The 52720-nt window shown below is 42.4% G+C and overlaps 8 protein-coding genes across 13 annotated transcripts; 3 read left to right on the plus strand and 5 right to left on the minus strand.

Moving 5' to 3' along the window:
- Positions 1 to 531: 531 nt before the first annotated feature.
- On the plus strand, positions 532 to 4024 carry LOC128427400 (troponin T, slow skeletal muscle). Its single transcript, XM_053414503.1, has 12 exons — positions 532 to 554; positions 646 to 659; positions 758 to 784; positions 1144 to 1162; positions 1277 to 1337; positions 1435 to 1551; positions 1687 to 1764; positions 1866 to 1979; positions 2373 to 2482; positions 2675 to 2765; positions 2847 to 2887; positions 3201 to 4024. Exons 1-12 carry the CDS (start codon positions 532 to 534, stop codon positions 3244 to 3246), a joined length of 741 nt encoding a protein of 246 aa, XP_053270478.1. The 3' UTR covers positions 3247 to 4024.
- Positions 3119 to 6218, minus strand: LOC128427399 (dynein axonemal assembly factor 3). The gene is made up of 10 exons (XM_053414502.1): positions 6093 to 6218; positions 5902 to 5995; positions 5669 to 5823; positions 5296 to 5496; positions 5023 to 5145; positions 4721 to 4843; positions 4473 to 4617; positions 4089 to 4203; positions 3872 to 3946; positions 3119 to 3672 (listed from the first exon to the last, which is right to left on the minus strand). Exons 2-10 carry the CDS (start codon positions 5972 to 5974, stop codon positions 3531 to 3533), a joined length of 1152 nt encoding a protein of 383 aa, XP_053270477.1. The 5' UTR covers positions 5975 to 5995; positions 6093 to 6218; the 3' UTR covers positions 3119 to 3530.
- Positions 6219 to 9583: 3365 nt separating this feature from the next.
- On the minus strand, positions 9584 to 12527 carry syt5b (synaptotagmin Vb). The gene is made up of 8 exons (XM_053414501.1): positions 12299 to 12527; positions 11354 to 11529; positions 11166 to 11264; positions 10904 to 11071; positions 10441 to 10608; positions 10171 to 10288; positions 9902 to 10035; positions 9584 to 9793 (listed from the first exon to the last, which is right to left on the minus strand). Exons 1-8 carry the CDS (start codon positions 12525 to 12527, stop codon positions 9584 to 9586), a joined length of 1302 nt encoding a protein of 433 aa, XP_053270476.1.
- Positions 12528 to 14966: 2439 nt separating this feature from the next.
- On the minus strand, positions 14967 to 19039 carry zgc:56095 (Ferritin, lower subunit-like). 3 transcript variants are annotated; one of them, XM_053414158.1, is made up of 5 exons: positions 18985 to 19039; positions 16169 to 16272; positions 15914 to 16060; positions 15700 to 15825; positions 14967 to 15484 (listed from the first exon to the last, which is right to left on the minus strand). In XM_053414158.1, exons 2-5 carry the CDS (start codon positions 16268 to 16270, stop codon positions 15335 to 15337), a joined length of 525 nt encoding a protein of 174 aa, XP_053270133.1. In that variant the 5' UTR covers positions 16271 to 16272; positions 18985 to 19039; the 3' UTR covers positions 14967 to 15334. The 3 variants fall into 3 exon arrangements, with proteins under 3 accessions (XP_053270133.1, XP_053270132.1, XP_053270134.1); XM_053414157.1 differs by lacking the exon at positions 18985 to 19039 and adding an exon at positions 16705 to 16903; XM_053414159.1 differs by lacking the exon at positions 18985 to 19039 and adding an exon at positions 16381 to 16659.
- LOC128427059 (receptor-type tyrosine-protein phosphatase H) lies at positions 18648 to 29041 on the plus strand. Of its 3 annotated transcripts, XM_053414143.1 has the most exons (23): positions 18648 to 19033; positions 19758 to 19887; positions 20469 to 20726; positions 20863 to 21120; positions 21257 to 21514; positions 21651 to 21908; positions 22045 to 22302; positions 22548 to 22805; positions 22942 to 23199; positions 23444 to 23701; positions 24195 to 24452; positions 24538 to 24759; positions 25105 to 25374; positions 25593 to 25686; positions 25774 to 25821; positions 26215 to 26296; positions 26407 to 26497; positions 26624 to 26700; positions 26978 to 27112; positions 27360 to 27482; positions 27697 to 27857; positions 28308 to 28443; positions 28631 to 29041. In XM_053414143.1, the coding sequence occupies exons 1-23, from the start codon at positions 18965 to 18967 to the stop codon at positions 28757 to 28759; spliced, it is 4089 nt and encodes a 1362-aa protein (XP_053270118.1). In that variant the 5' UTR covers positions 18648 to 18964; the 3' UTR covers positions 28760 to 29041. The 3 variants fall into 3 exon arrangements, with proteins under 3 accessions (XP_053270118.1, XP_053270119.1, XP_053270120.1); XM_053414144.1 differs by lacking the exon at positions 23444 to 23701; XM_053414145.1 differs by lacking the exon at positions 20469 to 20726.
- On the minus strand, positions 28788 to 31677 carry si:dkey-197c15.6 (putative nuclease HARBI1). Its single transcript, XM_053414156.1, has 2 exons — positions 30739 to 31677; positions 28788 to 29655 (listed from the first exon to the last, which is right to left on the minus strand). Exons 1-2 carry the CDS (start codon positions 31544 to 31546, stop codon positions 29225 to 29227), a joined length of 1239 nt encoding a protein of 412 aa, XP_053270131.1. The 5' UTR covers positions 31547 to 31677; the 3' UTR covers positions 28788 to 29224.
- A 1052-nt stretch (positions 31678 to 32729) lies between these two features.
- On the minus strand, positions 32730 to 34539 carry pigp (phosphatidylinositol glycan anchor biosynthesis, class P). 2 transcript variants are annotated; one of them, XM_053414160.1, is made up of 5 exons: positions 34437 to 34539; positions 34067 to 34151; positions 33858 to 33930; positions 33655 to 33773; positions 32730 to 33162 (listed from the first exon to the last, which is right to left on the minus strand). In XM_053414160.1, exons 2-5 carry the CDS (start codon positions 34149 to 34151, stop codon positions 33047 to 33049), a joined length of 393 nt encoding a protein of 130 aa, XP_053270135.1. In that variant the 5' UTR covers positions 34437 to 34539; the 3' UTR covers positions 32730 to 33046. The 2 variants fall into 2 exon arrangements, with proteins under 2 accessions (XP_053270135.1, XP_053270136.1); XM_053414161.1 differs by having other exon boundaries at positions 34246 to 34510.
- Positions 34540 to 34729: 190 nt separating this feature from the next.
- Positions 34730 to 40085, plus strand: rexo4 (REX4 homolog, 3'-5' exonuclease). The gene is made up of 9 exons (XM_053414155.1): positions 34730 to 34814; positions 34932 to 35231; positions 35334 to 35662; positions 35741 to 35887; positions 36580 to 36773; positions 36885 to 36973; positions 37067 to 37141; positions 37732 to 37806; positions 37955 to 40085. Exons 2-9 carry the CDS (start codon positions 35022 to 35024, stop codon positions 38111 to 38113), a joined length of 1278 nt encoding a protein of 425 aa, XP_053270130.1. The 5' UTR covers positions 34730 to 34814; positions 34932 to 35021; the 3' UTR covers positions 38114 to 40085.
- Positions 40086 to 52720: the final 12635 nt, after the last annotated feature.

The raw sequence follows: 52720 nt of genomic DNA on the forward strand, positions 1-52720 counted from the left end.
TAATCATAATATATTACGACTACAGTATATCTAATGCTTTACAGCCGTAACATAGGGATTCGGATACAGGGTCCAATCATCCCGTCTTCACTCAGGTTTAGAGGACACATGACCTAAACTCTGCTCATCAACCTTATGGATCAGTTTACTTCACTCCACTTCCTTCTTCCAAAGAACATCATCTGGCCATTGCCATTCCTGCAGGGCAGCCACATTCTGCACATATTAAATGCTATCCAAGCAGGCGCCTTCCTCTAAATCTTCAGTGACCTCTTTAAAGAACACCTACTTTCTAATACCCTAACGTTTTGGTGCACTCCTTACCTGGTCTCCTCCACTTGGTCTTATAGAACAGATTTAGCTCTTAACCACAACCTCTCCTTCTGTAGTGAAACTTCATTGTTGTCACTCACTTGTAAGCGGGTTTAGATAACTGTTACCCTTCTTAACAGAATCGCATTTAGCAAATCCTTTCTTTTTGTGAGCTAATGTTTCAAAGTTATAATCATATGTTTTCTCCCCAGTGTTACCATGTCTCATTTAGAAGATCATGGGTGAGTCAATGCAGTCCATTCATTCATAATAAATGAGCTTTTGTATCATTGCACGTCTGATATATTATTTCATTTCTTTTTTTTTATTTAGAGGACATCAGGAAGGTAAGAACTTTCTTTTTCATTTATTCCTTTTTTAAATAACTGTTGGAGTTTCATTGTTTCCCTCGTCTTGGTCTCTCTCACGTTCTTTCTTTCTCCAGAAGAAGATGAGGAGCAGGGAGAAGGAGGTGAGAGCATGATGGTGAAAATTGTATCAACACACTCAGACAAACTGTAACAGCATCCTGTCACTGAGAATGTCCCCATAGGCAAACTCCAGTCTAATCCTCCCTGTAGTGGTTGGGTTTGTGAGTCCATCATCAGTAACATAGCAAAATACAAGAACTTATTGTTTCCTTCTTCTTGGCAGAACCTATTGTAAGTCACTGTAACAAGTGGCCATGGAGCTATTCAATTTAACATATTAACATGTCATTCAAATTTGCTTGATTAGAGTTTTATCTTTGTGTTTTCAAACCGAACTGTGTTTTTTTATAAACATGAACTGATTCACTTTTCCATTGCTGTTCTGGCTGTCATGTTGAAGAAGAACGCCCCAAATACAAGTAAGAATGAATGAAAACACTGAACATTAAAAACATTGTGTCTGATTTTTAACACAAAATGTCTAAAAGTAAAATTAATCTGAAAAGAAGATCAGCGTTCATGTTATTTTACAGGTCACTGGTCACACAGCTTGCTGCTCCAAAAATCCCCGAAGGAGACCGAGTCGACTTTGATGTACGTTTCTTCAAGATTGTTTTTAATGGAACATATTGTGATTACTGCACCAAACACACTGCATATATGAATCTGTGTTTCCATTGGCTCCTGTTAGGATATCCACAGGAAAAGGATGGAGAAAGATCTTCTGGAGCTGCAGACTCTGATTGATGTCCACTTTGAGCAGAGGAAGAAAGAGGAACAGGAGCTGATTGGACTCAAAGAAAGGATTGTAAGGCTTTTCCCATACTGTTTTCCCACTGGTTTTATCTATCTGAAAAGAGGATTTTACAGAGTAGAGAGCCTATCAGGAATAACGGTGATTAAAGAGCCATGTGTGGATGTCTATCATTTTTCTCTGTTGTAGGAGAACCGACGGGCAGAAAGAGCTGAGCAGCAGCGAGTGAGGGCTGAAAAAGAGCGAGAGAGACACACACGGATTGCGGTAATGAAAGTTTCTCTTTGTGTGATCGACTCAGATCACAACATTTTGTGCACATTCAAGTGAAGGAAACTGCAGTAATGAATGCAAAGTGACTTCCTTAGGAGGAGAGGCAGAGGAAGGAGGACGAAGAGGCAAAAAAGAGGGCGGACGATGAAGCCAAGAAGAAGAAAGTGCTCTCTAACATGGGCGCTCACTTCGGAGGGTTCCTGGCCAAGGTCAGAATAATACATTTGTAGGCAGGTGTGTCCCTGCATGTTTGTGGAGTGCATATCATCTTAAGTGCCTTCTAAAAAAAGCTCTCCACGTGGCATTTAGACACAGTCTGTGTGTGTGTGTGTGTGCGTGCATTTGTTTTTCTTACCTCTTAAGGACCTTTTCCAACATAAAAACAGACCTTGTAAGGACCAGTAGACCTCATGGGAACCAAAAGCTGGTCCTTATGAGGCAAAACCAAATTTCTAAGGTTCTGGTTAAGGTTAGGGGTAAGATGTGATTCGTGACTAAGGTTAATGGAAGCCAATGCAAGGGCCCTAGTAACGACAGCTGCACAAACCTGTGTGTGAGAGATCGTGCTGAAGAGTGATATGTGTTTTTCTTTCCCCCTGCAGGTAGAGCAGAGGCGAGGAAAAAAGCAAACTGCGAGGGAAATCAAGAAGAAGACTCTGGCTGAGCGCCGTAAGCCACTGGCTATAGAAACTCTAAGAGAGGACGGTCTGAGGTCAGTAAAAGTCTCATCAAAGATGATGAATTGTGAGTTTTCTGTTTTAAATTTGACATCAAAACCAGTCCTATGCTGCAGGGAAGGCCAGCTGGATAAGCCAGACATACTCCAAACAAACAATAACCAGCCACCTTTTGTGGAGAGTTCTGAAAGTGTATGTTGTTGATTGTGGATGCGATTGTGCTTTAGAGAGAGAGCTAAGGAGATGTGGGAGTGCATCTACCAGCTGGAGTCTGAGAAATTTGACCTGACAGACAAAATGAGGAGGCAGAAGTACGAGGTGAGGCATCCAGTGGAAATTATTCAAAACGGGGATTTTGAAAGTGTTTGCCATCCCAACCTGTGTATTATTTATTTTCAGATAAACGTTCTCCTCAACAGAATCCAACACGCTCAGAAATTGTGAGTTAATCTGCTTATCGCAGTCTCTGTTGACACAACACCCACACCACAGGAAAGTAGAAGCATCGGCGGGAATAACTTTGCATTGACCATGCAAATCTGCCACAGATGAACGGCGACAGTCACACATTCACAGGAAATGACACTTTTTTACATTTGCTACTTTATTTGCAGATTGCTTATGTGTCAGACATTTACATGTGGGTGATAAAGCGGAAAGGAAACTACGAGTTACTTCTCTTTCTTTGCCTTTTCAGTCACACATCTTATCCGTTGATAATGGAACTTAAACCTTTTTCTTGTACCCATGCAGCAAAAAGGTCCACGGTAAGGGGAAGGTTGGAGGACGCTGGAAGTGAATTTACACACATAGAGACAAGAAGACGCTTCACTAGCTTGAGGATGAGGTTGCAGTGTTCGTCAGTAAAGCTCAAAACAGATTCTATCAATTTTTGTGTAACATTTATTCAAATACATAAGCTTGCAATTGTGTCTGTAATATTTAAATGCATAGATCAATAAAATGGACGTGTCGATCGCATAGGAAATGAAATATGATTATTATTCTTGTCTGTTTGTTGCATCTTGTGAATGTAAAGAAAGGGGGAACAAGAGTAAACAGATGTGCTGATGTGCACCACTTTTATTTTGTCTCTGGTGTGAACACAGCATGGACGTCGTCACTCTTCCTGTCACACCACGGTTCAAATCCGGCCTCCAGAGCGATGCTCGCCACTTTCTTTGCAAATCCTGCTTCCTGGTCTTTGTTCAGATCCAAAACGTACCTGCGATTTACAGCAACACACAAACGCAACTTAGATGTCAATCGAATCACGGCCGTAATAAACTGCCAAGACTTGTCCCGAACATTTAACACAAATGATCTGATACACAACAATTACACAGCAGAGTCACTGTACTCCTGGTGGCTTAACTGTCACCATGGAAACAAGTTACTATTAGAAGTCACTGTAACACCCTCACTTGGCCAGCTCCATGACAACCACAGCGTCTGGTGCTGCGATCTGTGTCATCGTCGGGCCCAACTGGTGCACACAGCTTCACAGCAGACACACAAAGAGAAATATGGTCAGCAGTCATTTCAGTTATCTGTGGTCAATGTGACTAGAGGGTGAAGAAAATATAAATGTATATAAATATTCATGAAGTCAAATGATGGATGTGGTAATTATGGTCTCACGTAGTGGAGAGGTAAATGGTTTTGAAGAAGTGGGAATATTTCTCCTTCTCTGGTAGTTTGGGAAGTGAGTCCAGAGGCAGGAAGGTCACAGAGAGGCCGCTCAGACGCATCAAGTCTGAAAAGGAATTGAGAAATTCAGGTTTCATAAACGGGTTTCTGTTTGCTGAACATCAAAACCTGCATTCCAAAGCTGGGAAGTGGTCTGCCACAAAGATCCCACTTCCATAAAACCATATTAAATGCAATGTAAACTAAATCAACCTTTCACCTCAGTCTGAGCCTTGTCTATGTGTGTTCAACTGCTTTTCTCATTGTGTTCTTTTGGTCCTATATATTGCATATTGTCTAAAACCACAGGCCTGGTTGCTGCGGATAATATTTTACCTTTAATGGGGACAGATTTTTCCGCTATATGTGTGGATGGCTCCTGTCCCTCTGTGTCTGACTGGGAAGGAGTGGGGCAGCCCCTTCTACTGGACAGCGACTGGAACAATGCCTGCACATTTGCAAAGGAGATATCCTGGGCTGTCTGATGAAGAGAGAGGACAGAAAAGCGAGAACAACGTAAAAACATTAATATTATATAGTAAAAAATAAATTAAATTATTTGCTATTACAACCGAATAGTTAACCTTGATATGTTTCTCATTTTGTCTCTTCAGGAGACTCTTGTCATCGGTTTCGATGCCAAAGGCGAGGTAGGGACTGGATACTATGTCTCCCCAGTAACCCCTCACAGCCACTTTGTTCCCTCTCTGTCAACACAAGCACAAAGTGAAGTTCATCCATATCGCGTTATAGCCAGGAGTTGTTCATGGCTGTACATAGGCAACTGGGCCTGCTTGCCCTTCTTGCAGATGTGTGTACAATGCTGTCCTAAGATCACTGCCTCATGCTGGATTGTGTAGTATATTTAAAAACAGTGTACACTCACCTGCCGGAACACTCTTGATGACAGTAAAGTTGGATTGGTTATTTGGTAGACACCTTCCCTCATTTCGAATGCCAAACCCCGCTCCCTCCATTTCACATATTGTTGTTTATTGATGACACCACACTAGGGATAAAGAATTGGAACAGAATGAGTTTCCATCACAGTAACACATAATATATAAACCTCCAAGTTACTGAAAAAGTTTTAACTTTATTGTCCGATTTATCATTTGGAAGTTTTTAAAAAAGAACAAGTTTCAAAGGTTTTAAATACCCCTTTGTCTTGCAGCTTCATTGTAAGGTCCCAGTCGAAGCAGCCTTTCTTGGAGTCGTATCTCGTTCCAAGGTGTTGCCTGACCCGATAATCCCAAGCTTTGGACATGACGATTGGAACAGAACGCTCGGATGATGAGGATGAAGACTGAGGCGGGATCCACGATTTGAATATCCTGGCCAGCTCATCTCGCTCCTTGAACTGTAGAAATACTCATGTTATTATATATTTCAGAGTATGAAATGAGTAGAATTAAACTAAATTTGAGATGTTAAACACCCACGTTTTGTCCAAAAGGGCCTGAATACCAAAAATATTGAAATACAACAGTTTCAATTGTGTTTGACCGAGTAGGCCTGTAATCTGCTTGTACCTTGAGGAGAGTTGTGTTCAGACAGGGGTGCGCGGCCGTCTCCATTGTTTCAGTAACACACAGAGAAAGCTCTGATGCTGCGTGTCTCAGTATTTCCTCTGTTTGAGCGCGGATCTCACCGTTCCCAAACACCTCCAGGTAGACCTCTGTCTTCTCTGTGAATAAAATCCAGAGTCAGACAACCTGAGAGTTTTACGCAGATTTCAATTTAAAAAAGCAATTTTGAATCCCACCGTTCAGTCCCATGCTTTCCTGGGGCATCAGTGCCAGGTAGAGGAGCAGCAGCTGGCGAGCCACCACCTCCATGCTGCTTTCTATCACCCACACCTGCAGCGGAGCAGAGAGGAGAAGTCTGTGGCTCACAAAGGAGTTAAACAATCTGTTCTCGGGTTTAACAAGAATGGATTAAGACAAGGAGGCTCACATGGAGGCTTTCTTCAATCCTCAAACCACTAATGGTCTTCAAAATATGCCGTGGATCTGCGCTGCCAACCAGGAGAACATTGGCCTCCTCTTCTCGCCTCGCAGGGCCTTGACAGAGAGAGAGAGACCATACACGAGATTCCATATGTCATACTTCCTCAATTCTACAGCTGTTGCTATACATTAGTTACACATCAGTGGAGGAGTTTGGAATCTTTTCTGTGTTTTAAATTTAACTTGTGCTATTTTTGCAACAAATTTCAAAACCAGTGCAATTTTCACTGTACTATATTCATCTGTCATGGCAATACCAATGGTTTATGTGCAATCCATTCACTGTACATTTTCTTACCTGTTCTTAAAGTGTATATTCAAATCAGTTCATATTTTAGTATATTCCTTATACTTAGGTATTGCACAATTCTTATAACTTACTGTTGCCGATTTTGACTATTGCTGTTGTAATACTAATAAGGGATTATCTTATCCTATTTTATGAGTAATGTTTCTTAATTTTCTGTTACTTTTAAATGATGTTGTATTGTATATATATTATTTGTTTTTAAGTCTCTTAATGGTACAGTACCCTCATTCATTTCTGATTGTTTATCGGAGTATATTCCTTCTACCATCCGTGGGTTTGCAAAACATCTAAATAAATATATCAAATGAATTACAAAACGTATGGGAAAGCAGCTTTCTCCTGCTATGCACCAAAGGATTGGAACAAACTCCCACCACACATCAGACAAACTACTTCTATTGATAGTTTTAAGAAACAACTCAAGACTTTTTTCTATGATTTTGCTATTAATTGATTTTATCTTATTTTCAACCCCATAGTCTATTGGTGTTATTTTTTTCTTAATCCTAACGCTTTGCTTTATTGCTAACGTGTTCTTATTTCTCTATCTCATTTCCTGTCAGTTTAATTTTATTGCAAAGCACTTTGGGCTTCATTTTCTGAAAGAAAGGTGCTGTATAAATAAAATGTATTATCATTACTATCATATAATTTGTTGTTTTTGATTTGAATGACATTATACTGATTTACTTCTTGTCTCTTATGTTTTGAAAGCTGCTGAGTAAATAATGTCAAAATAAATATTACTGCGAATTGTTTAATTGTATGTTGTCTCGTGTGAATTTCAGTGAATCACTCCATCATTATGTCCTCTGTCCTCATCCAGGTGTGAGCTGCCTGTGTCTCTCACCTGCAGCGAGCAGGTCACGTGCCGGACTGAGTCCCCACCAGGTGACGCACCCTGCCCCCTCCGCGGCTCTTCCAGCGCTCATCCTGTTTTACAACAAAAAAAAACAATATTTAACTGTAAGTGCCTCACACCGCACAGCAAATGGCTGAACTACACCTGTCTCTGTGTTTTGTCTGCTACGTAGCTTAGCTTAGCACCAACGCCCAACCACCGCTTGATAGGGTTAGCTAAGGCTAATTCAGCACTTAGCTAGCTTGTAGCGGTCTTCCAGGCGGAGAAACGCGTCTCTAGCGTCAAATTGGTGATGGACCAGTGATGGACCCTGACGTGAGCTGTGCCCGGATACTATAAGCGGCCAAACGAAGGTGGAAACTTACCTCACAGGTTTGAATGGCCGAGGGAAAGTTTCCAGTGAACTGTCTCTGGAGGAAGTTTAGGTTTCCTGTTGCTAGGCAACGGCTGAGACGTGCTGAGGACCTGTCTCCTGTTGATGTGATGGTTTCGATCTTAAATGTAAATAACACTTTTCTGTGTTTAACCACCTCTCTTACTACTACGTTCACAACCAGAACAACTTATTGTATTTCATAAACATAGTACGGATCAATTTCTCTCTCCTTTAAAAAAAAAAGGTGAAATATCCCCCAAAACCTCCGGACAGATTTGGAGTCTGCACTTTCCTATAGAGACTGGTTACAAGTCTCTATAGGAAGTACAAAAACAAAAGATGTTGTTTGTTATTATGCTCGTCCAGAAGAAGTGGCCATTTAATATTCAATCAACTTTATTATTTTATATGCACATTTTTTATTCCCAAATATTCAAATTCGCTTCCTTCATTTTCACCATTTTAACCACAGAACAAAAATAATATAAAGCTGGTGACTATCTACATTTTATTCATTGAAACCACGAGCAAACCTCTCTTCTTACATGTATGTATCCGTTCAACTTTCTCTATTTACACTTATGGTTGGAGATGGATATGTTTTTTTGACTGGGCGGGTCTGTGTTGCAAGCGTTTTGTGCGTCGCTGGACGATTAAACCCGTCACTTCCTGCATCTGTCACACTGAGCTGATGCACGCCCACTAATCACGCTTTACGGTTCATGGTGAACATTTTTTTATGGAAATCCAATTAAAGTTGTAAAACGAGGCTTACCTCCCTTTGGCAGTACATACGGAGTAATAGATCGGTTCAGGTCAAAAACCATCTTGTTTCTCTTCAGATCGTATAAATCTTAACCTTTGCAGCAGTCTAAGACATTTAAGGGATCTATGACCACAATTGTTTGGTTAATGAATCCTATGAAGTGTTCTTTTATACGAAGCCTGTTTGTAGTTCATTATTAAGTCACAAACAAGTGTTACTCTTTCAGCTTAACATATTCAGAGAGATGAATGACCAACGGCTGATACATTTTCCACTGTACCTTCAGAACTGAGGGCAAAGGAGCATCAAGTTTATCCTTTAATTCCTGGATAGTGGAACAATTGTTATCCAGGACACTGGTGTGGTAGTGGCAGTGTGGCCTAGGGGGTAAGGTGGGCGTTCTCCAACATGAAGGTTGCCGGTTCAAACCCCGCTCTTCTCCATCTGCATGCCGAAGTGTCCTTGGCAAGATACTGAACCCCTAAATGGCCCCTCATAAATGTTGAGTGTACTAAAAATGTAAGTTCGCTTTGGACAAAAGCGTCAGCTTAATGACATGTAATGTAATGGTGCACCACAGCCCTAGATAAGATTAAGATGCATTTATTCATCCCAAACACATGCACAGTCATGCAAAGGCACACTCATGCAGGTAGGGAAATTTAATCTCTGCTTTTGACCCATCTTGTGCAGTACACACAGAGCAGTGAGCAGCCACGTACAGGCGCTCGGGGAGCAGATGTTGGGGGAGTAAGGTGCCTTTAAACATGTTTTAATTTTCAGGCGGACACAGAGCAATCTTAAAATCCTTCCTTTATGCCACAAGTCTTTATTAGGCCCATGCAAGCGCATAAACAGTATATGCACATTAACATTTTTGTGTTGGTCATTATAGAAGTACTTATTCCTATCAGTTTACAGGTGTAACGCATATTAATAAGGGAGGCAGGATTTTTAATGACAACCAAATTTCCTAAAACAACACACCAGCACTCATACACACGTGTCATGTACCTCAAAAAAAGAAACAATATGTGTCGGAGAACTTAACACACGAATTGAGACAACATCAGGGTCAACACAACGGAACATGTCAACAGTAGGCCTATGCAATAAGTTCAACTCTAGCGGGGTTTTGCTTTGACTAACGCATCGACTTCTTCCTCGTGCAGGAGAGTGTGCCACTGGGCAACCGGACGTCTGGGATTGGCCAGCATCTCCGACCAGTGACGCAGGCCCACTCCTGTTGCTCCGTAGCCCATGAAGGTCTTTCCAATGGGGTCATTGCTCCCGAGTTTGTCGTAGTCATACACTGTGATGACGACCTGCACTTTCTGAAACGCAAAAAGAAAAATGTGTTATCGAATACTTATGTAATTATTATTCCCCGACATCAACAATGACTGTCAGAAACTGGTAATGGATGTGATAACACAGCCTACCTGTATCTGCTCGAAGGGGACTTCAAAGCTGAAACTTTCATTAAAGTAGGGATTGAGCGTGTTTTTCTTCACCGTCGTCTTTTTCTTTTTGATACGTTTCCCATTTTGCTGTAGAACGATCTTCACAAATGGATCTTTTGGAAAAAGAAATTAATGAAATACAGTAAAACTTCTTCACGTCACTGATGTTTGGTTTAAGTACTCAATGTTAGCGAGACACGAAGGAACTTCTAAGATAATATGAATAAATAACAAAAAGGTTAGTTTACCTGACAATCCTCCCACATCCATTTTCTTCAGATTCTTTGCCTCCATGATGTTCACTGTCAGTTTCCCAGCAGTGGGTACGTACCGTAAAGAAATGCAAACATCACCCAGCATTTCTTGCTGAAAGGGAATATGATGGAGTACTGTCATGTCCCATTGAAATTAAAGCCAAGACAAGGACTTACAAGAAGCGATTTCTAGAAGACTTAAACATTTACCTTCTAAATTTGCACAATTGAAACAAAGAGAAACCAAACCGTGATATATCTTACCTCCTCCTTCTCACCACTCTCCACGTCTCTCCACTGTTGCATTGGCTGACCCAAATCAACGCTGTTCATGGGAATCTTTATCTCTCCAATAATGTCGTGCTTGGAGAAACGGTCAAAGTCATAAACTTGCATCACCAAAGTCTTTCCACCCAGCTCTGCATACGGGATCTAGAAAGAGAGGTAGGAGGGAGACTGTTGTTAACATGAGACCAAATGTGCAAATCCAGCCATTATACATAGAACATATAGTGACGGGATACATTTAAAAACATTCTTGGGGGAGGGATAACTTGACAGACACCACTCAGGGAATGAAATACTTAAGACGAGGGGAGGTGGAGACAAAGGCCCAACTTCTGCCTTGCGAGGATTAGAAGTGACATGTCATCAACAAGACATAAAGAGAAGGAAAAGAACAAAACACCGAAAAAGACATCAAGTAGACAAAAATGCAATTGGGCACCTTGAAGAGGAAAGTCTCGTTGAAAACGGGGCATAAATTCTTGCGTTGAACCTTGGTCTCATACTTCTTCTTTTTGTCAGGTAACAAAAAAACTTTGACGTAGGGGTCTGAGGTTCCCCCCATGTCCATAGCAGCGAGGTCCTGAGCTTGGAGGATTCCCACTATAAGCTGCAGAGGGAAATAAATGTGTGTTCACAGAATTAATTTCTGAACGTCTTCCAATCATTAATATGTATTCTCTTATTTTTTAAAGAGGACCCACCTGGGTATCTGTGAAGTTGTAGTCCAAGGAGAATTCCAGTTTACCCAACTTTTCCTGTTCCTTCTCCTGCTCCTCGCCTTCCTTCTTCACCTCCCCCTCCTGCGAGACACAAACATCAGTGCATTGGATGATCGTCGTTAAGATCGGGTAAGATTATCTCCAGTAATAAATTAATAGAAATCCCATACCTTTTCTCCGGCTTCTCCTTCAGCATCCTTGTTCTTTCTGACACGACCTGCCTTCCTCTCCCTCACCTTCTTCGGCTTTTTCTTTTTCGCAAAGCATTTTTTGAAAAAACAGAAGATGCAGCACGCCACCAAAACCAGTACCAGCACAACGATGGCTGCAACTGCCCACATTGGAACTACAAAACAAAAATTGGCATATTAACTCTTCAAAATTATTGAGGTAATAAGGAGGATGATTGATCACCTTAAGTACTTTAGATTTACAGTAGATACTGTGATACTATTAGGGACAATCTCGACACTCAAACGATAGCAACAAAAAACACAACTTTATTTTAATATCTCAACTTTATGTCTCTCCCCTCTAAAATCTTGTTGGTCTCACACATTTCATCTTGAGGTAACGTTGAATAAAAGCCTACTGAGATGAGTCAGTCTAAACAAGTTCCAATATTATCATTGAACTTAAACTGCTTTTTCTCAAGCTTGGTAAAAGAAGCAAGGTCTTAATGCGAAATAAAGTCTGCAAAAAAACCTGATATGTCTTTATCTAGGGATAGTTTGCTGAGCCAGCACTTAGGTCAGTAACAACACCCTTCCCCATAATCATTTAATAACACACTCCCACAAGAAGTGGCACTGTTCAACCACAGCCACAAACACCAGTGACGCAGTTAATCATTGTTATCATTAAGTGCTTTATACAAGCAAGAGCAGTTGTTAGGGGAAGGAAAACAATTGTTCCCTAAAATCTACAATATCTTTCACCTTCAATAACAACTCAATGTCCATCAGAAAAAACTGGTTTAAACTAGTCAAAACAAATAAGGCAATATATTTAAAAATAAAGTGACATCTGTATAGGGGTAGATCCGCTATTCCAAAAAAATACCCAAAGATACACCCTTAATTTCAAGTTAAGTTTGTTTCCTAGAAGTGGCTTACTTGGCAGATGAGTGATTTCATTCATGAACTTCTCTTTCATGTGGTTGTAGTCGTGTCCAGGGTGATGTTCTGGGTGGGAGTGCTCGTGGTGCTCTGAGTGAGGGTGCTCTGAGTGAGGGTGCTCTGAATGAGAGTGCTCATGGTGAACCGGCTCCGTCGTTTCCTCTGCCTCTGGCTCAGACGGCTCCGCGGCCCGCTGGGCCCGGACCCCTGTGCTGACTAACCTCATGCTAGCTGTGAAAATGGGAGAAGTTATTATGTTTTCATATGCGTTTGTTTTTTAGTTGGCGGTTTTCCACAAAGACTGGGTAGATTACGAGGAAACTTCTTGGAAGGATGTGGAACGTCAGGGAAGAACCCATTGAAATTAGGAGCGGATCCAGGATATTTGAAAATGTCTGTAACATAGCAGGCGTTTTACCAGATAATAACTCATGGATCTTGAATAAAAAAATCAAGCATATTAAAGGAACTGATATAGTGTGTATTTTGGTGCAGTTTGACTGAATTTAAGGGCCTTGATGGATTCTAGTTCACATTGCGTTGGTTTGTTGCACTTGGCGCACAGTGAGAGTTAGCACAACTGTGTATGTGTGCTGTGTAATCCCTATGTCCATGCGTTGCAGTACAGTACAAGAGCACAGGACATCTCTAAGCCAGATGCTCAACATGGCTGACCCTAATCCCTCTGTTACACTCATTCTCTCTGCCATAGCCCCATCCCACAAACCACGCTTCCACTCCCCCTTCCTTCCATCCCACTTCTCTCTCGTCACGGCCTCCGCATGAAACTGGATTAAAATCTGGTGGCCAGGACAACAATATTAATCCAAAATCCCAGATCCCCAAAGCTTAATTAAATAGGGACTGGTCTCCTCCCCTGAATTTCCCACACCCACCGTTACAGTTTGATGCCCAAATTTCTGAATTTGTTATTGCAGTTTTCATGAATATTTGGCCCCACATTTTTATTTAATTAAGAACATCATACTTTTTAGAATAAACTGTACATGAAGTAACATCAAAGTGTATAATATACAAATCTTTGGATTCAGACATTTCTGAAATGAAATTACATTTGTCTCGTCGCAGCTGCTTTGATGGGGGGGGGGGGGGGTAGTTATGATCTTAGTAGGGGGCGGGGGTGATTGTGTTCAAAATAGTAGAAAAATAGGAAAACTATTCCCAACTACAGAAACAGTCTATTCAACCACTTTATAAGTAGGTGTGTTAAAAAAACTAAACGATTTGTCTAGCTTTTCTCATCGGTTAAATTTGTTGCGATGCAATGCTCTGGCACATGATCATAACAGACATGTTTACAATCTTAATATTGACCTTACCTGTCGATGTGTTCCTGTGATATCCTCTATATCCAAAGAGCTGTGGGAGCAACTTTTAATTGTGTTTCTCGTTGCTTCGCTTTTGGCCCGTTGGAGCCGTCATGCATCCATCGTCCCTGCACTACGTCGTTTGACTCCGACTGGCTCTTTGCAATCCTTTCCTTCAAAGCCAAAGCTCTGGCAAATCACTAGAGCAGTGTTGTGATTTAATCCCCCCCCCGACCCCCCCTCCCGATATTAGAATCCCGACAACACATCTGTTGCTTTACGTCTCTGAAGGAAAATGCATGAAAAGCATCGCCTTGCTCTTATTTTATTGCTCCACTGTGAGTAATGTCACACATGTTGAACAATTAAAGGCTTTTCTCCAAGTAGCAAAAAATAACTCTTCATTAGACTGATGAGGCATGGCAGCGGTGCTTGTGTTTATCCATTAGACTGAAGAGATTGTAGTGCATCCTGCTCTGTACTAATCCCCTCACCAGAGCGGCCCTCGCAGTAAATCGGCAATCTACCAACAACTTGCATCGTGAGTGGATATTTCAGCCTCCCCATCCCTTGGCTTACTATTTTACAGTACTGAACACGTACCCGTATTTAGAGCACTGTGAAGAGTAATCCCCAGGCACGCTGCTACGTGTCTGCACCGCTACATCTGGAGATCTTAGTGGTTCCAACCCAACACAAAACAGCTTCATCAAGTAGTTAACTCATTAAAAACAGCAGAGAAACCAAAACTCAGCCAAAGCAAAACAAATATTGGAAATATTATATTCTTGTAACCCTATCTAGGTTAGGACATTGTGAGATAGGGCTTTGACGGTCTCACCATTTTCATAGATCTTGAAAAAAAAATCAAACTCATACTTATGGGGCTGACATGAGTGTGCAGCTTGACTGAATTTAAGGTCTTTGGCAGAGTGTGTTCTCTTCTAGGTTGCATTATATTCTCCTAATGTAATTGATCGTGGATGTTGTGATGCTGTATCACCAAACACGGTTAGAGTAAAATAGGAGATACACTTGACTCTGATGTCGTCTGTTTACACCTCTGCAACTGCGTCTTATCTTTGCTGAAACATGTCATTTACTAAGAAGCAGCATGAGCATTTTTAACCACAAGCTGTTTGGCTCCGTAATGTTAAACATTAAACCCCAACCACCCAATGGTGAGTAAGCAAAGTTCCACTGTTATCTTTATAGTGTTCTATAGTCAGACGTACTATTACGGAAAGCACAGATAATATGTATAGACTGCAGAACACATCAGGTGACTATGTCTGAACATGAACTGTTAAAAAAAATAAAAGATCAACAAAAAAACGTGTGATTAAAATCGGACTTTATTAAATGTCTCCACAGTCATCCAAATTTTGATTGGCACAACATTTGAAGGATTTTTATTAAACTGTGAAGCTTGAAACCTCTGACAGTGGAATGCATGACACATGATACAGAGTCTAAATGAACAAGTGATAAATAGTAGTTTTTAGCACCTTATTTTTTCACACTTAGGTTTAAGAAAAATTGAGGTATTTTACGTTTTTTGCTTTTTGAACTTCTCTCATACATTTGGATACAAGCATGAAGTTTGGTTCAAGTGTAGAAATATTGTGGAGCTGTTGTAACGGGAAAAAAACACAGCAAGAGACTGTTACACTGTGGAGCTTGTGTCACCGCACTGCTTGGACCTTTACAGAGTGTGTTTATCAAAGAGGTATTCTCCCATAGCGCCATGTGTCTCGGACGCAGTGATGCGGGTCAGACTCCCGATGTAGTCGCCCAGCTTCTTAATGGTCTCGTGGCTGTCGGTGAGGAAGGGCTGCTCGAGGAAGTCACACAGCTACAAAAGAGGCAAAACAGAACAAAGTGAGTGAGACGTGAAATCAAAAAGGTATGCACATTAATAGACTATTAAACATCCCTCAAAATCCCCCAGACTGATATTGCTTAGCTCACACACGCAAGTTTCACGTGCAGCAGTGTAGCTGCTTTTATCATATTCCCAATCTAGCGTTAGAAGAAGTGGCAGTTTTTATCTAACAGAGCCAGACGTACGTGAGGGTCGGTGTTACTCGTGGCTCTGCGGTGCACGTCCAGGATGCACGTGTTGAGGGTCTTCTGATAGTCGAGGGAAAAGGTCATTGCATCCAGGCCACCTTTCCAATCGTCTCGACTTGGTTTCTAGAACACAAAAGGTTGATATTTAACATGATCAGCAAATGTTCTCTAAGCAAACTCAATGGTTATGGCGAAAAATTTTAGGACTTACAGCGATGGTCTGAAGCAGAATACGGCCTCCTCTCAGGTTCTGGTATTCCAGCAGCTTCTCGGCTTGCTCCCTCTCCTTCACCGAGCGCTCCAGGAAGAAGCTGGAGAATTTTGGCAGAGCTACATCATCCCTGTCAAAATACATCCCCTAAAAAGAGACAAACGATCACATGAGAAGAAAGAACAGCGAAGCAAAAAATGGCAAAGTCCAGCAATACACAAATAAGATTGATGACACGGTGAGAAGAAATCCTACCAGAGAGAGGTAGGTGTAGGATGCACTGAGCTTCAGGTTGATGAGCTTGTTGAGGTCTCCCTCAGTCTCCGCGTGGAAGTTTTGATTAACCACAGACTGCATTTCTGAAACAAACAAAAACATTGCAATCCGTGTGACTGAAATTAGCGTAAAACAAAGCACAAGGTGAAGCAAAAACTTCAACTTGAAAACAAAGCAGAGGAAGCCCGAACCTCTCTCGCCTGTCTCTTCTCTGCAGACAAACTGAGTTAACTATCGCTTCTGAAGAGGCTGAGAGCACCTCCGGCTTTTATGCAACCGATGTTTAACCGCCCCAGTAAACGATAAGCCAGGGTGTAGTCATGTGCTGTGCGGTGGGTTCAGTGGTCTGACGGGATGAGGTAACAGGCGCTTGGCTGACGAGCTATCTGCTGATGTGTAATTAGCCGAGTTAGCACCAACTAAAGCTAGTTAGCCTAGCTCACCAGCCAGGTAAGCTTAGTGGCTGCAGTCTAGTTGGTGTAACACAGGTCAGTGTTAGTTCTGTTGTTGCCCACCGGCTCTGTGAAAGTGTCGCTGCTCCACTTCTCCACCACCTTGCCCGTCTTTATCTCCTTGTTTACGCTCCTTCAAAACAGTGACGACATTTACCTCGTGTGTATGGCCACAGTTTCTGTGTTTCTCTACTGCCACCTGTCGTGGTGGAGGATTCGTTACGTATTTCTGACCCACCAACAGCATGGCCCAAAATTATATCAAGGAAATCATTTTTTCATCTTAGTCGATATCGATGATTAGCACGATAAAGGTCACAATATTATTTTTAAGCTTACAGACATATTTCTACGCAAATTAAGATAACACAAATAGAAAAAACTCGCGATAATTGCGAAAATGACATCAGAAATGTATCCAGGGGACCGAAAAAAGTGATGAACCTGACTGTAGTTCAATGCTTTGTGACGTTGCTGGAGTCTGCTACTCATCAGTGGTGATGGAACGTTTTTGGGTCCTCTGGAAACATTGTCAGTGTTGTTTTCTCTATTTGCATCATGTTTCTGTATTTGCATGTGTTATGACTTTTTCCAGCGGATATGTGGTCAAATTGTTTTCTTAATTTGCATGAGTTCTTCCTATTTGCATCTATCTGCCGCTGTAGATTTTAGCTCGGGAGTAAAGGTTTGTGGTTTTAAACTCTTAAACTTTATCGTCAGAGAATAACGAACACCTGTCAATTCAAATTTATTGTCATTCATCCGCATACACAGTGTACGGCTGAACAAAATGCCGTTGATGGGGAATTAAAGAGTCTGACAGCTTGGTGGAAGAAGATGAACAGAACTTTCTTTAACATAACTGAGGTAGATCAATGATGTGTTAAACCTCCTCACTGTGCTTACACAATGCATTCGCGTTAAATCGATATATGTTGAACTTTAGTTAAACTCCTATCGTTGATAATTCAATTGCTATAATGATTGTTTTATCGGCTAGCCCTAGTTCAACCCAACTGAAACAAGATGCTTAACTCAGTGGATTTTATAGCAACAAATAGTTGAGCTGTGAGACACATTTCCCACAATGTTTCCCTCAGTGAACAAGACAATCAAGAAGATATATATGAAGAGTGTAGATGTTAAGCACACCTACTTTATAATAAGCACATCAACATATAGGCTTCACGTTCACGTATGTGTGGTCCGACCCAGAGGTTAGTGTGTGTGTGTGTGTGTGTGTGTGAGTGTGTGTGTGTGTGTGTGTGTGTGTGTGTGTGTGTATGCGTGTGTGTACAATATTAAAGTGGAAATGTGAATGTTAAACTTTTACAATATCTAATGCAGAAACTTTTTAGAGACTTGTTCTGTTCATGAGTGAGTTTGTGCAATATAGGGAAACCTTTTAGCATTTATAAATGTGAACTTCCACCTCCCTCCTTCCTCAGTGGACACGGCTGCACAGTGTTTACTTTGACACACTATAACTTTTTTATTGAGTTCTGCATCATATGAGAACCACAAACACGGATTTGACTGGATGTCCTTTTGAAATTATGAACCGATTATGTTTCCCGTTCACAGTTCCGCATACATGTCAACCACACAGAAGCTATAAATATCACTTCCTATACAGTGTGAAGAAGCAAAATGCAAATGGACAGTTCTGCGAAACCAGCCGTTCTGAAGAGATTAGACAATGATTACAAAAGAAAATACAACAAAGAAATGGTAATAGTCAATAAATATGAATATAAATACATTCATATATATATTCATGTGTATATCTTTATTTACATCACATTAAATATTTTAAATTGAGAAGCATTTGAAAGTTTTTGCATTTAATCAAGTAACAATGGCAGGTACAAAGTACGAGTCTGGAATTGTCAAATATACAGCAGATATAACGCAACCAGCACTAATAAATATGTGAAGCAAAAACAATTATTTGATTGACGCACCTTTGACAAGCTGCACACATTGACCGTTAATAAGGAAGTAACAGGCGGGGCAAAGGTCTCTGTGGTTGTTCAAGGCCAAAAGAAACGAGAAGCAGCCATTTGTTTAGTCATTTGCCATAATGAGTGGGGAGGAGAGGTTATGAGAGGAGGACAAGGTTGAGAATTAAAAGTCAACACCGCAGGAGTAAAGTGAATATTGGTCTGTGTCAGCACGGGCTGAAAGAAATTCTTCGCCAGCCTTAAGTGTTGTGTCTGTCAACACACTGCTACTGAAAACAGAAACGTGAAGTTTATCTCGGGACAACAACGGAGTTTAACAGGTTCATAATATGTGAGTAACTTAAAAAGCTGTAAAGAAGATGAAACCTTTATCTTTCACCTCAGACCGCTCGCTGCTGCTGCTCGGCGTCGTCTGGAGTCTTCTCGTGGTAAGTTTTCTTTTTTTCTTTCACTTTCCGCTTTCGTAGTCATCAGATAGGATATCTCCTTTCAGCTGCAGATTAGACTCAACAATAAGAAACATTTTAACCAAAACCACAGTCAAGCCTCAATGCCTGATCTGAATTATAATGAAGATGAGATGTGGAAGTAAAGTGTCAAAACAAAAGCAGCAACAAGGACATGTCTCAATGTAAAACTACGAAGGGAACTGTATCTAAAACCTTTATTGTTATATGATATTCTAGATAAGGTGTTATAGCTGGATACAGTTTTACAGATATGGCATTTTAGTTATGTATTATAAAGTATATTCACAATATCTGTATTTAATGTGTATTATTTTATTTTATTATAAAAAGGCAATGGTTGCTTTGTATGAATTTTAAGCTTTGTTATAATTGTTAATTTGGAAGAAGAAATACTAAGTTCAAAAATGAATACTGTACCATGATTTGTACTCTGACATTTCCTGCTTGTCTAAAAAATGTTGGAAGTTTCCAAAGTTTAGAAATTGTTTCACAGCAGAACACAGTAATGCTGTATATTTTAACATTGCGATACAGATACAATAAAAAGCAGAAATGATATTCAGCTAGACACTGTGTGAATTCCACAGTCAGATAGAGTCATCAGACTTTTTATAAAACTACATTTGTGGTTTCGGGGTTTAGGTCATCTCTCTCTCGTGCTTATCAAATCGTATGTTTTCAGGGTCCAAGCGGCTCTGTTTCTTCAACATCAAGCCCAGTGTCACCATCGACAGAGACAAATCCAACAGAAAGAGAAACGTCCAGCACACTCGGAACTTCTCCGATGACAAGCCCTTCAACAACGAAACCTCGTAAGTATGAGCCGATATCTTTTATCTTTAGTTTCATGTTTGTATTTTTGTGTATCATTGAGCAGACTTATTTAAATACCATAAATCAATAATGATTATACTAAGAGTCTCACATTAAACCAAGGGTGGGGAACCTGCTATGGCCAGAAAGACAGTTTGGTTAGAAAAACATATAACTGTGAAAATATATTTTTTTAAATCACAGCCATGTATACGTGTGTGTGTGTGTGTGTGTGTGCGTGTTTGTGTATATAATGTAATGGCCAATGCTGGCAAAAATAGTTCCTCACCTCTGAACAGCATTAGAGCTGTTGCTGATTGGTGACTTTGAAGTAGTTTGCCGATGTTTACATGTTAAGCTCATGTCAAAATTATTATGTTTATATTATTACAATGACTGGTCCTGTTTATCAGTTGAGGAGGAGGATCAAGCAACTTGCAATATCTTTAATATAATATCAAACTTTTCATATGATTACTGCTGAGTGTTTCCTCACATGCTAGCACCTTTTAATCATTAATACAACATACTTTATATAAAATATTGTTACAGCTTCTTCTTTCTTACTCTTAAATCCCAGGTCCTGATAATGCAGAGGGCTTTAAATCAGTGGGACAAACTGAGACCAGTGTCACCCTGCAGTGGAAAAAAGTGGGAAACATCCCCACATATGTACTTGTGTACAGTGACAGAGAAATAGACGTCACTGAAGAAATGGAAAACGAAACAGTTACACGCGTAATCCCAGGACTCACAAATGGGACAAAATACAACTTCACTCTCTTCACTGTGTTTGAAACCGTCAGGAGCAGTGGAGAGAACCTCACTGCAGTCACTGGTAAGATGTTAATAACAACATGAACCAGGACAGATCTCTGTGCTGAAATGAACTGAGTGAATTTAACTTTCTATCTGTGATAACAACTCTGCAAACACAACATTTCCATTTCCTTCTTCATCTCTCTTTCTCCCAGCTCCTCCTAATGCAGAAGAGTTTAAATCTGTGGGACAAAATGAGACCAGTGTCATGCTGCAGTGGAACAAAGTCAACGGCTTCCTCAACTATACACTTGCGTACAACAATAAAGAGATAATCATTCCGGCATCAGAGGGAGATCCACAAGTGACACAGACGATCTCAGATCTCAGCAATGGAACTAAATATGATTTCACTCTCTTCACTGTGTTTGAAACCGTCAGGAGCAGTGGAGAGAACCTCACTGCAGTCACTGGTATGATGTTAATAACAACATGAACCAGGACAGATCTCTGTGCTGAAATGAACTGAGTGAATTTAACTTTCTATCTGTGATAACAACTCTGCAAACACAACATTTCCATTTCCTTCTTCATCTCTCTTTCTCCCAGCTCCTCCTAATGCAGAAGAGTTTAAATCTGTGGGACAATATGAGACCAGTGTCATGCTGCAGTGGAACAAAGTCAACGGCTTCCTCAACTATACACTTGCGTACAACAATAAAGAGATAATCATTCCGGCATCAGAGGGAGATCCACAAGTGACACAGACGATCTCAGATCTCAGCAATGGAACTAAATATGATTTCACTCTCTTCACTGTGTTTGAAACCGTCAGGAGCAGTGGAGAGAACCTCACTGCAGTCACTGGTAAGATGTTAATAACAACATGAACCAGGACAGATCTCTGTGCTGAAATGAACTGAGTGAATTTAACTTTCTATCTGTGATAACAGCTCTGAAAACACAACATTTCCATTTCCTTTTTTGTGTCTCTTTCTCCCAGCTCCTCCTAATGCAGCAGAGTTTAAATCTGTTGGACAAAATAAGACCAGTGTCACGCTGCAGTGGAACAAAGTCAACGGCTTCCTCAACTATACACTTGCGTACAACAATAAAGAGATAATCATTCCGGCATCAGAGGGAGATCAACCAGTGACACAGACGATCTCAGATCTCAGCAGTGGAACTAAATATGATTTCACTCTCTTCACTGTGTTTGAAACCGTCAGGAGCAGTGGAGAGAACCTCACTGCAGTCACTGGTAAGATGTTAATAACAACATGAACCAGGACAGATCTCTGTGCTGAAATGAACTGAGTGAATTTAACTTTCTATCTGTGATAACAACTCTGCAAACACAACATTTCCATTTCCTTCTTCATCTCTCTTTCTCCCAGCTCCTCCTAATGCAGACGAGTTTAAATCTGTGGGACAAAATGAGACCAGTGTCACGCTGCAGTGGAACAAAGTCAACGGCTTCCTCAACTATACACTTGCGTACAACAATAAAGAGATAATCATTCCGGCATCAGAGGGAGATCCACAAGTGACACAGACGATCTCAGATCTCAGCAATGGAACTAAATATGATTTCACTCTCTTCACTGTGTTTGAAACCGTCAGGAGCAGTGGAGAGAACCTCACTGCAGTCACTGGTAAGATAACCATCTTTCTATAAAGCCATAAAACTCTGCTCTGTAACAATATCTAACTTAAAGGTACTTATTAATTGTGGAACTTGCACACTCTGTATTTTGGCTGTAATAAAAAAAACACAATTTAATGAACTATTATTTCTCTGAAAAAAACTAAGCAAACCCAACATTTTGTCAGGGATATCCTGTCATTTTATAAATCATATTTTGATATAGTTCCTTCTTCATTTCTCTATATCCTATAGTTCCTCAAAATGCTGGAAAGTTTCAATCAGTGGGACAAAATGAGACAAGTATCACTCTGCAGTGGATAAAAGTCAACGGCTCCCCCAACTATACACTTGTGTACAGCAATGGAACGATAAACATCACTGCATCAGAGGGAGATCAACCAGTGACACAGACGATCTCAGATCTCAGCAATGGAACTAAATATGATTTCACTCTCTTCACTGTGTTTGAAACCGTCAGGAGCAGTGGAGAGAACCTCACTGCAGTCACTGGTAAGATGTTAATAACAACATGAACCAGGACAGATCTCTGTGCTGAAATGAACTGAGTGAATTTAACTTTCTATCTGTGATAACAACTCTGCAAACACAACATTTCCATTTCCTTCTTCATCTCTCTTTCTCCCAGCTCCTCCTAATGCAGCAGAGTTTAAATCTGTTGGACAAAATAAGACCAGTGTCACGCTGCAGTGGAACAAAGTCAACGGCTTCCTCAACTATACACTTGCGTACAACAATAAAGAGATAATCATTCCGGCATCAGAGGGAGATCCACAAGTGACACAGACGATCTCAGATCTCAGCAATGGAACTAAATATGATTTCACTCTCTTCACTGTGTTTGAAACCGTCAGGAGCAGTGGAGAGAACCTCACTGCAGTCACTGGTAAGATAACCATCTTTCTATAAAGCCATAAAACTCTGCTCTGTAACAATATCTAACTTAAAGGTACTTATTAATTGTGGAACTTGCACACTCTGTATTTTGGCTGTAATAAAATAACACAATTTAATGAACATTTATTTCTTTGAAAAAAACTAAGCAAACCCAACATTTTGTCAGGGATATCCTGTCATTTTATAAATCAGATTTTGATATAGTTCCTTGTTCATTTCTCTATATCCTATAGTTCCTCTAAATTCTGGAAAGTTTCAATCAGTGGGACAAAATGAGACAAGTATCACTCTGCAGTGGAACAAAGTCAATGGTTCCCCCAACTATACACTTGTGACCAGCAGAGGAGAGATAAACATCCCTGCATCGGAGGGAGATCAACCAGTGACACAGACGATCTCAGGTCTCAGAAGTGGAACTAAATATGATTTCAGTCTCTTCACTGTGTTTGAAACCATCAGGAGCAGTGGAGAGAACCTCACTGCAGCCACTGGTAAGATGTTTTGACTTACTTTGAAATAGAGGAGGAAACATAAAGGGTGTATTGTGATATGTCAAATTAATTTCTAGTAATGGATTCTTCACCAAATATGAATGGTGTTGTCAATTTTGAAGTGAGCTTTATGCTGTATTGACGTTGGTGGTGAGTTATGTTGCCTCATTCAGGTTCACTAGATAGATAGATAGATAGATTACTTTATTCATCCCCAAAGGGAAATTAAATCTTCATAGCAGCCGGTATATTTGAATACAATAAATTACAATACAATAGAATACAGCCACATGTAGTCTTTATTCAGAATGTTTTTGACATGTTGTCCTCTTGTCTTACTTCTCTCTCTACCTCACGTACGTCTGTGTGACTGGCCCTTTTCAGCTTCTGAAAATATCTACAATGTGACAGTGTTTTACTGTGTCAGGGTCTTAGTTACCGTGCAAATGTTTGTTTTTTATGGCGAGTCAAATCTTCCTTCCTTTTTCAACAGTTCCTCCTGCGGTGTCGCTTGTCAACGTGACTGAACGCTCTGTGACCAGTGTCGCTCTAAAGTGGCAGAATGTGGATAAAGACTGGACCTACTCACTTCAGATTAATGGAGTTGATGTGAAAGCCGACCTACTTTTATCCTCAAATGTTGTGTCATATTCAGTCACATCTCTGCAGCCTGGGACAGAGTATTTATTCAGCGTGATCACTCTGTTCTTCGGCCTCAACAGCACTGCTTATGAGGGCTTCACTGTAACAAGTATGCACAGACTGTCCCTCTCATTTACACACTAACTTCAACAAGGTAAATATTGTGTCTGCAGTTATGTTCTCATGCATTTCAGCCATAGACTGTGCCAGTGTGGCCTGGCACGTTACCAACTCATCGATCCAAGGGATGGTTCAAGGCTTGTTCTCGAATGCAACGGTGAACGAAACTCACGTCAGTCCTTCAGGTGGCAATGTGTCGTTCACTGGTCTTTACCCTGGAGCAACCTACGAGGTGTCACTTGTGTACGAAAGAAAAGACACACTCTTTGAACAATGTCGCCACAATCTGACCGTCCGTAAGTACACCCGCAAGTCATATGAATCACTCAATATGTACTTGAAGATTAAAGATTTCAAATTCATTGCTGTAGCTGCTTATATTTTTGTCATGTCGTCCATCTTTAAATACCGTCTATTAATCACATAGCACATTTTATATTACTGTTTTATGCTGGACTATTTCTGTATGATGGGGATAGAAAGCAAATACATGTTTTGCTTCACAGGGCAGAGTTTAAAGTGACAGGAAGTTTTCATCAGATCTGTATGTCATGAAATACATGAATTGATGTCATATTATTACACCGCTGTCATGAGCGTTATGTTGTTTGTGATTGTGCCTCTTTCGTCTTTACCCTCAGTTCCTCCAAGTTTAAGCGCTCACTGTGAGTATTCGGACGGTGGCTATTCCATCCTTATAGTCTGGGACAAACCAGCCGGTGTGTGGACTGAGGTGGAGGTGAACGTGAGCGGACAAAATCACAGGGTGCCTCAAAACGGGGAACAGCAAACTAAGATACCTGGATTCAGTCCTGCCAGAGAGTATGTGGTGTCTTTAGATTCGCTCTCTGGGAATCAACAAGTGAGAAGTTATGAACCCTTCGTCTTTCTGTGCTCTACTGATCCAAGGGGTGAGTCACAATGATTATGTTACTTTATGGTGTACACAGTATCTATTGTTTTCTGATCACAATTTCCTCATTATTTTGCTTTTTGGTAATATTTTTATACCTGTTTGTCTTTTGAGGAATTACCCTATTTCTTAAATGACAAAATACACACCAGTGGTAGGATAATGGACTTTTCTGCTGTGTGTCTAAACAATTAATCCAGATATTTATCCTTGCAGGAGTCATTACAGGGTCCGTGCTTGGGATGCTGCTTCTTATTGCCCTGGTCTGCATGGTTCTCTTCATTTTGTTTAAACGGCCAGATCTGATCAGGTTGGTTCTGCCACAGTGACAAAACTGTAATGTCTTAAAAGTCCCTGGCTTGTTCTCTGTCGTGAACACGCTTCTTTCCTAAAACAGTAAACGCCAATTCCGCAGTGGATCCAAACTATCCCGTAAAAGCTACAGGTAAGTAAACGTTAAATCATCTCTGCATGACGGTAACACCACCGTCCGTCTGTGTAGTAAAAGCAGTTCATTAATCAGAACGGGACTCAGCAGGGTGCACATCTGTCACCAAGGCCCAACAGTCCTCAATGAAACCACATTCAAATTCACTAGATCCAGATTTTAAAATGGATCTGCACCAAACTACAAGTGATTGTTTGTGATAAATCAACAGAATTATAGAAAAAACACTGACCTTACAATATTGAAGAAAATGTCATTGAAATCATTTGTAGTTTTTGCATTATCCTGCTAACAAATAAACAAATATACAGAAAGTTGTTTATCACTTATCTTTATCAAGTGAAATGTATGTTCAGTAAGTGTGACATCTACCATTTTTTTTATTATTAGAACTATATCAGTAGCAGAGTTTCCCGGCCACTTCTACCATTTAAGTGAGGACGAGAACAAAGGTTTCAGCGAAGAATATGAGGTGAATTGAATATAAATATATTTTGTACGTCCTCTTAGTTTTCTTCCTGTTTTTGTGCAGGACTATGAAATTGTATCTGTTTCATTTGTTTTCCATTTATCACCATGCAGCAACTCCAAACGGTCGGCACGGAGCAGTCACAAAAAGCAGCAATTGGACCTGAGAATCGAAAAAAGAATCGTTTCAACAACGTGCTGTCATGTAAGATCTATCTGACCTAATGGACCACAATAGAAATGCATGAAATGTTCCACCCCTCATTGTTTTAAACAGTCTTCTTCACTGTGGAGCTTTGCAGTTAAACCATCCTCACTTGTTTCATCCTAGACAACTGGAGTCGAGTGAAACTAACAGCGTCAAAATCCAAAGGGACCTCTGACTACATTAATGCCAATTACATACCAGTAGGTATTATTTGGTGAAAATATCGTACACCACTATACCAGCACCACACTACAGTCCTGTAATGTCCTAATCCCTGTTTATTCGTGTTAAGTACTTTGTAACTTTCTTTTAATAGTGCTGCATAAATAAAGTTTATTATTATCAGATCATATATAAGTTGCTAAAAGTCTGGCAATTTTTCTTCTGAGTTCATGAGCGCAAACCGGTATTTTATTTCATACCGAACATTAGGGGAAGTAAATGCTAGAGACGTGAACTTTGACATTTGCTTTTCAGGGTTTCAACAGGAAAACTGAGTACATCGCCACTCAGGGTCCTCTGCCCTCCACGGTCACTGATTTCTGGAGGATGATTTGGGAGCAAAAAGTGAAAGGCATCGTGATGGTAACCAACTGCGTGGAATTGGGACGGGTGAGTCTCCAGGAAGCTCTGTGTAAAAGTGCTACATTCAGATATTTGGAGCTGATGTAAATGATTTGCTCATAGAATTAATGTGGTGTCGAGTAGCGACAAATACGTGCGACCTGACTGTGGGAACTTTTCTGTGCTAGTTTTTAAGTGACCACAAAGCGCTGACTGAGACTGACTGAGACTGAGACTGACTGAGACTTCTGTTTGTTACAACCCTTTTTTTCACCCTTCTATTTTCTGTTCCCAGAACAAGTGTGAACAATATTGGCCTGCAGACAGGAAGCCTCATCTCCACGGAGAACTCTTGATCACCGTCAGATCTGAGGACCGGGATTCCAACTGGACATTGAGGGAATTTAGTGTGAAAAATGTATGAAACACCTCTAAACATTTTGTATAAATGAATAAGTTGGGTAACAGCACGTAACTCTGAAACAAAGTGTGACAGTCCTCATTGAATTATGTATTTTGCTGTTCATGTACGACGACATCATCTGAATATCATTTACCTGCCACTATGTTTGGTTCAAGAAGTCGAGCTACAGTATTTTTTTTAAATCCCTCTTTGTGAATCGTCTTCACAGAGAAACACGTCGGAGGAGCGCACCGTGAGACATTTCCACTTCACAGCCTGGCCCGACCACGGAGTCCCACAAGGAACCAAAGACCTGATCCAGTTCAGAGGACTGGTGAGACGGCACATAGAGAGAGAAGGGACCAGAGCACCAACTGTAGTTCACTGCAGGTACGAGTGATTCTCTTAAAGCAGCGCTATAACTTTTACTGAGCAACAGCGCCCTCTGCAGCCACACATTGGGGACCGAGAGATTGATTGGTTGACATGCAGAGGAACAGGAAGCCAGACCGGATCTCTGACTGTGTAGTCCCTCTCACCTTGCTGTAACACCACTGAACACAAGATAATACCCATGATCCCCGGCTTCCTGAACCAGATAGTTATAAGATGTACTGATACAGTATATGCATGTAAAAATAATGTACATAAAAATAGCAGCTTTTATACATTTCAGGCTTTGTTTTCTGTCTGAGCAGTGACTGAGAAGGTCCACAAGGGGAAATGTTCAGGGTCAGCAGTGGGAGATTTCAATCTGAAATTTAACATCCACCTCGAAACCATCAGGACTTTTACATTATGATCAACTGTTCACCTTTCGCCATGTTGTCTCTCTCCTAGTGCTGGGGTGGGGAGGACAGGCACCATCATCGCCCTGGATGTGCTGCTTCAGCAGTTCGACCAAAACAAGGAAGTGAACATCAACGGCTTTGTGCACAAGATGAGACTGAGTCGGCCACACATGGTGCAGACAGAGGTAAAGCTGAACCTATTAAGTTGCTTCCTTCAGTTCTCATATATGTCTCTGAGGAACAGTCGGGTTTTGTTTGATTTATTTTTAGACACAGCTCGGGTCATAATACCAGTGTGTACTTACAGTTATACTCTATGCTCTGGGTAAACAGTATTATTTCCGCTTTTCTTATCTGCTCATTTCTTTTCAGTCCCAGTACGTGTTCCTGCACCAATGCATCATGGACAGTCTGCAGCAGCATGAGATGACAGAAGAACCCATATACGAGAATTCAGAAATGATATATGTCAACGCCACTGCACTCAAAGAGTTTCGTTAACGCAAGATAGACATTTTTGCACAACAAATATTCTCCTAAAGTAAATTTACTATATTTTGTTATAAACTGTAAATATGAAGTTATATATATGTACCTCTATATGCATCGCAAAACTTATTTAAGTTTAAGAATTTCCCAAATACTGCTATTGTTGTGTGACAAAGCAACTCTCCAGAAACTCACATTTTTTTTAAATTACATTTATTAACAATAACAAAAGTCGGTAGAAAATAGTGTATATCTGTTTGTACAAGAAATAAAATATTTTGAGTGTTTAAAAAACGGTATGTTGTCATATTTACACATTAGTTTTATAACTAAAGAATAACAATAAGCAACGAGCCTCCGACTGAGAACCTCCAGCATCATGAGCCGTGTTTTAGTTCCAGTGTTTGTCCTTCATGTGTCAGGATGTCAGCGATGCTCTTGTCCTACTTCCTAGAGCCGACGTCTCACCTGCTCTGTTCACTGATTCTCCTCTGAGGTGTTGTCCCCCGGTGGGTCCGGGCTACTGGACGCTAAAGAAAAGCTACTCTCGATGACTTTCTGTGTAGCTTTTAGGACCTCTGCGTCGACCTCTGCTGTAGATGTCACCACCCTGCCTTGGTGTAGGGGTTCAATTTTACCAGTTGCAGGCGGGGGAGGGACGGAGAACTTCATCGCGATGTTGTGCAGGACGCAGCACGTCTTGATGATGTTGGACTTTTTCTCCAAAGTGGCTTCTTTTGCGAAGCCGAGTTGCATCAGACACCTGAAGCGCCTCTTCATGGAGCCGAGCGTTGTCCGCATGACGTCCAGGATCTTTGCGTGGGCCTCGTTGAAGCGCTTCTCGCTGTCAGTCGCAGGGGACGCCAGAGGAGGCAGGACATTTCTGCTTAACTGGTATCCTCTTCCACCTTCAAGAGAGACACAAGACAATGCAGTTATTAGGAGCACTAAAACATTACTGCTACAGGTAGAATCGCAATGTAATGCCCTCTAATAATGTGAATTACACCTTTACACGCCTCACAGAAATCATTCCACTCGTCTGTGCAGCTACACAAAATATTGTAATCACGTTAAAGCAGCATTGGGACGCAGTTTAAGGGATTGACAGTGGATAGGATTACAAACTGCTAATAGCAACTTTACCCACTGGATTTTAGAACTTTAAACACAGTAAAGTTTGCCACAAGTGAAGACATCTCTGGAGCATTCACAACGTATAAATAATTGTGTTGAATGTGTGATGGACTTTTCATCTGTGTTTATTTTCTAGTGGGTCAACGGAGAAGCTTGTGTGTGTGTGTGTGTTAATGGGATAATCTTACACAAAAGCCTGTGAAAACATACCAAAACAGGTTAAAGGGATAATTCACCCCTAAATGAAAATTCACTCCATGTCCTCACCACTCTGCCGATGGAAGGGTAGGTGGAGGGTTTGAGTCCACAAATAAACTTCTGGAGTTTCAGGGGTTAACAGCTTTGCAGCCAAATCCAATACAGTTGAAGTGAATGGCGACCACTTCTTCGAGTGTGATTACCTTTCCCCGTAAAATGCTTCAATACTTCTCCTGTGGTGTCATCCAATTGTCCGTAAGCTCGACATTCATTAGACTCGAAACACCATCATTTACACGTTGTTTCAGATCAGCCAGACAAACAGCAGGAGTAACTAGGAGGATAAGAGCGGATATTTTGAATAAAAACATGTAGTAATTTTGGCTGTTTTAAGTGGAACTTGAATGTTGAGGCTGGATGACACCACAGGAGCAGTATGAAGGCATTTTCTGTTTGTTTTCTTACATTTGAATAATTGGTCTCCATTTATATCAACTGTATTGGATTTTGCTGCAACGCTGTTTACCCCTGAAACTCCAGAAGTGTTCTGTGGCCTCTAACCCTCCACCCACCCCTCCATCGGCACAGGGGTGAGTAGTGTGTCTTGCACGTGATCAACCGTGTCCCTTCCATGCGTGTTTTGCTTGTCATCTTACCGATCACCCAGAACTGCCCCAGAAGCTCCTTCTCTATCTCCCTCCCTTTGTCCGACGCCTCCCACATGTCCTGCTCGCCGGTGCTGCCCACGCAGCAGCTCTCCACGCTGAGGACGTTGCCCTCGGAGTCGCAGATGATCTGGCTCACCACGGACGTGTAGCCCAGGGTGTTGACGAAGGACCTGAAGGAGCTCCTCTCGTACGGGGACGCTCGGATCTTGAAGTGCGCCGGGGCCAGGATGCCCAGCACGTCGGGGATCCCGCACAGCTCCTTGATCTTCACGGCGACGTTGGCTTTGGCGTCCCGGGCCAGCGGGAACGAGACGAACTGGTCGCACAAGCCCGCGATGTGCACGGAGACCGTGGCGATGGCGGCGGCCGCTTGGTCCATCTGGCTCAGGCCGACCCTCTGCAGCACGGCGGCGGAGGAGATGCCGTGCGCGTAATAGTTGAGCGCCACCATGACCATGGCGTCCAGGGGCAGCTCCGTTTTCTCCTGGGGCTGCGTCTCCAAGCGGCTCTGGACGGTTTCTGTGATGAAGGTGATGCAGGGTCTGCTGAGGTGGAACATCTGGAACAGAGCGTCATCGTCCAGGTCGTCGAAGCAGCTCCGGGTGTCGCTGCCCGAGTCCGTGTGTCGGAGCAGCTCCTCCTGGATGGCGAGCCACACCGGCAGCGCGAAGGCCATGTGTCCCGAAACACAAGACGCCGTCACTGGACGAGAGGGAACGGGAAATAGATGGGGAGTGTTATGGAGGGCGGCACAGTCTTCTTCTGTAATGTTTTGGCTGTGCGCAAAGCTGTGCATAATCGCCCCCCAGTGGAGGGAATACGAACTACAAACAAATGCAGATACATCCAAATTAATCAATAAAGTAAAACTAGAATCCAGGGGCGGCTCCTGGTGCAGGCGACTGTGTTGTGCAAGTTCACACCTCTCATGAACTAGTTCAAAGTTCAGTTCATACAAGTAAACATGAAAAGTTCACGTTCATAGTTCAACATTTAAATTCTGAACTAGTTCATAGTTCAGTTCATTTCATAGTTTTAAGGTGAAAAGTGAGAATGAAAGACTTAACTTGTTAAAGAAAACCTTATCCATCAGTACCCCTTGCCTTTAATGTCGGAATCTTTATCAGACAGTGTGTAAAAATCCCTCAGATAATAATAAGGTGCATCGGATCTCGGATGTAGTTGCTGAGTCTGCGACTACATAATCTCCTGTGGGGGGGTGGCGGCTAAAGGCTTGCGTAGGTCAGTCACCTGTAAAGACCGGCCTCATTTACCCCTGAACCAGCGCGGAGAAATGATGATGATGAAAAACTAAATATGAAATAAATTTTAAAAAATGCGCACCCACATCCTGCGCAGAAGCCCATTGTGCAGGAATTGCACGCGTATTTTTATTAATTTTTTTATTAAATTTCCCCCTGTTTTTATATTTAATTAATTTAAATTTTTCCCTGTTTTTATATTTAATTAATTTAAATTTACAGTGTAAGATGTTTTGCAATTGATAGGAGAAATCGTGCCAATTTTAAGAGTTCAGTATAGTGACAACTTGAAAATGGGAAATAGTGGGATTAGAATCCAGGTCCTTCTTATTGGCGAACAAACACTTTACCAACTAGGCCACACCGCCTGTTGATTGCAGTGAGGAACAAAGCACACTAAGAAGATGGACAAATTATTGTGTGTTCGTGTCATTTCATGCTGCTTTTGATAAACAATTCAGAGAAAATATTTTCTACTTTACTACATATATTTGACAGCCTTACTTAAAAGCTACTTTTATATTTTTGGCTTTTAGATACTGGATGATTTAACATACTTTAAAAACCTATTGTTAGAGAATAATCCAGTACCAGTTCCAACCTTGTCTTCGGACGCCTCACAAGAATCTGCTGAGGAAGAAGCACCGCGAAATGCGCTCCCTGGGCCACAGGGATGAGCCAGCCCCACGCCACTACGCAAATGGAAGATACTTACAGTTTATAAGATATTATAGTTTATCATCATTGCACAAAATGTTACAATATATAAAACGTCACATGAATAGAAAATAACCAGAAACTACCTTTGTTCATCAAATGGACAAGTTGCTCAGACAATGATGATATGTGTTACATCACAAAAAATAAATATCATTTTTAGCGTCGGTAAAACTTGACTCACTCAGTCTAACTTTGAGCCATATTGCATTGTTCATGGATAAATAATGAAAGCATTTTTCTTCCTTTATAGACATGGAGTAAAGTCTGTCAGTTAATCCCCAGCAGCTTCACTTCTTCTTCCTCTCTGCTTGGCATCATTTGGGCGACAAGTAGAACCTTTGGTTGACTTCGCTGATGGGAACATCTCTCAGTCTGGGGATTTGCCCCTTGTGGTTGCTGCTTTCTGTCATCTGGCCTCGGGAAAACACATCTGTGAGGGGAGGGAGACATACAAGGTGTTGAGTAGCTTTTCTTCTTGTACAAGCATTTTATCATGAGTTCTTTGGAGATGAACCTTGACACGTATATTTGCCTTTGCTCATTGTATACAACATAGTGCAAGTCCGTGTTTGTGTCCGTCTTTCATGCTGTGTTTAGGAATATTATGTGTGAATTTATGTTTATTAACTGATTCAAAAAACGTGTCTCAACTGTATTTGTCATTTATATATTAAATTGTTATACTAAAATGGAGCTGAGAGTGTGACATACAGCTAAACAAACAATCAATCACATACATTACATCACACTTTGAGCTTTTAAAATACTATTACAGTTCCCATTTAGAACTCTATCGGATAATTGTTATACTTCTCATTATTACTCTTAGCTGAAGAAATGAAACTGTATTGTACTAGTAGTATTAATATCAGTAGCTCCTGTAATGCAAGTCTTTATTCAAAACACGTGGACATGTCCTCACCTGTGATGTTGTCCACGGAGTCAAGTGGAGCCGTGTTGTTCATGTTGATTCCGAACAGCAACAGCACAGAGATCATCAGAGCAACCAGCAGATAGATCGGCACCGCGAGAGCCCAATACCTGCACGAGACTAAATGTGTCAGCAAACCTCCAGGAACAGAACTCATTAATGGATAATATCCGATCACTGTGTTTTCCACTTACTTCTGAGGCCAGTACGTCAGTCCTATAGAATGAAGCCACTCATCAGGGATGAAAGCCCACAGGCAATACAGATCTGTGGAGAGACAGTCCCATTACAGACAAGACACTCCAATCCTTAACATTCCCCATAACCCTGAAGAATTAGAGAAATAATAATAAATGATCACTCCTTCCGTTAGTTAATATACAAACTGAATGATCAGACTTACAGAAGCCAAACTGTGAGCTGAGGAAAAGCACAAAGCCATAGATGGCTCTCTGAGGCAGTGGAGAGGGGGAGTTCTCCACCATCATCTGAAAATGCACATCAACAACACCAATGAGGAAGAGGAGCGACCCAAACAACACGATGTACAATTCAAACAGGAAGTGAACAGGGGTTACTCACCTGTAAATAAAAGAATGTGGTTCTGCTCGCTACTGCCAACAGCTCTCATACAAATATCAAGTAATCATTTCCTGTTGCCAACTTTTCAGTGAATTCTGGATTGTTACGTTCTCTACGTGTATTTTTTTAGTAAAATATAAATAAAGTAGTTAACGTAAACTATAAAAACAGGTTATAAGCACAATTCCTACCAGACTCCTTCTTTTCCTGACCACAGAACTTCCGTAAACAGTATCGGCGAACAGCTATCTTTCATAAAAATCGTCCCACGTCATATGTAGCTCGGTGTGAAACTGTCGTCAAATATATTGGTCTGCCTTATAATTTAAAATATAAATCAACACTTTAAAGCGCCATTTATTTCAAGATAGGGATATTCTACGCTAGAAAACAAAAAGCGACATTGCAAATTACCCTAAACAATTGTGTTTTGTAGCTTTGCGAATAAGAAGTCGTGCGCATGTTACGCCAGCGTATGTCGGACACGTTAGCGCGTTGCACATATCGGAAATAAACTCTGCAGCATGGCTCGTGGGCGCCTGGAGTTTAGTAGAGCGCAGTTTAATCAGGTAATAATGACGATATGAGACAACTCTCTCTACTTCAGTGTTAACACGGTAAACACAATTATTGTGCAGTGACACAGTTTTAATCGTTTCCATTTTTAACGTTGCCTGTTGACGAAGTGACGGATCTGCGATGGTCCAGCGTGGCTGAGGACTGGGACCACCGAGGACCACACACACACACTTAGAAATAATCCACAAGAACTCTCCATGATGTCGAAGGTGAAGCCGAAGACGAGTGACTCTGCAGCCAAAACAAAGCAGCCCGTGTCCAAAACCAAAAACATCATCAGCGCGAAGAAGAAAAATAAATTCTGGTACGAGGAGAAGGTGAAAACGAGGAGGCCTCCTCCCAACAAGCAAGTGCTTCCTCCAACAGACGCCCAGCACTTCTCTGCCAACTGGAAAATATTGCAGGAGGTAAGAGTGATCCGTGTCTGACTATTGTCTCCCTACTCTCCTGTTCTGTTCTTTCTCTACCTGAAGAATGGTTCATAAACTTCTGTAAATCTTTTTTCACAGAAGTTAAAATCCACTCCACCGGAGCAGAAACCGCCGGTGACACCGAAACCTCAGAATGGAGCGCTGCCAAAAAAGAAGGCTAAGGAGATCTCTTCTAAAGATGCGTCCAAGATCGATAACACCGGTGCAGGGCAGACAGCCGCTGGGAAAACAGAAAAACACAAGAGCACGTCTAACAGTGTTGTCTCCAAGGACAACTTGAAGGTTCCCGATGTCTCGCAGACAAAACCGTCCACTGCCCCGAAAAGGAAAGGAGACGCTGGGAAGTCGAACAGCGAGCGTGCAGCCAAGAGAAAGAAGCCTGTCGTCGAAGAGACGAAACTGACAGAGTAAATGCACACACCGCTTTAATATCTGCTGATATTTTAGGTGAAGAATAAGTATGACCCTGTTCTCTGATCCCGTAGAGACGACCTGTGGTTTGATGACGTGGACCCCGACGACATCGAGGCGACGGTGGGAGTCGAGGCAGCGGAGATCATGAGGAAGAAGCAGGGCATCCGGCCGTCGAAGGACCCAGAGAGCGCCCTGGTGAAGGAGAAAGCCTTTGAGGGGTGAGTGTTGGTGCTAAGGAGATGTGCTTCAAAAGCTTTTCATACAATGATCCCATTTCATCATTCTTGAAAAGATAAAGGACAGGATGACACCTTAATACGACCTTATTCATTCCTTATAGGAATAAAAATGTTTGAATTCATAATTCAGCCATAAACAACTTTCTGATGCAAATGTTTAAGTCATAAACGGATAAATCCAGTATGACCTGAACAAAACAGTTGCACCAGTTTAGCTGCAGAGACATTAGACCTGTGCCATGAGGGAGAGAAGACATGTGTTCGTGCTTATTAAGGGCCATACTGCCATGTTTACATTTTTTTACATTTATTAACATTGCATATATAGTTAATATTACCACCGACTATTTTCAAAGTGATTTAGATTGCTGAATTTGCTTTGACACCTTCATCGCAGCCACTGATTCTTATTTATTTTCTAATGTTGTATTAAACCAACTTGCAGTTTTAACTTGTCAACTTGTTTGGTGTGGATTTTCCCGATTTGGGTGGTTTGTGAATGCAACCCTGACCTTTTAGCTGCCTTGATTTGTAAAACAAATTCATAGATCATCTTTTCAGCATTTGTACCAACCTTAGAGCAAAGGTTTCTTCCCAGTTTTAACTCCTCAGGCAGTTTGACGTCATAGTGATGACTCTCCTCTCTTTTCGCCCTGGTTCGCCATCATCAGCCTCACCAGAGCTGTGGCTATTGATTGTGAGATGGTGGGAGTGGGTCTGGACGGAGAGGACAGCATCCTGGCGCGCGTGTCCCTCGTCAACCACTTTGGAAAATGCATCTATGACAAATACGTCAAACCCACCGAGAAGGTGACGGACTACAGGACGGCCGTCAGCGGCATCCGACCACAAGACATCAAAGATGGTGAGTTGTGCGATGAGTTGTAGTCAAGACTAAGGAGTTATAAATAATTGATCTTTACCTTAAAATCGTCTTCACACGCAAAATGTATGTTGACTGTTTTCCTCACTGCAGGAGAGGATGTGCGCACCGTGCAGAAGGAGGTGGCTGAGATCCTACAAGGCCGAATCGTGGTCGGACATGCCATTCACAATGACTTAAAGGTAGCCAGGGTGTTTTAGCTGAAAGGAAATTAATTTGTTAATTTTCCAAATAAATATAAACGTGTATTAACTTGGCTTAAACCAACGTTTCAGATTTTACTCTTGGATCATCCAAAAAAGAAAATTCGGGACACCCAGAAGTATAAACCTTTCAAGAAGAGAGTTAAGGTAATTATATGCCCACGTTTACAAACATCAGGAATGTGACTCCTTCAGATCTGTGGATATTGTCGTAGACTGTATATAAAGATGGATGGCGTCTCACCACCTCCTCCAGCTATCATCAAATGAAGATAAAATATAAAATGCCGCCATCTTTCGGTTATTACATTTTAAAGCTAGAGGAGAATGGAGCCACGTTATCGAGGTTCCGCTGACACACGTGCTGGACCAATCGCTAGTCAGTCTCAGCTGTCAATCATGAACTGAACCATTAAACCCAAATTTACCTTGAAATTTAACATATCAGTGGTATATGACTCTGATTTCTGATAAAAAAATTATTCGACGTGTACTTCAATTATTTACTTTGGTCCAAGTTCCATCTGCTAACATGAAAAGGCAAGGGGTGTATGACTTCCACCACAGACAGCCACTAGGTGGCGATTGAGACACTTTGGCTTCACTTTTGGCGAGCTGTCATGTCGTCCATCTTTACACACAGTCTATGATTCAGCCCCAGCAGCGCTGCAGAGGATCTTTGACTCAGTCGTGACATTGAAGTGATAGTGATGATGATGATAATGTTCTTGTTACAGACGGGTCGACCCTCACTGAAAGTTCTCTGTAGAGAAATCCTCAACGTGAAGGTCCAGCAGGGTGAACATTCATCTGTAAGTCATCATAATGTCAAACAAAACTCTCGTCTGCCATTTTCAACACAATTGAACTCACATCTACAGTAGTAACATTATAAATAAAACACACAAAATATGACATCTTGGAGTTCATCTTTCTCTTCTTTCATTCTCTGCTCTCCAGGTCCAAGACGCACAGGCCACCATGAGGCTGTACACGATGGTCAGAAAACATTGGGAAGCCGAGATTAAAGCCAGTCACCAGAACAAAGACTCAGATAAGAAAAGTGAGCGAAAACCCAGGGCCCCTAAGAGCAAAGACAAGAAGCCCAAGGGCTTATGAACTGAGAGCCAGTCTGCATGAGGACAGATCAGCTCCGATCATCAGAACTGTTACCACGATTTAAAATAGTGATTCTCAAGATCTATCACAAGAGAGCGATGAAAAACAAACCATTCTGAATACAGAATAAATGTGTGACTCAGCCTGAGACCTTTAGTTCCAGGATGCAAAGGACTTGGTGGTTTCACCAGGACTTCAGCAAACCCAGGATTGTTGTGTCTAACATCTGGGAGAGATCGGAGCTTTTATTTACACTGAACCTTTCTGCCAGACGCCCTTTCCCAGTTGGTCCAGAGGACTCTGTCTAGGCTTCTCTTTGACTGAGGTGTTTAAAATCATGTCTCCAGTGTCACAGAATTAATGGTTGATATTGTGTTGTGGTCTGAGACTCAGTCCCGGTGAGTATCAGTATCACTATGAGTTGGAAGTTGCTCCTGCTCCCTTGTGACCCTCAGAGGATAAGTGTTATAGATGATGGATGGATGGCCCAGGTCTGGTATGAATTGTTGAGACGTTCGGTTTGTGATTTGATTCCTTGTTGCCTAAAGAGTTGTAAGTTTGGAAAAGTGTGACTAAATCACAAGATCTCTTTCTCTGTCCCTTTATTACATTTTGACCTCAGAAGCAGATGGTCAACATTTCATGTTTATGATTTTACAATTTGCTTTTCTCACACGACCCAATGTCATCTCAGAGGTTTGGAAGCAGGTGAACAACATTTGTCGACCTTATTTTTCTCACGCTGATGGTTTCTTGCTGTTTCGTCTGTCTGTTCAGAACGTAATCCTTTCATTTTAAATCTCAAGTCTTTCTCATTATTGTTTTTGCGTAATGATTTCGCATTTTTATCCAAACTGCATCATATGTTAAATATATGCATCATCACAGTCGGGTTTCACACTTGTGCTTTTCTTTTAACGTGTCTAAACCCGAGTCAGTGTAATTTGCCGCCCATGTTTGATTCATACTGTGCCTCGCTCACTGTAGAAATTAAACTAGGTCAGAAGAGTCCAGGCTCTTAAGTTTTTGGAAACCTCAGGCTGATGAAAATGTAATTTCTTTATAATTCTAAGACTAACGTACAAGTCGAGGTACAAGTATCTTTCAGTGTTAGGATGAACAACAGATTGTTTCTGCTTCTAATGCAAGTTTATGTTTCACAAAAGGGTTTTTCATGGTTGGGTTTGTTCTTGATGCAAAGCCCTGCACAGATTGTTTGAACAATCTTTTAATATTAATATTCATACAAAATCTTAAACAAAAAAGAGCGAAGGACAATTTTGGCTATTTTAATGCGGTTAAATCTGACCATTTCTATTTGTTTTCAGTTTGTTTGTGTATAATGATGTGAGGGATTTGGCTCCTTGTTGGCCAGCAGTGTGTCAGTGTGATTTGCTGCCCAGAAGCTGATGCACACTCTGCCCTCAATTGCTGAACTGAAGCAGATGCCCTCGGTCTGCAGCCTCCAGGCTCTAAATCAGGCTCCGTGCACAGAGCTGGGTCAGACACCTTGAGGGCCTGTGGCTGATGCATGGCAGACCTCAGAGTAAATGTGAACGCAGGTACTGACTCATCAGATGACACGGGGTGTCCTGCTACAGATAATTCCTTGGTATCCCATGAGCTCCCAGTGGAGCTTATGTCTCCCCCTGTCAGGCTTTTGTGAAACTACAATCAGGAGCACAGTGAGAGAAGCTGTTGGTTCCTGATCATTTAAAACAGAGAGACTACATTATTACATTTTTTTCAAAGACCCCCTACATACAAGACAAAATATCTGGGGGACCCCTTCATGTACAATTCTTGGAATAATTTTCACATTGCCAATTTTTTTAACTTGTGCGTGAAAGGACGGCACAAGAGAAAGTTGTCAGAATAATTTTGCATGTATTAAATGTATTTTCCCCGCAGATAAAGCCCATATTTTGACACAATAAAAAATAAACCAAGGAATCTCTCCTATGGAAATACATCCTATTTGTGTGGCTCATAAAGACAATGTGTTGCGGCACAATGACCTTCATCAGTTTATTTTTATATCTAAATTTTACCACCCTTGCTGCAAAGAACACTGTGGAATTCTTTACTAAACATTTTTTTACAGTTTTCTTTTGCCCTTCTTCATATTACCACTGTATCATCATTTTAATGTAGGAATCTGGAGACTTTTCACAAACCCTCTGACAGTGTGACACAAACCCCATTTATGAGAACCACTGATTTAAAATATCTGATAACTTGTCATCAGATAAACTGGATGATCATGATGTTGAGTTCGCTGTCAGGATCTGAACCTGCAGGAGTGAGGTCACATCCTCTGCGCTCAGAGAGACCGAAGGCCTGTATCACTGATAAATAATGAAAGCTCGCTCATCACACAGCTCCGTCTGCGTTCATGAGAAGGAGAAACACATCAGTGGTAATTTGATAGGGGGGGGGGGGGGATTTATTGCTAAAAATGGAGTCTGTAAACAGTTGGCATGACTATTTTTGAAGCTCTGTGGTCTCTTGAATTAACCAGAGCCTCCATAAAAATTTAATTACGCCGCACAGCAAACCGCTCCGACTAACTTCTCAGGAAAGAAAAACCTAATCTATGCATCACTGTGGGTTTGAAGAGGAACACATGTTGGACATAATTTGTTATAATAATTAAAATGATTACAGGTAATGCAACCACAAACAATTATTTGAACAGGATATCTGCATATATATAAATATAATATATTATTGTTTGTTTGCACTTTGAACGTTCATCAGTATTCACCCTTTATATGTATCATAGAGTGTCGTGGTTATTTTTTGGAGATGTAAACATTTTATTCCGGCTTCAGAAATACGCACAAGCCTTTTTTCAAGTGGAGGGAAACCTGTATAATAAATAATCTTTATTTTGTGGCATGGAAACTTCTCATGCAGTTATTTGGACACACTGTTGGTTCGGAACATAGTGGCTGATATATTCACAAACATGTATGTTCGAAAAAAATATATATTTATTCGTACATATATGTTTGTGAATAACCTGGTTTCTTTCGAAAGATCAAGTCTTGAAAAAGATAACGAGGATACGACTAAATTTTGGCAGAATTACTATTGGTGTGTAAATTACAATTGGTTAGTTCTAGTTGTATGTATGTATATGATAAAGTGACAGCTGGGTATATTGTAAAAGGATTTATATAAAGGACATTTATGAAAGCAAATTATGAGAATATACTCGAACCTGTTGAGGCCAAACTGAACATTTAAAAGTTTTGATACTAATACGTTTCTTTCTTTCATGTGGTATAGTCTATAGAAAACCATTTTCAAAGCTAAGCAACTGTTTCCAGGAAATCCATAAACATTAAACTGAAAAAAAAGAAAACAGAATCCGACTTTATTGACAAACATTTTATTTCTGAGAAATAGTGTATAAATGTACAAAGCCACATTATTCATTCATGACTCTGCATTGTGTTGACAAACAGAGCAGTTCATTAAATGTTTTGCTTACTAACTTTCCATCTCATCTGGAATCAGATTTATTTTCGTGCCCTATTGTTCAGCAGGCCTGTGTTATTGTGATTGGACGCATGGACTCATGAAATAAGAAGCAGACCACCCGCAAAATCCTGTTTTAATCAATCTATCAGTTGTAAATACAGGTGGATGTCGTGTGTCTGTATATATACCAACATTTTTTGTCACATTTTCACATCAATACAGTTTTTATGACTTTTAAAAATGAGTTCATCAAATGCTGGTCGGTTGACATTGAGAAACATAATGAAGCTGGGACACTGTCTCTTTACAGACGAGCTTTCTGCCAGTTTCCTCTCCTTGCTGGTAATCACGTGACCATCAGGCTGCATCCTCTCATTTAACAGATATCAGGATGCCACTGGAGGAATTGCTGCTGCTGCTGCTGCTGCTGCTGCCCCTAGCATGGCACTTGCTTTATAATCCAATATAAATACAAATGTGGCTAGCAGTCGTCCTGCACTGGGTTTGTGTCTCGCAGGCGATTCGAGTCAATATTGACATTTGTCTTCGGGGTCTGTGGGTTTTCAAACATGCAGCTATGAAACGGCAACTGTGTCGTGTACAAAATCGTATATTGTATCCCAACTGCTGAACATAAAAGATGTTCTGGGCATCACTCAGATTCATCTCTAAAGTGACATTTCTGAGCACAAAAAAGCAGCGAGTCAGTGGACACTATTTTTCAATTAGTGATGGGCGACATCAATAACGATTATTGGAGCACCAGTTCCTCACTGTCGGTCCTCAGGGCCGACCATCCTCTGTGTTTACCCTGACACACAGTCCTGATGTGCACCATCCAGCCAGAGACACAGTGCATGCTCATTTCTATGTGCAGCAGACGCCCTTGACATTTACAGGAAATAACGGCAAACCAATGAGACAGCGGCTGTCGTCACACAGTTGCTCCCCCCCCCCCCTTCTTCTATTGACCACACAATGTCTCCTAAGGTCCGCTGCTTGCTACTTCCTTATGCATGAGCTGCACTGTGCTGCCGCCAAGAGACCGACGGTGGATGTGTCCGTTTTGACTAATGCTCGCTCTGCTTGCGCACAAAGTTGGAACATCCAGTATTCATGCAGGTTTATGAAGAAAGTGGCGTCTACATTCTGTGGACGACTTCCGGGCCGTCTGGTTCTGGTCTGTCGACGCAGGGAGCGGGTTCAGTTTTGGAGAATTTGCCTTTATGAGCAGTGATCTTCAGTCTGTTTGTTATTGGACTGGGTCTGTCTTTAAGGATTTATCCTAATTTTATTCACAGCTGATGTTTATAATGCTCTGCCATGAAAATAACTGTGTCTTGTTGTGTTATTTCCCTTAACAACATCTGCTGTGTGGAGCTAAATGCTGTAGATACGTTAGTAGATGTATAACAGCTGAGTTAGACTTTGCCGAGAAGCTTCTGGCTGCTGCTTGAACAACCTGAATTATCTATGAATTCTCAGGTTCAACACTCGGGTACATTTTTGCATTTGACTGATTTCGGATGGCACCGCAGGAGTTAGGGATGCGGTGAATGAATAAGAACAGTGTGGTGCAGATGTGAGCCACACAGGCTGGACTAAATATTTGAATAAAAAGAGAAAGGGCGGCTATGCTCAACCTAAAACCTTTTCATATGAACGTGTAGCTGCTTGGTCAGTCCTGTGAACTTGTGGCAGGACAGATAACATATTTTTTAAGTCCACAATGTGCTTGAACAACAATTGTGCTTGTGTGAGTACATAGGTCAAATAGTCAACAATATTCCGGCATACTGAGGTTGGGTATTAGGCATGGATGTCGGACATATACAATAACTGGCCACTCTGTATAAATTATGGCTCCTTTATGGCCGCTGATTAAAAAAATCTAAATCCACCTCTGTGTCACAGGCCCGTCTTTGCGTTTCGACAGCTTCCACCCGACACACCTCCCTGACCCGAACCCCTTTATCTATACTGTCTCAACCCTTGAACATTAGAGTTAACTTTTTTGTGCGTGTGTGTAGAAAACAGCCTTTTAGAGGAAGGTGCGGCCTCTCTGTGTTTTAGCACAGGAGCCATGCGGCACCAGGAAGCCCAACCTCTCGTTGGCAGTGAGTTTGACGGATCACGCAGTCTGAACACACGTAAGTGAAACAGTCTGGAGACAGTGCAGATCTGTGGACGTCAGCTGTTGTCTCATTAAGAAAAGGAAGAAAGGAAGAGACGATGAATTAATAAAACCGGCTCTGTATTCATCAGCATCCCCTCTGCAGCTTTAAATGCTTCATTTAACAGTAACAGAATGTCAGTACTAATTCTAAATGCACTTAAAAGAAAAGAACAAACGTCCTCCACTTCGCCATGTTTTCCTTACTCATCCTTTTTCTGTCCGCACTCGGCTCTCACAAGAACAATTTGTGGTCAGGGGGAAAATGCCCCCGGCACCTAGCCATAGCCTTTGCCCTTTTACTACTCCTGTAATGTTTATGAGGCGATGTTGCACTCACTTTGAGTTTCCTGTCGATAAGTGCATCAGCAGCATAAGGAAACCCACCTCCTGCAGGAAGAATGTACAGCGGTGGGATTTCATTTTTCTAGTCTCGAAGACCATCTAAGGCACTTTACAGTCCAGGTTTGCCATTCCCACACAGTCACAATCTTGCATCTGTGTTGCAGTGCACTTCTTTTAGAACTCTTGACATAGGCACCACAGGCGATTTGGGGTTTGGTATCTTGCCCAAGGACACTTCTGCATGCAAATGGGGAGACTGGAATCGAACCATTGACCTTCTGGTCAGTGGATGAACCACTCCACCACTCAAGATTGCTTGAAATATAATACGCCCGACTCACATACTATTACTGGCAATAACTCCATTTCATATTACCATTGCTGCTCCCTTCCACTGACATTTTCCTAAGTGCAAATATGTTAAACATTGATGCACATTTTCATTATGTTACAAGTTGTTTTTTAGTTTTTCTCCACCTGTTGATAAGGTTTTCTTGGTAGTTTCTCCTCACTCTTGTTGAGGGTTAAGGAAAGAGGATGTTAAGCCTTGAGATAAACTGTGATTTGTGTATGTGGGCCACACAAATACAATTTAGATTGATTGATTTTTTGATATTTTGATATTTACATATGGATATTTTGCAGCAGTCGCTGTGTACTTTTGTGTTTTTTGTGTATGTGTCTTCCATGTGTCTTATACGTGATTTTACGTCGTCAAACTGTGTGTGTCTGATTAGAGATTATTTTTGCTTCAACCCTATATTTCAAGTCTCTCGAGGAATCTGAAATAATCCAATAATATTGATCCAGGCTGGTGTCAAGAAATCCAGAGCTATATAGCGACCTTAAAATGAACTCCAAACAGAAATGGATGCTTTTCTCTCTTCGTGAGTGGAGGTGTGCCCTCGGATGCAAAATACGCCTTCTTCAAAGCGGTGTGTGTCTGCTCTTCCTCTCGCTGCTGAAATCACCAGAGAACCCAGTGAGCCAGGCTCCAGCGCCACATCAACCCACCTGCTTCCTCTGCTGCCACATGACTGCTGATGTCAGCCCCCAGCCAGAGTCAAGGCTGGGAACCTGTAGACAAAATGGTGTTTGTGCGTCCGTCCAGCAGCGTGAGCGTGTGTGGGCTGTGCAGGCTAAAGTGGGAAGAGGAGGAGGAGGGAGGAAGAGGAGGAGAGAGAGAGAGAGAGAAAAAAACAGCCAATTAAACAGATGATGATAAATCAACACGCTCCTTCCGTTTATAGCCACGCGTGTGTGTTGCATCCTTATTGCGTTTTGTGTATTTATGAAGTTCAGTTATGAGAAATTAGCCTCTGTATCCACCGGGGGTCCTCCCACCCCTGCTGTCTTGTTCTCTGATCCGCCCACATGTATCGTCTGAGGAAGAGAGAGGGGGGAGAGAAAAAATAGTGCAGAAGGTGACGCTCATCCAGCGGAACAAGAGAGAGGGAAAAGGCAAAGAGAGAGAGAGAGAGAGAGAGAGAGAGAGAGAGAGAGGTGTCTACAGGCTGCATCCACTGAAACATCTTGGGGGGAATAAAGGGAGAAGGAGCTGAATGGTCGCTGCACCCTGCGCCTGGAAGCGTAGAGACACTGTCACAGAGGCTGGCAATTTTATTTTTTTTCCATTTTCCTGGCAATAACAAAAGAGGTGGGAGCGGGGAGATCGAGGGAGAACACGGGCAAGAAGGAGAGAAACAGATATCAGGGGGAACCTCTTGCTTCATTGCATCCCCGTGCCACCATCAGCATGACCATAAAGCTCTGGTGATCACCGTGCCAGAAACAAGAGAGAGAGAGAGAGAGAGAGAGAGAGAGAGAGAGAGAGAGAGAGAGAGAGAGAGAGAGAGAGAGAGAGAGAGAGAGAAAGAAACGAGAGATTTGCGTCCAACAGTCGCGCGCAGTCCTGGTTGTTTTTTGGGGGGGGTTTTATTATAAAGCGGTGGGAGAGAGAATAAACAAAAAAACAAAACAAAAATCCGACTGAATGCCCGCGAGAGACTGGATACTCTGTGAAATCATAAGAAAGAGCGATCTCACAAAGAGAACTACCTTGTGATCGATCGGTTACGCTTCATGTGCCGCACGCACGCGAAACCAACCTGAGCCAAGTGAGTATGAACCGTGTCTGTGTGCCTCGGTGTGTATTTATACATGTGTCTGTGCATTCGGTGGCTTTATATATATTTATATATATATTCCGTGTGATGTCCGAGCGGCTCCGTGGCCACATCCACAGAACACGGCGTCCGACAGCCACATTCAACAAGTACCGTATTATCCACGATAGCTGCGTGTTTTTTTTTCATATCCACATTTTGATCCTCCTGTGGCTCGTGTGTGTGCGCGCGTGTTGATGAGTAATCTGGAGGAATCAGGATGTGAGAGGAGAAATGATCACATAGGAATCACGGAGCTCTTCACTGCATGTGTTATACAAAGAGAAGTGTACTTTTACAAACACACACGCACACACACACACACACACACACACACACACACTGTTACACACACACATGGTTTAACGAATGTGACGCCTGGAAAAATATGAAATATAACAAACACTCCTCACTGCACAATTGGTGGGTGTTTCCCCATCTACACCACCACATCAGAGCAGTTTCATGCCACTGGGAGGAATGTGTGTGTGTGTGTGTGTGTGTGTGTGTGTGCGTGTGTGCGTGTGTCTGTGTTTGTGTTTGTGCATTCCTCTCAGCATCATTTTGTGTCTCGCCTGCATGAGTAACTGTCAATGTGTGTGTTGCTTTTGTGCCTTTTTTCCACGCACGCATTTTCGTTTTACTTGCCTTTGTGTGTGTGTGTGTGTGTCTCACTGTGTGCGTGTGTGTGGTTGTGCACACTTGGGTAAGTGTCAAGGCCTGAAATGGAGGTTTGATGAAGGTACCACAGGGGAGGAGGGCGAGACACACAAACACACACATGCATGACAGCGAGGGAGAGGAAGGTGTGAGGAAGAAATGTGGAGGGGAGGGGGGGGGGGGGGGGGGGGGGCTACTGGAGTGGAACCATGGGGAAGAACATAGCGTCACTGCGAGGGATCTGGTCCTGCAGGTCTGTGGGGGCAGTTGAACGTCTAGACTCTGTCAACCTCAGCTCCGTCTGCATCTACACACAAGGTCTCCAGTTTCATAACGCCTCTTTTTTTTTCTTCACTTTCTCGTGCATCACACGTTTTCTTTTTCCTTTTTTTTTGTTTTTGTATCGCCTTCCCTCTGCCAAGTGGCTCCAGCATGCTCTTCCCCTCTAATGGGAACTCAGGCTCCTCTTCCTCCATTTGCTCGCTCCCTGCTTTTCCCCACCTCAGTCCTGCATTATAAATCCACAGCCTGAGCTATTTTTAGATGTGAGGGTAACCCAGAAAACACCCCAAGCAATCGAATCAAGCAAAAAAAAAAAAATGATAGGAGGGGGAATACAAAGCCATACCCACCAGAGACAGTGGCATGTTGTCAGTGGATGTTATTTGTAGAGTTGTGATGGGGCTTGACAATAAGGGCCCTGCTGTTGAAGCAGGGGATGGGGATGGTGATGGCGATGGCGGGGGGGGGGGGGGGGTAAATCTATTTTTAGGCCGTGATTGCGTTACGCATCGGTCGTGTCCTGGGTTTGTGTGTGTTCCTTAACCCTGACCCTTCCTCTCTCCTCGTCCCTGACGGTTTTCTCCTCACGTTGTGGGAACTTTCCCTCGTGTCCCTTCAACTAATTTATTACCCGATCGAGCTGCTCCACCCCCCCTTCCCCACACCGTCGGCGCCTTGACCTTGACGCTCACCTCCAGCTCTCTTCACATCTTCTCTTTGGTCTCCATCGTTCCTCCTAGCAGAGGCCAACTTCTCTCCATCCTCCCTGGCTGCTGAGAGTCTAACCTGTGACTTCCCTTCTCCCTCCTCGGTGTCTAATCGCTGGATGGTTCAGAGGCCGGGCGTCTGAGCAGTCATATCTCTTTCCTCGAGCCGTTTCTCCCGTCTGGGCCCGTGTATCACGTCTTTGCGCCGCTGGATCGTAATGGGCCTAATTACGCCGTTGGGGCAGTGTCATTAATTAGAAGGAGACGGTTTTAATACTTCAGAGAGAGTCGGAAGGTGTTGGGGGTTAGGTCTATTTGCTCTCGATGCAAATTCCACCGAGAACCAGATTTCAAAGTCAAAGGATATTAGCTCAGATTTTTCCACGTTCTAAAATAGAGCTCCTTCCCGACATGACACTCGATCCCATCCCATGGATTTCTCCCCTCCTCTTGCACTCAGGGCTTTTTCAGGTTTTTACTCACCTCCCCTCCACCAGCCATTGCTCCTCAGGGAGTTTTTGTAACTCCTCTCCTAATCACTCCCCCCCAACAAAACCTCAACGTTTATCCTCCTGTGGGGCAGGCAGGATTTTAGTCACGGACACCGACTGAGCTTTCAGAGCTCCATTACAGGCTCCATCGCTGCTCATCTATTCCTGAATATGGCCTTATGTATTAATCATCCCCCAGCTAGCTAAAAGGAGAAAACCAGGAGCATATGATTGCCCCCCCCCCCCCCCCCTTTCTGTATCTTTAAAAAAAAAAGGTGGCTGGATCATAGCACGAGAACAGGGGCATCTCCTGGAGTTGGAAGTGGTGGGGGGACCAATATACACAAACCTGGAGCCCCCAGGGGGGTGTTGCTGCTGCAGTATGTGAGGATTGATCAGCCCCTGGAGATCGCCACGCTGGTGTGGTTGAGAAGTGGAGCTGCCCCCTGGTAGATATCCTCCCTGCTTGCTTAATTGATTGGCTATTTAAGTCATGTTTTGGGAATAAGCCCCTGTTGAGCTTTGTCATGATGAGAAATCCCCCCCCCCCCCCCCCATGTCTAAATGAGCTGTTCTCAGAGCTCTGGATCTTTGTGTGGCCTCCTCTTGTTTTTCATCTGCATACACACCCCTTTTTCTGTTCTTGTCTCCCCTCACTCTCTTACCCATTCATGCGTCTCCTCTCGCGTTCATTCTTATTTTGTTTGATTCATCCTCTCGCTCCGCTCACTATTCCTGCACATGCACCGACACCTTATCTGGCTTCCTCTCTCCTGGCAGCATCAGAGTTCCAGCGTGAGGCGCATTGACAATCTGAGGGAGGATGGGGATTGAGGGGGGAAGAGAGAGAGAGAGAGAGAGAGAGAAAGAGAGAGAGAGAGAAAGAGAGAGAGAAAGAGGACACTATGTGGTGTGACACCGCACTAAAAGGGGAGGTGACCGCAGTGCTTCCACCGCGCTGCAGTGCCTCGCTTTCTCCGGCTGGGGTCTCCTCAACACCAGGGAGTGTGCGTGCAAGGGAGGAAGAGGGAGATAAGGTAGAGACAAGGAGGGAGGGGTGAGGAAGGGAGGGGAGGCGATATGGATGGAACAGCGTGAAGCCTTGTGGTTACATCCTTTGATGTGACAGCGGGTGGAAAAAACAATGGCTGTGCACCAGAAACACATACGTAATTCGTGCACTGTCTCCCTCTCTCTCTCTTTCTATCTCATATACACGCTCACACTCTTTCTCTCTCTATCTCTCTATCTCTCACACACATAAACACACACACATACCTTATACACTCGCCTGCAATACCCTTCTTTCCCCCAGTGGTACATTTGCCATTCTGCTCAGCTGTATATCTGTTTTACATCCCTACACTTGTTTTCCTCCCTCTCTACCTCCTCCTCTCTCTCTTTTAAGCACTCTCTTTTCCTCTTATTAGTATTGCAGACCATTCCTTACCCCCCCAGTACACTCCCCCTCTTTCACCTTCACAATCGTTGAGGTACCATACCCCGAGCCACCGCAAGGTCTTTTTTTCTGTCTTCCTCCCCTCTTTGGTTTTTCCCAAGAGAGTGTGTGTGCTTTTCCCAAGCACACACTCTCTCTCTCTCTCTCTCTCTCTCTCTCTCTCTCTCTCTTTCTATCCTTTTCTCTCTCCTCGTCTGCTCTGTACCCCTCTTTCTCCATCATATCTCACTCCCTCCTATCTCTCCCCCCTCTGCGATTGGTAAAGGTTTTGGCTTTTTCCGCCAACTGCTGGGTCTGTTCCGCACAGTCAGCACTTCCCAAATTCCTCCCTTGCCTTCTCTCTCTCTCTCTCTCTCTCTCTCTCTCTCTCTCTCTCTCTCTCTCTCTCTCTCTCTCTCTCTCTCTCTCTCTTCCCGCCACCCTCCCCGGTTACTGCTGCTGGTACCTCACAGTCAATGCATCCCATAATCCTATGCTCCCTCCCCCTCTTGCTGCAGTGTTTCTGCTAATATATAGTAGCGTCAGTGCAGCCTTAGTGCATGTGCACGCTCTCACTCTCTCTTGTCCCCGTTCTCTTTCTCTCTATCTATCAGTCCTCTGCAGAAATGATCTTCCCTGAGTTATAACGATTAAGCCTTGTTTTGGTCTTCTTCGCCCTGTTTGCTGCACTCAGGTGTGTGTGTGCGTCTCCCTCCCTTTCTCTTCCTCCCCCCTCCCTCTCTCTCTGGGTTCTCTCCACCTGAGTGTGTGTGTGCAGTGGTGAGCTGGTAGTAGCAGGGTGGCGCAGGGCATGGTGGCCAAGGCAGGAAATGCTGCAGTAGCGAGATAGAGAGAAAGAGAGAGAGAGGTGGTGGTTGTGGCGGTGGGGGAGGTATTGTTCCTCCACTCTGCTCCTCTGGCTCCCCCCTCCCTTGCCTCTCACTCAGATTTTTACCTTTCTTCTCATGCGTACGCTCTGTCGCTCTCTCTGCCTTCCTTCTTCACCTCTGTGCTCGACTTCATTCCTCCATTTTCCATGCGACGCTCACTTTCTGTATCCTCCACACCTCCTCCTCAGGGTTTACCCCCCCTCTACTCAGTGGTGTTAGTTTATTTTTTTCAAAGCAATTACACTCGCTGTCAGTGATCAAAGTGTTGAGGCAGACTCTCAGGGATGTGCTCACTATCCCCCTGTATTAAACTGAAAACTGCAGGCATCCTGAAGTGCAACTAGAAAGCATTCAGCTCACATGCTCGTCGGGATCAATAATCGGGCTCTTGTACTTTCTTTTACTCAAAACCCTTTTAAAATGTTAAACCCTAACGGTGTTATTAGTTTGTGGAAAAGTTGGCAAGAGCCCAGCAACCCCTTACCCACTGATTAACCTCCAATTTAACTCAGATAAATGAAAGAATACTCAAGCAAATTCATAAAATCAATACGCTCACCACACATGACTCCCGGGGAACAAAAGGCCATTTAACCACACTTACAGAATCGTGGCTGTCTGCGTATAAAATATTCAGCAGTCCACCAATAAGCTGCAACAAGGAAGGAACTGCAAGGGTGCAGAGGTGCAAAGTGAAGTAGTCAGAGGGATGAAAGTTTCAGAGAAGCGTTCCCATCCCATCACAGGGAGGCAGAGTATGCCGCTGTCCGTGGTGCTGAAACACAAACCTCCCAACACAAGCTGGTCCCTGCTGGAAAACCCCACAGGACAAAGCTGAGTCTGGATACAGATCTTCTTACGCTGTCCCCTCCACCGTCCAACTCTCAAATCACCTCTTTGTTGGTGAAGTTTTCACTCAAAAATGGATTATTCCTATTAAACGTTTTTTAGATGTTCAAGATGCAGACTAAATTACATTGGCTCTGCGACGCAACGCAACTCTGCTCAACTGAAAAACTCGGTGCAGACATTTTTTGTCAAGCAAGCAGATCTCATGGTCCTGCAGAAAACACTGCAAAGAAATTGAAATTTAAGGCATTTAACGCTTAGGTACTTTATTTTTCTGATCTGTGCACATACGATACATAATTTTTTTTTTTCAGCTCTACGCAGTTTTGTAATTGCGTACTTTGGTTGTTTACCCATGCAATAGCCTTGATCTTACTTGAGCTTACCTGAGTGTCGTTAAGTCTTTTTCCAGGATCCTCCAAAATTGGAAAAAGTTGAGTTATCATGTCAAGAAAGGTCAAATTAAAATCAGAAAAAATAAACTTAATGTCAGTAAATGAACTGAAAAGAAGGGAAAGGCAACAAACTTCTCCATAAATCCAAAATGATCGAAAAAAGTGCAGTGAAATGAGCCAAACAACAGCAAATACACGTAAGAGAGGATGACTGCAGTGTCCCACAAGATAGGCAGCAAAAGTCTGAGAGGGGGAGAGAGAGGAGGAGAGAGTTGAGCCAAAGTGAAGGAATGCTACTTTGAGCAGAGGGAGGGAAAGAATGGGTCAGGAGGATAAAAAGAGGGGAGGAATGAAAGAAAAGACTGCATTAGAGCTGAGTGGAGGAAAGGGGGAAGGAGCGGAGAGAAAGAAAGAGAGAGAGAGGTGGTGGGGATACTGGATCGGAATGTTGGGATAGGAGGAAGAGGAAGAAGAAGTGAAGCCTTGATTCCCCTTCAATGAAATGTGATTCCCTTATGCGGAATAGTGGAGAGCGAGCGATGAAGGAAAAGTGAGCGAGTGTAGTGGGAGGGAGAGGAAGAGGGGGGGGGGGGGGGGGCAGTGAGACCTCACATGGGAGAGGAAGGGGGGAGGGAGCACGCTGGATTTCTTTGAACAGAGGAAAAAGGTTAACAACACAGATACGCCACACGTAGAGGCTTCTTTTTTTCTTCTTTTTTTGCT

This window comes from Pleuronectes platessa, chromosome 21 (assembly GCF_947347685.1).
Source record: "Pleuronectes platessa chromosome 21, fPlePla1.1, whole genome shotgun sequence".
Classification (NCBI taxonomy): Eukaryota; Metazoa; Chordata; class Actinopteri; order Pleuronectiformes; family Pleuronectidae; genus Pleuronectes; species Pleuronectes platessa.

Bases quoted from the DNA above. Each gene is read 5' to 3' on its own strand.
- LOC128427400 (XM_053414503.1), top strand. From the start codon at position 532: ATGTCTCATTTAGAAGATCATGG. The intron at 1,552-1,686 runs GTAAGGCTTTTC...TCTCTGTTGTAG, and splicing joins TTGGACTCAAAGAAAGGATT to GAGAACCGACGGGCAGAAAG. The intron at 2,483-2,674 runs GTCAGTAAAAGT...ATTGTGCTTTAG, and splicing joins CTAAGAGAGGACGGTCTGAG to AGAGAGAGCTAAGGAGATGT.
- LOC128427399 (XM_053414502.1), bottom strand. From the start codon at position 5,974: ATGGAGGTGGTGGCTCGCCAGCTGCTGCTCCTCTACCTGGCACTGATG. The intron at 5,146-5,295 runs GTATTTAAAACC...CTTTATCCCTAG, and splicing joins TGAAGCTGCAAGACAAAGGG to TGTGGTGTCATCAATAAACA. The intron at 3,673-3,871 runs GTGAGGGTGTTA...TGTAAATCGCAG, and splicing joins GTTGTCATGGAGCTGGCCAA to GTACGTTTTGGATCTGAACA.
- syt5b (XM_053414501.1), bottom strand. From the start codon at position 12,527: ATGAGGTTAGTCAGCACAGGGGTCCGGGCCCAGCGGGCCGCGGAGCCG. The intron at 10,289-10,440 runs GTAAGATATATC...ATTCCCTTTCAG, and splicing joins AGAGTGGTGAGAAGGAGGAG to CAAGAAATGCTGGGTGATGT. The intron at 9,794-9,901 runs GTAGGCTGTGTT...TTTGCGTTTCAG, and splicing joins TCCCCTTCGAGCAGATACAG to AAAGTGCAGGTCGTCATCAC.
- zgc:56095 (XM_053414157.1), bottom strand. From the start codon at position 16,888: ATGCTGTTGGTGGGTCAGAAATACGTAACGAATCCTCCACCACGACAG. The intron at 16,273-16,704 runs GTGGGCAACAAC...TGTTTGTTTCAG, and splicing joins GCGACACTTTCACAGAGCCG to AAATGCAGTCTGTGGTTAAT. The intron at 15,485-15,699 runs GTACGTCTGGCT...CCTCTTTTGTAG, and splicing joins CGAGTAACACCGACCCTCAC to CTGTGTGACTTCCTCGAGCA.
- LOC128427059 (XM_053414143.1), top strand. From the start codon at position 18,965: ATGAAACCTTTATCTTTCACCTCAGACCGCTCGCTGCTGCTGCTCGGC. The intron at 23,702-24,194 runs GTAAGATGTTTT...CTTTTTCAACAG, and splicing joins GAACCTCACTGCAGCCACTG to TTCCTCCTGCGGTGTCGCTT. The intron at 27,858-28,307 runs GTACGAGTGATT...TCTCTCTCCTAG, and splicing joins CCAACTGTAGTTCACTGCAG to TGCTGGGGTGGGGAGGACAG.
- si:dkey-197c15.6 (XM_053414156.1), bottom strand. From the start codon at position 31,546: ATGCACAGCTTTGCGCACAGCCAAAACATTACAGAAGAAGACTGTGCC. The intron at 29,656-30,738 runs GTAAGATGACAA...TCTCTCTTGAAG, and splicing joins GGGGCAGTTCTGGGTGATCG to GTGGAAGAGGATACCAGTTA.
- pigp (XM_053414160.1), bottom strand. From the start codon at position 34,151: ATGATGGTGGAGAACTCCCCCTCTCCACTGCCTCAGAGAGCCATCTAT. The intron at 33,931-34,066 runs GTAAGTCTGATC...GTCTCTCCACAG, and splicing joins CAGCTCACAGTTTGGCTTCT to ATCTGTATTGCCTGTGGGCT. The intron at 33,163-33,654 runs GTGAGGACATGT...CTCCCCTCACAG, and splicing joins CTCCGTGGACAACATCACAG to ATGTGTTTTCCCGAGGCCAG.
- rexo4 (XM_053414155.1), top strand. From the start codon at position 35,022: ATGATGTCGAAGGTGAAGCCGAAGACGAGTGACTCTGCAGCCAAAACA. The intron at 35,232-35,333 runs GTAAGAGTGATC...CTTTTTTCACAG, and splicing joins ACTGGAAAATATTGCAGGAG to AAGTTAAAATCCACTCCACC. The intron at 35,663-35,740 runs GTAAATGCACAC...CTGATCCCGTAG, and splicing joins GAAGAGACGAAACTGACAGA to AGACGACCTGTGGTTTGATG.